Raw genomic sequence first — 72,089 nt, 5'->3', positions numbered from 1 at the left:
ATACACATGCCCTACAGGCAAGAACACAAGAATGGGAGTGAACATAGCTTCTGCTTGTGAAGGTGCTGCACTTTTGGCCCGCAACTCCAGGGCGAAACCATATGGCCACACATTGTTTCTTCATTTGGCAAACAGCAAAAACACGCTGTAAAGAGAAAAGATTAAAGCAGCCAACTTAGCGAGACAGTACTTCTATACTGCTCAGAGCCAAAAGTCTGAAGTGTCTTACCGTCTGTAACTACCGACACTTCATTACAATCTTTTAACAGCAGAGTTTCCAGCTTCACTGAAATCATACGCATATTAAAGGACGAGAGTTTGTATCCACTGAAGTGAAAACGTTAGGTGACTGAAAAAAATTATGGCAATGTCTACAGTACTTAAATTCTAAACACCAATACAAAAGGAGTGTTGAAAGAACTAGTACTTTGTAAAACAAGATTTTCTTGAAGACACACTTGAAGAACTCTTAGTACAGAATAGTAGCATTCCTCAGCTATTCTTTCTTGACAGTTATTTCATACCTGCAGCTTGTTTGAAGAGCTACCTGTAAAAAAAGAAAGGTTTTAAAAAGTGGCCGTATTTGTTCATTCACAGTCAACTTCACTTATTATTAGCCAAACAGAACACCAACTCACAATGAACAGGCTAGCAAGTGATTCTTATACAAGATTACAGTAAATGAGAGAATAACCATAAAAATCTATCAGACTAAAGAATCAATTAACTACTGAAACTTCACCCACTACAATCTACCCTAAGTGAAACTTATGGAATTACAAAACATAGTAAACAGAGGAGCAACACTCATAAAAGGTGTCCTACCCTGAGTGATCACTCCTATGCTAGTTGAATTACACTGGCAGTTGAACCTAGAAAATTTTTTTAGATACTATATGTGCAACAACCCATCAAGTTATCAGAACCAGAAAACCAAAAATCCAAAGGAATTTCTAAACATTGTGCAGCCAATGAATCATGTGGACACAAAAAATAGTTACAAATGGTTTTAAATTATTGGATCCAAGATGTATATTTACTATAGGTTTTAGAGATTTCAAACATAAAGCCCTAAAACTATACAACAAGCTCTGCACTAGACATTCGAAAGACAAGATACTAACACTTTTACCCCCAATGGACGTACTGGTACGTCTCACAAAACTCATCCCTTTACCTCCCCATGGACGTACCGGTACGTCCTTGCAAAAAAACTGCTATTTACATTTTTTGCATATTTTTTTTAAGTTAATGAGAAACTTCAGGCATTTTCCAAAAGAATGAGACCAACCTGACCTCTCTATGACAAAAATTAAGGCTGTTAGAACAATTTAAAAAAAATATATTGCAAAATGTGCTTGAAAAAAAGAATGCCTGGGGGTTAAGGGTTGGAAAGTTCCAAATAGCTTGGGGGTAAAAGGGTTAAGGCTTTCAAAAGAAACGGAAGACTTTCGTGCTTTCTAGGTGCTCTGATAACGTGGATTTGACAATTAAAATACAATACGCTGTGTGATACTCTAAATCCATAAGAATATATTCGACAAACAGATCTTGTAAGCCTTGTAGTGCGTAAAGTTCCCACGTATAAGCACCAGGAAAATAGAAATTAAATTAAAACAGAAGAAAAGTAAATGAATGAATGATCAGCAATTCAAAATTAAGACGTTCGAGATCACAATCCCATCAAACTCAAAAAGATCAAGACAACCAAAAATGAAAATGAGAATTTTGTTGTTGGACAATGCATGACTACAACACCTCAATAGGATTAAAATTGGATTGAAGAAACTTGGCCCATATGGAGTACAAAGAGGTAAGAGAGCAAGATGGGAGAAAGAAACGAGGAATATTTGTCCCTCAGAAGGGTAAGAATTAAGTGGGGCTAGAGACTAAACGCAACAGATCCCCCAAAATGGAATTAGTTAACAAGTGCCATCAAAAGCAAGTGAATTAACAGATTGGACGGCAGAAGATGATATTTACTCAGAGAACTAATTTCCCTCAGTCCAGTGTCTATAACGATGTACTAGCTTCTGAAATATGTACCATACCCAAAACAAACAAGTATCTAAAATACTTTTAATAAACAACCAAATTGAATGGCTTGTTGATTGAGTTTAAGGTGCGATGCGATACATCTTAGCAATCCATGTTTACCAACGGTTATATAAGCGGCTGAGAAAACTTTGGGTGCGGAGGAAATGACCCCCTAATCTTGATGAAGTCACTGGCAGCAGGGTGACAGATATGGTTTAAGGCGAGAAAACTGTCTCTTCGGCTACTGCTCCTGATGCCTGGTGGATGATCTTACTGGAATTAGTATTGGACCGGCAGGGGTCACTTGTCTTAGGAAGATAGGCACTGCGCATCACGAGGAACCGGCTATCCTTTGATGAATCTAGCCAATGAATCCTCCGAGGCCCTTTGCGTCAATAGGCGTAGGAGGAGATGACGAGTTAAGTTATTATTTAGCCATGTATTGAGGATACAAGCAGATAATGCATGCTTGAAATACAGTAATTTAAAATAAAAGCATTATCAAAACTTGCAGTACTACAGTACTGACTGTTACTTGTGCATTGCAGTAAATACAGTACTATACAAAGTCTGTGTGTGCTTTAGCCAAACTTACATGTCCAAACCTAATGAAAAACTCTTATTTTCAGAAATTTCCATTACGTGTAGTTAACGGGCAGCATGGAAATGCAAAATGACAGAATGAGTAAGGAGCAAATGGTATTGTGAAGGCGGAAATTTGAGAGAAAATTATGTAATAATGTAAAAAGTCATTATGACTGAATTAAAACATTTACACCTCCAAGAGCTGATCAGTTCAACTTCCCTTTCCTGCGAATGTCTTACTCAATTGGAGTAACTGTGTCACTACCTGTACCCACTGGGATATGCAAGGTACCATAACTCTGCCGACTGGCTCCCTGAAAACCAATGGTCTGAGATGAACAATGCCCTCGTTTCAGGCTACATATATTCGTGTACGATTATATCAGTAGGTTTCCCGTAAATCCTACATTCACTGTACACTAGGTTTATTCAATCGTGGTCATATTGTAGTGAAAATTTTATATACTATATTACTATAATCTTTCCATCCCTTTTTCCAAAGAATTATTTTCTGCAATGGCTTGCTTATGTAACCAATGGCAAACATGGATTGCCAAGATATACCACCTAGTAGATGATAAATGGAAAAGTATCAAACTAAAAGCTCAAGATAGAGACGACTGGCAAAACCTAACCTAGGCCCTTTGCGTCAATAGGCGTAGGAGGAGATGATGATGATGGTCAATGGCTTGCTACAAATTCATGGACTCCCCTGGTTACACATTGCTACTCACTACAGCAATTACGATGATTGACGCAACCATCATTTACAAATCAGACAATTCTATAAGTTTTCTCTAGTGCCTTTATAGCACTAGCACACAATCACAACGTGCATCGCAATTTGCAATGCACCTATCAAGTACAAGTACAGTATCTGATAATGTAAGTCCTTGTACCAAAATACAATACCTTATCAATCATATTCCAACCCAGAGACGTATAGGAGCACCGAAAGGGGAGAGGATATGCAACGGCTCCTCACTTATTCTTCCCCTTAGTGGATTAGACTGGGTAAAGTCTATTTGGGGGTGCAGATATCTATGGTTATCTTAGGATACGTCCCTGATTATACACTATATCTACGGATAGTCGTTCCGGGGGTTGGAACCCCATGATACCCAATTGTAATTCTCTTGTAATATCACTCACAAAAATATTATACAGTAGGAAGCAGCCGAAGGGAACTTCCATCAGGACGACATGGCTCGAGCCCAAAAATTATATTCCAAGTTTCCTATTTTACCACAAAAAGATATTACAGTTTTCAAAGGGCATATGGTTGCATTAACTAAAGTGAGGAATTACATTACATAACAGCATGTGAAAACTATGTACTGTACAGTTAACTGTATGAATTTTGGTACACCTCACGAGAGGTTAAAGACACATCCAGTCAACTGGAAATGTTAAAACGTTATCTATGGAGGGAGGCTCTGATTCCTGAACTATAGGCCCAATGACATTTCTTATTCAACTATATCATACATCATCTTGGAATAAATATTCCAATACTATTACGTAAAAGATATTTCTGTCACGAATATTACTACCTATATGGTAGAGGTACGGCTTACATCTCTAAGCTTGCCAGCATGTTTACCATAATTAAATTTAATAAAAATTAATGAAAATAGATTTTTAATTCAATAAAAATATCAATCACAATGCTATATACTGTAGTAAGTATAATTTTGGTAGTTATTTTCAGTTTCTATCTATTCCATACTGCCTTGCTATCAGAACTATAAGGGCTGTAGCAATCTGTTTTCCAAGAAGGGTTGCACCTTGAAATATCTTCAGCATTACTAAAAAAAGACTATTATAGTCCTTGGTTTCCTGGTGTAGATTTGACAATATAAAGCCTCACTTTTCTTCCCTTGATTGCTACAGTGTTTTTTTTCCAAGAAACCTTTCAAAGACAACATATTTAGCTGATAAATCTAGAGTGATTGAATATTTCCACAGTCCTGCATTTGGAGTATTCTTATTAAAGGCATGGATGCGAGAATTGTTCCACATGCACCCAACGGTCATAGAAAGTACCGCTAACAGTGCCTTGAGTGAGCAACCTCCAAGATTGTTCTCTGTCCTCAGCATACCACACCATAATGGGCCCAAAGTGAAACCAATATCTTTCTCTAAATTATTCCTATTCCTACCACTTGCTTTCTACTCTGGACTTTGTAACCATTACTTGAATATGTTTTCCCCTACTACTATATGTACTAGAGACCAGCCATCCCAAAATTCTGCCTCTACCTTAAACAGATAATGCATGCAAAAATATGAGGCATTTTACTGAGTTACCTCTGACGCTTTATCAAAAGAAAAGTTCTTGAAATTTAATGTGGTCCCTCCACTTTAGGAAATGCAAGCTCTTGAGTGTTTATACCCTCGTGATGATAGAAGACCCGAGTAAGACTGCCAAGGCTCCTTTTTTTATATAAGGGTTGTAAAGAAAGTCCAACACCACAGAACGTACTTCCATACGATCCCAAAAACTTCAATGCAATGTTTAGTTTCAAAAAGACCTCAGTTCTCCAGGATCATATTGCATAATAACCTGTTATGAAGGTATTTCTAGGTCCAGCACAGCCTATGAAATGAATTTGTTCGTGGCCATGAACTCGCAAAGCAAGGAGTAAACACTTTGAGTAGCAGAAACTATAAATCATTCTATAAACAGTAATGTCAAAACAGATATGTCATATAAACTATAAAAAAGACTTATATCAGCCTGTTCAACAAATAAACATTTGCTGCAACTTTGAACATTTGAAGTTCTACTGATTCAACCACCAGATTAGGAAGATCATTCCACAACTTGGTCACATCTGGAATAAAACTTCTAGAATACAGTGTAGTATTGAGCCTCATGATGGAGAAGGCCTGGCTATTAGAATTAACTGACTGCCTAGTATTACGAACAGGATGGAATTGTCCAGGGAGATCTGAAGGTAAAGGATGGTTAGAGAAGAGGTAATTTGCTCTCTCCTTCCAGCATGCAATTCTCAAAGATTTAAGTCAGTTTCCAGCAATTCAGAAACTCTTGACAAGGTGTGAATCCCATTCTTACCATAATGGCGAGCTGCTCATTCCTCTGAAAGATTAGCTATCACAGTCGAGCGGTTAGGGCTGTCGACGGTATGACCCGCATTAGATAGCCTAGGCGCGGAAGCAATATTCCCGATGGGTGGTGAACATACGCTTGGTCCAAGATTGGGTGGCAAGACTATTATGGGACACCAAGCCCATCACTAACGTCAAATCCGAAGGGTCTTGCCCCTGAATCCCTTTGTCAGCCTTATGCCTGCTTTTCTCCCCAGCCCTCATAACTTTCATTCCAACTTTGCAATGAATTTCCACAAAGTCCTGTAACACCAAAGCTAACTCCCTTCATACCTCAGAACTCAAAGTACGATTGTAAGTACGTCAAGGGCAGTTGCTACTCTACATCTGGATCTCAACATAGATAATGTTTCTTTAACACTGTATGACTTGTCTCCTTCAACTGCTAAAAAAAATTTGGCTTATTGAGAAAGTCTTTCATGATTTTCGGTAATCAGTTTATTCTGAAGAAGTGTTTTAATTTTTTTAATTCTACCTTGTTTCGAGTATTGTTCTCCTGTTTGGTTTTCAGCTGCCGATTCTCATCTTAATTTGTTGGACAGGACCTTACGGTCTATCAATTATCTTATTCCTGATCTAGATATTAATCTCTGGCACCGTCGTTCAATTAGTTCGTTCTGCATGTTGCATAAGATTTTTCATAATTCTGACCATCCTTTATATTCAGATCTTCTTGGACAGTACCACCCTGTTCGTTATACTAGGTATGTAGTCAATTCTAATAGTTAGGCCTTCTCCATCATGAGGCTCAATACTACACAATATTTTGGAAGTTTTATTCCACCTATAACCAAGCTGTGGAATTATCTCCCTAATCGGGTAGTTGAATTGGTAGAATTTCAGAAGTTCAAACTTGCAGCGAATGTTTTAGGGTTGAACAGATTAACATAAGTCTCTTTTTATAGTTTATGTATGACAGATCTGTTTTGATGTTACTGTTCTTAAAATATTTCATTTTAATATTTCATATCTTTTCATAGTTTATTCATTTCCTTATTTCCTTTCCTCACTGGGCTATTTTTCCCTGTTGGAGCCCTTGGGCTTAAAGCACCCTGCTTTCCAACTAGGGTTATAGCTTAGCTAATAATAATAATAATAATAATAATAGCATGGCAGGGGGAAAATAAACAAGCCAGCAAACTGTTTGGATAAGGAGAGCTTACATTTTTTTTTTTTTTTAATCAGGGCTGTCTTTTCCAGAGGATGATTGGCAACGAACTTAGGGAAGATTCACTGAAATACCAAATGCATATGAATCTAGAAACTCTGGTTCCATAGAAAAACACCATATGAATTTGCTTGATAATTCATCTGAGACTCGAGTACCAGCCCAAAACCGAGGTCCAGTAACTCGGTAACTTTGAGGCAGATATAGTTCAGTAGATCAGCCTGAGGTAAAATACTAAAAGCACACATAAGGCCTCTTCTATTTTGCTAAGTAGAGACATACAATACTGCCGCTATCATACAAATACCACAAACCGACCTAACCTAACCTAGTAGTTCCCAGGTCATAAACCCTAGCCGGGGGCAAGCCCCGGACCCCCTTCGTAGGTCTCTCTCCTACACAAAAAAGGCGATGGGCAGCATTCTAAATATCTTAACCACATTGTAATAATAAAAAAGTTACTCAGGATTACCTTAATATTCGTAGTCACTGAAGTCTAAATCCTCGGGTTCTTGCGCCTTCAACCTCTTCCGGGGTGGAGGGTTAGGTGCAGGACTTGAATCTGCACGACTATAAAACAGTCCACCCGAACTAACCTTTCGTTTCCGTGCGCTTATACCATCACAAACGTATCTGTGGATACCTGTGGGTAGAAAGATAAAATATACATTATGTAGAAAAATATTCATAAAATAAACAAGGTACAATACAGATTTCTAATTCCATTTACTGTCCCAGAGTAAAAACAGAAGAATGTTCTACACAGAATAATCTTGTATAATACAGTACAGTGAATGTTCTGGGTACAGTACTGTATTAAGAAAATAACAGCAAAAATATCTTTATACATATATGCATACAATAGATATATATTTCTATCTTATCTCCTCCTACACCTGATGATGCAAAGGGCCTCATTAGATTTTGCCAGTCGTCATCATCTTGAGTTTTAAAACCAATACTTCACCATTCCCGATCTCCTGCTTCTCGTGCCTGGTGGAGCCCAGTTAAACATTTGGTGAACTAATTCCCCAAACCATCTCCATCTACCCCTCATGTTTCCATCTAGTGTTTGAATACGAGATTTATAAATTCGGGACATTTGACATTGAACTGGCGTCCGCAAGTTAATTCAGAATAGGTTCCACTGGGCAAATCTCCCGCTGGTTAGACTGAAGTAAGACTAGGAGAGGTTGGATGGCAAGATTCAAAAGAACTAGATGGAACAAAAGTTATGTAGAAGACAAAAGTTCCTCTATCAATGCCTGCACTCCCACCTACGGGAGTACATGCCTGGTGATTGCCAGACTAGGGTTCGAGTCCCGCACAAAATCGTTATTTCCTTTGGTCGCTGCAACCCCATCGTCCTTGAGAGCTTAGGATGGGTGGTTTGAGGGAGCCTATAGGTCTACCTGCTGAGTCATCAGCAGCCATTGCCTGGCCATCCTTGGTCCTAGCTTGGTGGAGAGGGGGCTTGGGCATTGATCATATGTAGTACGTATGCTCAGTCTCTAGGGCATTGTCCTGCTTGATAGGGCAATGTCACTGTCCCTTGCCTCTGCCATTCATGAGCAGTCTTTAAATCTTTACATGTAGATCACGCAATAATAAATAAAGGACAGTGATGGCCGTTCTATAGCCTAGTAGCTGCTCTGATCATAGCCGTCAAGTTTTGAACCTAAGAAAATGTAGAAATTCATTGCCTACATCAGATATATGGAGTAACATCAGGCATGATTAAAAGGACTGCCCCAATAGTAAAAGCTTTTTACTCAACAGTCAGACATATAAAGTAATGTAGAATAAAGTGGCCAAAAAAAAACACTAATCTTTTTTTATACATGTCATTATCATCACCATTATTATTATTATTATTACTTGCTAAGCTTCAACACCAGTTGGAAAAGCAGGATGCTATAAGCCCAAGGGCTTCAACAGGGAAAATAGCTCAGTGAAGAAAGGAAATAAAGAAATAAACTAAGAGAAATATTGAACAAAATATATTAATAACAGTAACATTAAAATAGATCTTCCATTTAAAGACTATATAAACTTGAATAAAACAGAGGAAAGGAAATAAGAAAAGTGTGCCCCACTGTACCCACAAGCAAGAGAACAAGAGGTTTGGACATTTATAAGAGATATTTATCAACATTTAACATACTGCAGAGAGACATTTTACCTGATGTGAGTATTAAGAAATACACATTAGGAGAATGTGTACCTTTATAAAGGGTCACAAGTATGTTTATACTTTGATAATTCAAACTAGACGCCAACTGAGTTTAGCAATTACAATTCGATTTAACAATTGGCTGTAGTTTGCTACAGTCACCATCTGCATAAAAAAAATTATGGTACATTAATATTTAATATCTGTGTATTCTTATCCACTAAGGTCTGTCTTTTGAGAAAAATTGTAGTTAGGTGTTTGTAGGTGATAACCAATTAGTCTTGTAATATATATTTAACCAGAAGGCTTAAATGAAATAGATTATCTCTGGTCCCCCAGCTTTATGTGTGACACGGACTCATTTTGGAAAGAATTCACCGAGTATCATGTTTAGGGTTCCTCAAGTAGGACGAGTTAACCTATTGAAAACTTCTTCTATCGATTGCCCGGAGCTTTCCTCTGGACGGGGGCCTTTTGAGGAAATGTCATAACAGCCCCCAATGAAAACTTGTGGGATCTCCACAGATGTTTTGTCACGGGCATACTTGTTAAGCAGCAGATGCAAAACAGTTGCAACCCACTTATCTTACGGATGTCTAATCATTGGAATGATTGATTATTGGATGCATATGTATTCAGTTCAGCTTATTCTTTATTTATTTGGTATATTTTTAATTTTGTTCCCTTGAATTCTTCATATATAATTTCTTTTGGCCTGGTTGGTGATTATTTTTCTTGCTTTCTAGTAAAAAGTACTTCAAGATTTGTATTACATCAACAGCCAAATTAAACATTCATTGAATGAAAGTTACTGAAAAATACTTGAGAAAAAATGTATGTTCGCAATGATTCACAGAGAGTTACTAATTTATGGGATCCTAAAATGATTCAGGCATCTCATTATCAAGTTAAATGTGTTATATAGATAAACTTGAAGAATTTATTACATAAAAATCAATAAGAGGGGAGGTTTACTCAGTTCACCTCAGCATGGATGCTGTGGTGTGTGAGAAGAGCATACTTACCTGGCACAGGGGACACCATGATCACGAAGGTGGTTCCCCCAAGGCGAGGCTCACCATTGCACTCCGGTGGTGCTGACCCTTGCGATTGACCCAAATGTGGTCAACTCGGGTGCGAAATTTTTGGTAGCGGGGGACTGCGTTCGCGCTATCCCCCAATAAAAAAATTCATCACTGTACTAGTTACCTTCAGGCACACTAAACATTTAACTTTAGTTTGTGAGTGATCGAGAAAGTATATAGGAAATGTGTTCCTCTAATATTTCCATAAATATGTTGAACAGTAAATTGTGGGTGACACCTGCACTCAATTATTTTAACCGAGATGCATTTGCACTCACTCACAGGGATGCCCTTTTTACTTGGAGAGGTTTCCTACAAGCTGATTTGTTGCAAGTATTTTATTCGAATAGCATCATTGTTTTCCAAATTATTACCAAGTAATGTGATTTGAAACTTATTTGCTAATCTAAATTTCTCCCTATATGTTTTGTGAATAAATAATGTTAACGAATAGATATATTTTAAAGTATGGTAATGTTAAGTTTAAATTTATTAACAACAGACGCTTGTTTTCAGATGCACACTGCATGAGTTTGTACTTTATCATATCTTTTAACACATTGGGATAAATTATACTAAACATAAGAAAAATATGTTATTATAAACTTTCTTTGAATACCAGAATCTACTAAAGACATTTAGTGTGAAATACTACAAAATTATATAGTGTGCATCCGAAAACAAGCTCTTGTTGTAGACTTTTGTAGGTGGTGTTATTAAATTTAGACTTACCATAATATTTTATAATCTCTTTATTACATCACGTTATTTATTCACAAAACATATGTGAGAGAGAATTTTATATAGCAAATAAGTTTCGAATAATTTTACTTGGTAATTATTTGAAAACAATTATGCTATGTAGGCAAAATACTTGCAACAGATTAGCTAGTAGGAAACTTTAACGAGCTAAAAGGGCACCCGTGCGAGTGATAGCAAGTGCGCCTCAGCTTAGAAAACCAAGTATATTCATTCCTCTTTTGACTTTGTAAAACTGGAAGGCTTTGTCGGATATAAAGAAGGTTTTTCAAATATTTTTTATATGAGTAGACACACTCAGAGGTGTTGAGTCATATAGTTAGTTCTTTGACTTTACTGAACTCAGTCAAGATTTAACGGATTTTGAGCGAAGCGAAAAATCTATTTTTGGGTGAGATGGCCATAACGTCCTGATGGAAAGTTCCTTTTGGTAGCTTCCTTGGGTATATTAACTACAAGGATATTCCCAGAGAATTAAACCACAGGTTATCACAGAATTCTTACTTCTGGTGCGAGTATCCTAAAGGTTTCCCTTTAAGACATCGTATATCAACAGGGGACGCATGTATTAACACGCCACATAGCTATCTGCACCCCATATAGAGTTAACACTTCGATATGAAAAGGTGGAGAATAACTGGGGAGCCGTTCCACAGTTACACTCGTCCGTGGCTACTTTTGGTACTCGAAACGTAAACAAACGGGCGCCATTGCTAAATGACGTCACGTCCGTCCTCATCCTGATGCCAGCTACTTGCTAATCTCCATGATAGAGCAGGACAGGGCGGGGCCTGAAAGGCTGGACTAGAATAGCAGGGAGGGTCCATCAGGACGTCATGGCCATCTCACCCATAAATAGATTTTTCGCTTCGCTCAAAATCCGTTTTTTGGGCTCAAGCCATGACGTCCTGATGGAAGAGTACCAGAGAATCAATGTATCGTGGAAATTTTCCCCCTATTAGAGTAAGTGCCAAGGGCTTTGAATAGAGGTATGTAATGTGACCTCGGTAGAGGTTCCGTGGGGATCCAGCTCCCTGGAAGAAATTCAGAGAAGATGCGACTTTTCTAGGATCGTGACCTGCGGGTGTACTGTCAGGATCCGCTCTGCGAATGAAGTAGGTGATTTTCGCTCTTAGTTGTTTCAGTGACAGGTCGCTACCCGATGTTTCTCCTTTGAAGAGTTGGCCTCCACCAAAGTCTGAAGTTCTTCAAAGATAGACCTTGAGACTCTCTACTGGACATAGAGAGACATCTTCCTTCAGGGGGCAGATTCTCCAGGGGCCCCATCTCTTGGTGGGTAATTCGTTTTTCGCGAGAAACGTCGGATCAGGGAAGAGGGTAAGTTCTCCTGAGTCTGTAAACAGGATATGACCATCGTCTCTTGATAATGCCACTATTTCGCTGACTCGGGCTCCCGAGGCGAGAGCAAAAAGGAATATAACCTTTTGAGTCAGATCCTTGAGAGGGCATGAATCGTCCAAGTTAGAGGCAAAATGGAGCACCTTGTCCAGGGACCAGGAGATAGGTTTTGGCGGAGGTGCTGGACGTAGTCAAGCGCATGCCTTTGGTAGTTTATTGAAGATATCGCTGGACAGATCAATCTGGAAGGCGTACAGTAGTGGTCTAGTCAAAGCCGATTTGCAGGTAGAAATCGTGTTGGCTGCTAAGCCTTGTCCATGAAGGTGAATGAAGAAGGACATGCAGAAATCAATGGTGATTTCCGTAGGGTTTTTTGCTTCGACGAACGAGACCCACTTTCTCCAGGATGATTCGTATTGCCGTCGTGTGGATTCGGTCTTGTATTCCTCGAGGAAGTCTAGACTTTTCTTCGAGATCCCAAACCTTTTCTTTGCGGCTAGGGAGAGAAAATCATGAGATGAAGGTCCCTGACTTTCAGTGATGAAGTGAAGACAGTCGACTTCTGTACTTGCTGAGAGAGAACTGGGCCCGGGAGGGGGATCAGCTTGGGTTGCAGCTCCAGGACCAGGGGGTACCAATTGCTCCGGGGCCACTTGGGAGCCACTAGGGCCGCTGTCCCTTTGAAGGTTCTCAGTTTGGAGAGGACTTTCAGCAGAAGGTTGGTGGGAGGGAACAGGTATATCCTGGACCATCTGTTCCAATCCAGTGACATGGCGTCCACTGCTTCTGCCTTGGGGTCCTCGTACGGGGCCACATAACGAGGAAGTTGATTGTTGTCGCTCGTTGCGAAGAGATCGATCTGAAGTTCCGGGACTTGGCGAGAGATGAAGGAGAACGATCTTGCGTCTAGAGACCATTCCGACTCTATCGGGCTTGTCCGTGATAGAGCGTCCGCCGTCACGTTGCGGAATCCTTGTAGGTGAACTGCAGACGGGTGCCATTTCTTCTTTTCTGCCAGGCGGAAGATTGGAAGAAGCACCTGATTTATCTGGGGCGATCTCGAGCCCTGACGATTGAGACATCTGACTACCACCGAGTTGTCCAGAGTCAGACGGATGTGGATCGAGGGAGGCGGAGAGAGTTTCTTCAGAGTGAGAAGGACCGCCATGGCCTCCAAGATGTTGATGTGAAACGTCTTGAATAGGGGAGACCATGTCCCTTGAGCCTGTTGTTGGTGGGAGTGACCTCCCCAACCCTCCAGCGAAGCGTCCGTGTGGATGTTGAGTGATGGAGGTGGGTGTTGAAGAGGAATGGACCTTTTCAGGGCCTTTGCTTCCGACCACGGCTTTAAGAGTAACCGAAGTCTGTTTGGGAGCCGTCTCTTGAGGTCTCTTCGAGCGATGGATGCAGAACGTCTCCAGACTCCCGCGGCATCCTTTAGCTGTGCACGAAGCACTGGGTTTGTCACAGAGGCGAACTGTAGAGAGCCTAGAACTTGTTCCTGCTGTCGTCTTGAGATCCTTTTAGATTTCAGCAGTTTTTTGACAGACCCTGCTATTTCCTTCCTTTTCTTCTGTGGGATGGAAAGGCGGTGTGACTGAAGATCCCAATGGATTCCTAACCATTGGAACTTCTGAGCTAGAGAGAGGCGAGATTTCTTGGTGTTTATCTTGAATCCCAGGTGTTCTAGGAACTGGGTGACTTTGTTGCAGGATCGTACACAATCTTCGGGCGATGTCGCCCAGACCAGCCAGTCGTCTAGGTAGGCCATCACCTGGACGCCGCGGAGGCGGAACTGTTGAACGATGGCGTCTGCCAGCTTGGTGAAGATCCGTGGGGCCACGTCGAGCCCGAAAGGCATGGCCCTGAAAGCGTAGCTTTTCCTTTGGAGTCGAAATCCTAGGTAGGAGGAAGCGTGATGGTTCATTGGAACGTGCCAGTAGGCATCCGCCAGGTCTATCGAGACCGTGTAGGACCCTTGAGGCAGAAGGGTCCGTATTTGTTGAAGAGTCAGCATCTTGAACTTGTTGTTCGCGATGAACTTGTTGAGGGGGGATAAGTCTAGAATGACTCTTGAGTTTGTCGGAGTCCTTCTTGGGGACGCAAAACAGTCTCCCTTGGAACCTGGTTGACTTTACCCTCCTTATCACCTTCTTGTTCAAGAGTTCTAGGACATATTCTTCCAGGAGGGGGGTTGACTGTTGGAAGAATTGCTGGAAGGTTGGGGGTGGTTGAGTCCAGCTCCAGCCTAGTCCCTTCTTGACGATGCTGTGTGCCCAGGGATTGAAGGTCCAACGATCCTGGAATTGGCGGAGTCTTCCTCCCACCGGAAGCACTTCATTGCTTCTGGCTTCCCGAGGGTTTGCTACCTCGGCCGCTAGCTCCCCTTCCTCCTCTGCCTCTGGAGGGACGGCGAGACGCATCTCTGCCTGAGCCTCTGCTTGAGCCTCTACCTTTGGGACGAAAGGTAGTGGATTGCTGCTTAAATGCAGGGGTGAAGACCGGTGACTGTGACAGGACCGGTTGGGTGACCAGCTGAAAGGTCTGTTGTGGCTGAGCTGCCACTTGGGGAGTAGCGGAACCCGGAAACTGCCGTCTGTTGACGTTGCTGGGGTTTAGGCTTCGTGGGTTTCCTCTTAGGTTGAGGGCCGTCGTCCTGAGAGGATTTCCTTTTCTTCGACATGCCCCACTTATGGAGAAGGTTCCTGTTCTCCGTGGCGGCTTTGTCGGTGATCTCTTTCACTAGGGAGGAGGGAAAGAGGTGTTTACCCCAGATGTTGGAGGAAATCAGCCTCCGGGGTTCGTGTCTCACTGTAGCACTTGCGAACACGAATTCACGACAGGCTCTACGAGCCCTAGTGAACCTGTACAGATCCTTCACGACCGTTGCCAGATGTGTTTTGGCAAGGACCATGTAGAAGTCTGGGACCCTAGTGTCACCGGCCATGACTTCAAGCTGTACCTGGAGGGACATAGATGCGGCAAGCCTTTCCTTCGTATCATGTTCCCTACGAAGGAGGTGATCGTTGAGTTTTGGGAGGTCCTCGTTAAACTGACGACCAGCAACGTCTGGCTCTAGCTTCCCCACTATGAAGGTCGACTGGACGTCTTTCCAGTGTCTATCATCAGGGGGAGTAGTCAGGGAGAAGGGCCTGCACTCCTCCAGTGCAGGGCAAGGTTTCCCTTCTTCCACTGCTTTCTGTACCGCAGTGAAGGCCTTTTCAAGAAAGGGGAAGGTCTCATTGTCTGGTGCGACGAAGGTCGGGTGCTTTTTACTAAGCGCCGGCATTTGTGAATTGGTGAAGCCCCTACTTTTCACTGCGTTGGCTAGCATAGCCTGGGCCTTCGAGAGATCGAACATAATAACCTTTGGTTCGGTCTCTTCTTTAGAGGCGGGTTCGGACCTGAGTCGGACGTAACAGTCCGGGTAAGCCTCAAAGTTCTGGAAGAACGCCACTTCTTCCAAAGCGATCGAGCCGACCTTCTCACTGATGAAGATCTTGCCCGTGGTGATCGGCATGTGCTCGGCATACCTCCATGGGTTAGTATCCGAGCAGGCAGGGAGGTCCTTAACCAAAATCCTTTTCGGTTGCTTAGAACTTCCGAGGTTGGACTTGAAAAGCTCATGAGTCTCGCGAAGTTTCTTATCCATGAGAGCTTCAAGCATCTTGAAGATCTCCTGAGTGCCAGATGGGATGGGGTCCGGGGTAGCGGATGTTGAAGGAAGTGATTCCTCAGTCGGTGTAGGAGTTGGTGCAGGGGTAGAAGTGGGAGCGACCTCATGCTCCAAATCAGGGTATTCCACCTGATCTTCCTCATAGTCGAGCTCCTCGCCCATGAGGTTCCTCTCCGTAGTCTCCGACACTTCCGACATACGTTCCACGTTGTCGGAATCTAAACGGCACGCATGCATGGACTGGGCCATGACCACATCAGGTTCCACCACTATCTGGACGGTGGGAATCTGATCACTAGGGACCACTGAGTCTTTTGATGCCTTCGGGAATAGCAAGGCCCTCAAATCTTCGGTAGCGAGATACGGTCCGGTGGCGTTCCTCTGGAAGCCACGCACCCACTTGCGTAGCTTCTCTCGAGCGTTGTCCCTTACCTCCGCTGAAGGAGGATCGTCGAACGCTTCGACCAGACGACTCTTGCAGACTGTACAGTGCTGCGGGTCCCAATATTTCAGGTCGCCTTTTTTGGCGGCGCAGGGGGCGTGGGTCCGACACGCCTTGTGCCCGTAGAAGTCCGGGCGCTTCACTCCACAGAAGTTGTGGTCACACTTCATATACTCCTCCTGTAAAAGAAAGAGATCATGAGTATATGGAAGGCATAAGAATGACTTACATTACTCTAAAGTTAAATTTTAAGTAGTTAACTTTCACTTAACATCAAATAATTCATGAATATTGTAAGGTTTGAGAAGAGGAGCGGGAAAAGGAAGTAGATAGATACATACTTGTGAATCCCGCTCAGCTGGTTACCGTAACCTTATCAATAGGCAATTTCATTTGTGACCGAGGGACACAAAACGGAAATCCTCCTGGATCACTGTGGTGTGTAGAAGCTAAGTTCTAGCAGAGATTGCCTGCGAGGTGTATCAGGGACTGAGACCACTCAGACCCTTGGGTTAAAGGGATAGTAGGAGACCCTGTATAGATCTAGGTTCCGGCAACCAACCGTGCTAAGACACACAGAGTGTGCTGGAAATTTGTAATATGCTAGAAGACAGCACAGCCACTAGTAGAATGGTAAGACAATACCTATCTATCGGAGTGGCCAAGCCATCTGGCTACAGTGTAGGGCTGTCGGCATGTAGTCGACAGATAGTAGAAGGGGTGCAAGTCCCTTGGTGCTTCCGGAGGGTGCCGGCAGACCGGCGGAACGCCGGAGGCCGCTCCAACAGGGTGTAAGGCATTAAGGCAGACACATTGAAGATCTAAGCATAATACCAACTTGGCGGTTGCCGGCACAGCGGCGGCACGCCGGCGGGAGGCGGCAGCTCCAGCAGCCGAAGGCTGACGGCTTGGTGATCAGTTCATAAGGTAAAGCAGAATTTGCTAGAATACCCAGACCGCCGGCAATCAATGCCGGCACGCCGGAGGCCGGCCCGAAGGTCGGACAACCGAAACCAGGTAATAGAGGGGTGGGCCATCGTCTGTATGCCGACGGAAGGCGGCAGCCCTCTGGCACACGGAAGGCTGGCGACTAGGGGAGGGAGGGTATCTCATGAGTGTGTCACCAAAGGAAGGGCGGTATCGCCGGCAGTAGAGGCGGCAAGGGACCGGCACCAGGATAGATAGAGAGACAGATAAGGAGGGATTGGAGGGGTAAGATCACATACCCCTCTGGCATCCCTCCTGAGGGAGTGTACCCATGATAGGAGTGGGTCCTAGCATCCAATGGCAGGGGGCCGGCAATCGGCCGGGTGCCAGGGTAACCCAAGGGAGGGTTAGGGAACACTCAAGAGGGGGGAAACCCTTGTTGGACAAATCGCTGCCAGTGGCTAACCCCATAGGATGCTATGAAGGGTATATGCACCAGAGCGGCCTGCTCAACAGGAGATCAAGATAGCCCTATCACTCCACCCGAAGGAGGAGTTGTAGGACTAGGGACAGATGTGTATAGGCTAGCCTATGTATAGGCTAGTCTACACTAAGGGATAGGTGGGGAGGGAGAAGAAGAGGGGTCTTCCATAGGGGAGGCTCTGTACAAGGACGGCCACCAAGGAAGGGAGGACGCTCCCTAGCCTAGGGTAGGTAACCAGAATGAGAACGGTGCAAAAGTACCGTCTCAAACTATAACAGTACAGAACTAGCCCCCCCCCCAGGCCTAACCTAGATAAGGAGTGTTAAATCCCAAGCTACGTAGGCTGAAAGACACATCGCAAGTTGCATGGAAGGGTAAGTAACCTAACCATAAGCAACAGAGGAAGGACAGGGCCGTTCCTCTTTCTCGGTCGCAACCCTAAGGGGGGATCATTCCCTTAAGGTAGACAGAGAAGCGATAATTACTCTGATTGTGGACACGATTCCCCTATGTAGAAGGGGGAGCATGGCCACATAGAGGGAATGCCCGTAGGCAGGGGATGAAGGGAGAATATACGGGTTCCTACATTTAGGTTAGGTTAGAAAGGTACGCAATCAAACCGGTCCCCTATATGGTCCCTGAAGGCGAAAAACACTTGCATCACAGTTAACAGTATGATAAATAATACCACTATCTTCATAACTTAACTTAGGATCACTGGAATATATCATGCATGAACACAAGAGCTAGGCAATCTAGCCTAGGGGCTAAGCTAGCAATTTAGTATGGGGTCAGGCGATGACCGGATAATAGAGCGTTAAAACACGATATATGAAGTTCCTAGCTATGAAGACTAAATAACTAACAATATCAATTAGTTAAGAGGCCGGAAAGGGCTGTTCTGACTAGCTAAATAAGGCATGCTAGAGAACAGCGACGCCATAAAATGGCGTGTCCGGTAGCAGCACAGCTCTGCCACAAAACACAAAATATTACGAAAAGTATAAGTTACTTTACGGCCAGAGCTTATTTAAACAATACTGGGACCTGGTACTCAACTTTCCAGAAGAAGGCGAGGCAGAAGGTAGCGACATAATGAAGATGCAAGTCGATAAAAATCGCACAAGGGGAAAATCCGTTTATGCAAGGTAGCTACAAGCAGAAGGATGAGGACGGACGTGACGTCATTTAGCAATGGCGCCCGTTTGTTTACGTTTCGAATACCAAAAGTAGCCACGGACGAGTGTAACAGTGGAACGGCTCCCCAGTTATTCTCCACCTTTTCATATCGAAGTGTTAACTCTATATGGGGTGCAGATAGCTATGTGGCGTGTTAATACATGCGTCCCCTGTTGATATACGATGTCTTAAAGGGAAACCTTTAGGATACTCGCACCAGAAGTAAGAATTCTGTGATAACCTGTGGTTTAATTCTCTGGGAATATCCTTGTAGTTAATATACCCAAGGAAGCTACCAAAAGGAACCTTCCATCAGGACGTCATGGCTTGAGCCCAAAAAAGTATATACTAACATCCTGCTAGTATTAGTAGCAGAAATATTCCGCTAATATTCATAGCAGAAACGTCCTGGTAGTATTCAAAGTTGAAACATCCTGCTAATATTCATAATAGAATAATATTGCTAGTATTTATAACAGAAATGTCCTGCTAGTATTCATAGCAGAATCGCCATGCTAGTATTCATACCAGAAACTCCCAGCTAGGATTCAGATTATAAACAAGAAAGTCTTCAACTTCTTTTGGAAAATGTTTATATCATAATTTCTTTTAATGTCAAGTTGGAGCTTGTAATGCAAACTTGGGTCCACATATTTGAAGGCTCAAGAACCTGCAGACAAGCTGAATCTTGGCGCTAATAACTTGAGTCTATTTGCAACTAGTCTCGTGTCAACATGATTTGTTGGCTGAATGATATACAACAGTTCTTTTAAATATTTTAAACTAACATTTTTGATAACTTTATGAATCACTGGACATATCTTTAGGTTTATTCTAGCTTTAATAGACAGCCAATATATATTATATTTTGTAACTTTTTAAGTTGTAAATTGGGTAAATTTCGATGGAGTTTGAGTAACTCCTTTACTATTTCTTAGATTATGTACAATCTGGTGACATGTAGAGCCAAATAAATTGTCAATATTTCTATGGATGTGAGCAAGTTTTTATTTTCCTTCTTATCACCATAGACTCAGTTTTATTTTAATTTAGTGTAATTGCTTAAATAGCATCTTTTCCCTAACAGTAAAAGCATGGTTTGAATTCTCAGCTGTATCATCTGTGTACTGCATAGAAAAGTAAAGCTGTGTGTTATCTGCAACAGCCTAACTATAATACTTTCGATAGACCAGTATTATCGATACAAGATAGGATTGGTTCCAGGTCACTTGGGGCACCCATCTTAATATTTATATGATGAATAAGACTGATATCCCACAAAGGCTTCTCAACAGTGGATTGACTAGAACTAATCTGGCCAGCTGCTCACAGGCTAGAGAAGTGGCGGGAAAGTAAGCGATGGCCATCCAATGAGGCACTGCCCAACCAAAATGAAAGTTTTCCCAGCAGAACAACCCTCAACAAGAAGGACTAGGTATCCATAAATAGAGCAAGGGTAAAAGAGGGCAAAACTGGGAAAAACTGTAGATAACCACCACAAATGGGGATTAGCCACCAACACTGAATACCCATGTGGGGCAACACTACAAACAATGGAAAACATCCTACGATGGGCCCACTGGGACCTCAATGCTGAGATTAAAGCCGGCCATACACGCAGAAGAAGACTGACCATACATTTTGTCCTTAAGGACTGGAGCGACGCTCCAATCCTGTGAGAAATGCCCACACACGCTACGTACTAGCCTGCTGAGTTCAAGAGGATTGGGCACCCAGGATAGGCCCCCATGCTTACATGGTACGTTATCGGGTATCAAGTACAATTGGTAGCCTACATTTAATTTTGAGTAAGCTGAATTTTGGTACTTTTTTCTTTCTTTATTTTTTATATAATATAAATCTATGAAATTTGACTTGCAATAATCATATGAAGGAACGTGATAGGCATTCTCTGTCTGCTTCTATGTGGTGGTGATTTGGCTGCTACAGTTTTAATGTACTCATTTCTCTTGAAGTCATTACAGGATTACCTTTTCCGTTTATCCCCATTAATCTGGGAGTCCAAGTGTGTTTGGGAGGAATATTTTAAATGAATTTTTAGAACTTTCCAGAGATTATCTCATGCTGAAGCACTAGTGCACTTTTAATTAGGCGTACTTGTTTTCGTTTTAATTTGTAGAAATTTTAAAACGATTGCGTTGATATAGGCAGAGAGAAAATGTGAGAATGTATACATATGTTGATAGAATCATCAGTAGCTACTTAATTTATCCTCTAACCATATTTTACACCTTCGTTGTTTCCTATGAAGAGAATTCATAAAACTTAATCCGAATATTAATTTTTTCTTCTTTTGTTTCAGTATTTGTTAATTATCAGAATACAAGATACTATTACACAAATAAGGCAGATTACTGTGTGGTTTTAAAGATAAAATATACTATGAAAAAGGAAAGGAAATTTAAGGAAATCATAACTTGGTGAATGAAAATGTGAGGGGATAACCTAAAATAAAGAGCAATGAAATGCATATACAAACTTGTGAAATGCAATCAGTTTATCTTTATAATATTAAAAGTGCTCCGATCAAGGGACGAAGTATGGAATACTGTATGCATGGTTGAGACCGTGACTGTACGCGTCAAAATAGGTGAGGCAACCCCGTCAGCATGCTAGACCGTGCCCACACATGCACAAAACTTGTGGGCCATACTGCCAATCGCGACGGGATTGACCTGTCCGGTCTAACATGCTGACAGGATGAGATGACATGCTAGTCGCGCTGGGTTTGTCCTGTTTACCCCCCCCCCCCCTCCATACACGTTAAGGATAGGCGCAAACGCGCCAATCCTCTGCATATATGACCTGCTTAAGACCTCAGAGAGGCAAACGACAACACCCTCGTTTTGGTTCGAGATTGGCGTGATAAGGTATAATGATGATGATGAATAAAAATTTTGTACACAACAGGTTCTGTCAATCAAAAGATATTTTGCATTCACAAAAGCTTCATCATCAACACCAATAAATTCTCAAAAGCTTCATCAATAACACCAATGGCTTGCAAATAATTTTATAGCTTATGCACAACTGTGTCAAAAGCACTACTAGGATTTTAATATCTTGATGCCACATTTGTCCTCATTTATCACTTCTAGATCATACATTGGTTACTGTAGAAGGGAGAAACCCACAGCCAATGTCCAATGATGGTTGTGGCAAATAACTTCTAAAAGAAAAATAAAATATAGCCTGTGTGTACTGTTAGGCTGTGTTAAATATTCTAAGGGAAGAAATCACTATCATTGTTTAGTTTTGGCCGAACAAATATTCTTTCTTTGCTCACTTTACTTTAGGGTTTTTTTTCTGGACCATTGCAGCAGGGGAATCTTACTCTCTACAGGGCCTTTATAGTAATTTCATTGTATGCATTCCAAGGTGTTCAACATTTCACATCGCATAACTAGACGATAGAATATCACAGGATCATGTCATAGCCTACACTGCCAATCTAATCTTACTGAAGATGCTGAGCTGTTGTGTGCCCTTACTATAGTGCAGTGCAGCAGGATCCAGTCTTGCTCATTTGCAGGAGGTTGCCGTACCATTCTATAGGTTCCAAGAGCAAGAGTTTTGCTAGAATTAGATCTGCTTATAATGTGAAACAGGAAGGGCAACATGGCATCAGTAAAACAAGATGAGTTTCAGGCAGTTGGTCTGTTTAATTACTACGGGCCAACCAAGGGAAAGGCCCGTGCCAACAACAAGTGTTGGCTTTAATACCCCAACAAAAATCTGTTTAATTTGCCTATTTTTCAATTTTATAGCCATGGTAGGTTCAGTTATTTCACATAATTCCAAGTGATCTTGTGGTTGCCTTGTGTACTTCCGTAATATGAGTATTAAGAAATACACATTAGGAGAATGTGTACCTTTATAAAGGGTCACAAGTATGATTATACTTTGATAATTCAAACTAGACGCCAACTGAGTTTAGCAATTACAATTCGATTAAACAATTGGCTGTAGTTTGCTACAGTCACCATCTGCATAAAAAAAAATTATGGTACATTAATATTTAATATCTGTGTATTCTTATCCACTAAGGTCTGTCTTTTGAGAAAAATTATTGTTAGGTGTTTGTAGGTGATAACCAATTAGCCTTGTAATATATATTTAACCAGAAGGCTTAAATGAAATAGAATGTCTCTGGTCGCCCCACCTTTATGTGTGACACGGACTCATTTTGGAAAGAATTCACCGAATATCATGTTTAGGGTTCCTCAAGTAGGACGAGTTAACCTATTGAAAATTCTTCTATCGATTGCCCGGAGCTTTCCTCTGGACTGGGGCTTTTTGAGAAAATGTCATAACAGCCCCCAATGAAAACTTGTGGGATCTTCACAGATGTTTTGTCACGGGCATACTTGTTAAGCAGCAGATGCAAAACAGTTGCAACCCACTTATCTTACGGATGTCTAATCATTGGAATTATTGATTATTGGATGCATATGTATTCAGTTCAGCTTATTCTTTATTTATTTGGTATATTTTTAATTTTGTTCCCTTGAATTCTTCATATATAATTTCTCTTGGCCTGGTCGGTGATTATTTTTCTTGCTTTCTAGTAAAAAGTACTTCAAGATTTGTATTATATCGACAGCCAAATAACACAGGCTGTAACTTTCATTGAATAAACGTTACTGAAAAATACTTGAGAAAAAATATATGTTCGCAATGATTCACAAAGAGTTGTTAATTTATGGTATTCTAAAATGATTCAAGCATCTCATCATCAAGTTAAATGTGTTATATAGATAAACTTGAAGAATTTATTACATAAAAATCAATAAGAGGGGAGGTTTACTCAGTTCACCTCACCGATTTTCGCCGTTTTTTCGACGATTTCTGTTGCAGTTTTTGCTGTACTGACAAGGGCCTTGCCCCTGAATTGGCTGTAATCAGCCCCCTCATATAAAGAAAATTAAAATTGACAATATAGGCTAAGCTTTGCCTCCAACTACATAATTTTACCTTACTAATAGATCCTCCTGTGGAAAATCTGGTAGCCGTTGTGGTCTTAAAACTCCAGTTGAAGCAGGGCCCAAGGGTCAAAAACTCCCACTCTCGCTGTCTGTGGCAAGTGGCATAGGGCTGTTAGGCTTGGCGCCTATAAGCCAAGTTGTTTGATAAGTAATAGGTTGTTATTCTTGGTAACTGGCGAAATAAGCCAGTATTCAAATAGGGTCAGGAATCAGCTCAAATAAAAACTTTTAGGTCTCCACTGAGTTTTACTTATTACCCCCAACCTCCCTACCTGCAGGAATAGACTGCTGGGCCGTCTTAGTGCGTGAACGCAGTAAGAAGGCTCCCCAACAGCTATTTGTGTAGGCTAGTACTTAGCTAAAAAGAGTTAGTTTCAGCACTGCTCTAGCAATAGGTTAGTTAGCATAACTCCCATATAACTAACGAATTTGTGTTTCATTTTCAGATTCTGTAATTCATTCTTATAACTTCTACTATAACTTTGCTTGGGGCCCTAGGGCTTAAAGGGTTGGACAACCCCACCAGGCACACTGTCTGTCCCTCTATATGGTCTCTGATCATATACTTACTTATCTTGAAAAAAAGGACTTATCCTGGAACGAACTTCATGAGATCGTACTAGAAGCTCTAGCAACTGGTGAAATGGAGATGGACCCCGACCTGCAACCCCTTCTAACTGAACTTGACAAGGAAGCCGAAAAGGAACTCATGGACAATGAACAGAAACGAATGGAACAGGACCAAGACCAAACTAACCGGAAGAGGACCAACGACAACGACTCTGATGGAGAAGGAAACCTACCTTGGCAGGAAGTAAGGAGGAAAAAGAAACTTCCTAGAAGGAGCCAACCAGGGAATGTTGTACCCACACAGCAAGAAAACCTCACCGCAGGAAGCAGCAACCAGCCTGCTAGAGAAAACAAGACCTATTTTTTTAGGGTCTTGGCTGGTAACTCATCAGAGGCCTTCAAGGCTATTGCTGCCTTTGAAAGCAAGCACAAAAACATTCAGATGATTGCCAAACCGAACAGGCAAGGACAGTGGACCATATCCACCAAGGACGCAAGGGCACTGATAACCTTGCGAAGCACCTCAGACATTAAGCTATTGGAGCTGAAAGAAGAGGAAAAATTAAAAAAAGCAGTTGTGGTTGGCTACCCAACTGATATGATGGAAAGCCACCTAACTAAATTACCAAATATCACTGCAGCGGAAAGGATGAAGAATAAGGCAGGCTTCCTTACAAAAGCCATACTGGTGACATTCAAGGGTCCACACCCACGAAGAGTTGACCTGGGCATCTTTGGCAGCTTCAGGGTCAACAAATATTACCCTGATCCCCTCAGATGTTACAACTGCCAGAAGTATGGGCATCATAAGGACCAATGCCAAGCAAAGGTCCCAACCTGTGCTGTCTGCAGCCTCAAGCACCCCACACAGGAGTGCATTGACAAGAAGGCTGCTGGAATACCCACAGTCAAAAAGTGTTCCAACTGCAAGAAAGGGCATACTGCAATGGCCTGGGGATGCCCTGAAAGGGTAGCAAGAGTAATTGCTGCCCTCCCCAAAGACAAAAGGGACCCATCAAGAGTAAGAGCGGCCCCCAAACCTCTACCCAGAAGGAGATTTTATACCCAGGAAGAGCTAAACAGGCACTCCAACTCCAGAACAAGAACCAGGTCAGTATCTAAACCCAGAGCCAGATCTACCTCCAAGGCTCCAACCGAAGGTCCGAAACCACTGCCTAGGACCATCTTCATAAAGACCACGGTCCTAAAAGACAAACTCACCGAACTAGTCACTCAGGCCGTGACTGGAAAAATCAATGCTGCAACAATTGCTACCAGCATTGAACAAGTCCTAAAAGACTTGCTCTCCAGGAATAAGTCCTCCCAATCCCCCTCTCTTGCTATCCAGAAGATCACTTCTCACTCCTCACCAACCACACCTACCATTCCATCACCTCAATCACCCGTACCTTCCACATCCTCCACTTCAGTCCCAGCACCTATCATACCACTCACCCCATCCATCATCCCATCATCCACTCTCACCCCATCCACCTCATCCACTTCATCCTCCGAGGTCAAGGCAATTGCCTTTGCCCCTAGGGACCCTAGACAATACTCTTCAACCTACACCATGGAGTAAGAGTTCTGAACTGGAACTCAGCCGGTGTTAGACCAAAGATCTCCTCCCTAATTGCAATATGCAAAACTGAGAATGTAGATGTCATCCTGCTACAAGAAACCAATCTTCCAGCAGGAAAGAAACTAAAAATCCCAGGCTACAATGCCTACATCGCACCACAGATAGGCACAGACAGAGGACTAGCTACATTAGTTAAAACTAGCATACCAACAACAAGGTTACACAACCCTATTCCCTGTGGCACCAACATAGAGACACTAGCAGTAACAATAACATTACTGAATCAAAAAATAGACATATACAACATATACAGAAAATTACATAGGGAGGATACAGGAGAGTTACAACTAACTCAACTCTTTGCTCACACAGAAAGAACACCAACAATTATCTGCGGGGATTTTAATGCACATCACCCCATACTATCATCCCCATCAAGGACAAACCCCTCAGGGGAACACATAGCTTTCGCCCTGGATGAATTTTGAGGGAGTCTCCCTCCTAAACACAGGGCAACCTACACACATAAGAGGTGGAAGACTAGATCTGACTTTTGCCACAACAGCCATTAGACACCTAACCAAGTGGCAAGTACACTCAACCCTGATAAGTGATCACTTTGCCACAGTGACAGAATTGGACTTACAACAACTACCTCCAATCCCACCACCCCCACCAAGATGGAACCAGGACCTAGCAGACTGGGTCTGCTTTCAAACAACCATAGAGGAATGGGCAATCAGCTACGCTCCTCCAGAAGACATAGACCAGCTAGAAAAAGACCTAGTTGAGGCCTTTCACAATGCAGCCAACAGAGCTATGCCACTAAAAACAACACAAGGTAGTTACACTTACAAAGACTCCTGGTACTACTGCCCAGAAGTCAGAAGACTAAAAACCAGACTAAACAGAGTCACAAAAATATACAGAAGAAGATCCACAGTAGAAAACAGAGAGCTACTACAAACAGTCAAAACTGAAACAAATGAAAGAATCCATGAAATCAGAATTGAAAAATGGATGGAATGGTGTTCAAGCCTGTCAGGATACACCAATCTAACTCAGCTTTGGAAATGGCTAGGCAGAGTAGCCGGAAAAAAGAGAAAGACACCAATTGCCACACACCCACACCCACATGAGGAGGCTGAAAGAATTGCAACATCCTTTGCAAACAGAACACTGTCAATCAATCTCTCCCCCGAAACCAGAATGCAACAAGAGCAACTGGCACCATCAAGATGGGAAGAGATCAACACAGCCTGCCTTCAGCAGGATGACACAGACACCCCATACACAGTTGAGGAGCTAAGAGCAGTACAAAAGACAGGGAAAGACACTGCACCTGGAGCTGACAAAATCACCTACACAATGATCAAACACATGGGTCCAGCAGGAGAAACTGCATTCCTAAGATTACTAAACAAAACACACCTAGAGCACATAAGGCCTCAAACCTGGAGACAACAAGATACACAGCCAATTCCCAAGCCAAAGGATCCAACAAATCCCAGGCCAATAGCCTTGGTATCCTGTATAGAAAAAACAGGAGAAAAAATGGTCTTAAACAGAATAAAGTACAAAATTGGCCCCCTAAACAAGCAGCTATATGCATATCAGGAGGGAATTGAAACCTCTGAATGCATCACAGATGTATTAAGCTGCATAAATCAGAACAAGGCAACAATAGTCTTCATAGACTTTGAAAAAGCCTTCGAGCTTGCAAGCCCAGTTGCAGTGCTGCAATCAGTAGCCAAAAAAGGAGTCAAAGGACACCTACTAGCATGGACTAAAAACTACATGCTAGGAAGGCAAGCCAGAGTCAAATTTCAAGGAGTGATATCCACATATCATGATTTGGAAAATGGTACGCCACAAGGAGGAATTCTAAGCCCCCTCCTTTTCAACATCCTCATGGAGAATATAGCCTCACTTCAGCTACCTGAAGGAGTTAATATATTTATCTATGCAGATGATGTATGTGTAATAGCTCGAGGGCCAGTCAGGACAATAAAAATGCAAAGAGCACTCAATGCCATCAGCCACAAATCCAATGAGCTTGGACTAAAAATTAACATTGCCAAAACAAAAGCAATGACAATCAAAGCCCCAAACCCCGTACAACCACTCACAATAGGAATGGAACCCCTAGAATGGGTGGACCAATACACATACCTCGGGGTAATAATAGACAAACAGCTCACTTTCAAGCAAGAGATAAAAAATCTCAAGGAAAGAACAAATGCCAGAAATGCAGCTATGAGATATATGTGCAGGCTCAAGGATGGAGCAAATGAACACATCCAAAAGAAATACTATCTAGCCTGTTCCAGATCACTAGTAGACTATGCCGCCCCAACACTCCTGGGACTAACAGATCTACAAACAAGCACAATTGAAGTGATTCAAAACAATGCCATGAGGCTCATGTTGGGTGCCCCAATGTGGACAAGACTTTGCAACCTAAGGTTGGAAACCGGACTACCAACCCTCGAAGACAGAATTGCACTAAGAAATGCAAGCATAGTTGCAAAGATGTTCCTGTCAGACAGAGACTCAATCACCAAAAGACGAGTAAGAGAGGAACTATCCAAACATCCTGAAGTACAAACCCCAGATTCTTATGGCAAGGACCATAGCAATAACATCAAAAGACTTGGCCTTACAGAAACAATCCTACAATTAAAACCTGACACAGCACAAAGTACTATACACATTCCACCATGGAAAAAACAAGTTGCTAAATTCAACTACACCAAACTCCCAAGGGCAAAAGAAAACTGCACAATAGAAGAACTCAGAAACGCAGCAGAAGCAGCAATAACCTCAGTAGAAACAACAGGGGCACAGATCTACTATACTGATGGCACAGTAGATCCTGGAACCCAAACAGCAGGAGCGGCAGTTCACTCCTGCAAGTTCACAGCTTGCTGGAGAACATCCAACAATGTCTCCACCCTGCAGACAGAGCTTGTTGCAATACAGCAAGCATTAAAATACTCTATTGAAAATGAGGAAGGACCAGTAGTCATCCATACTGATTCACGATCCTCAGTGCAGGTCCTACAGCAGGACAAAAACAAAGAAAACAAATCCCTGATAGCGGACATTAAAATCCTCTTACATCAACATAATGAAAGAAACAGACTAGTAACTATAAACTGGATCCCCAGTCACATCGGGATACCAGGGAATGAAAAGGCTGATGAGCTAGCCAAAAGCACCAAACACATTCACAATGTACAGGTGCACATACAGCCTGCACTGCAACAAATCAAAAGCAAAATAAAGACACAGCTCAAGAACAACCTAATCAAGGAACTACATATGAGGATAGAGAATGGCTCTCCCTCTGCAACATGGTACAAATGGGCATCGGAACTAGAACCCCCTCCCATAGACAGATACACCCCAAGAAAACTGGCAGTATGCATACACAGACTCCGGCTGGGTTACAAAGCAAACTGGGAACTCCTAGATGACATCCAGACAAGGTGTGAACACTGTGATGTCATACCACAACAACCTCTCCTGCACTACCTACTAGAATGCAGAGAAACAGCACAGCTACGAGGTGATCTACTTGTAGACATCAACACACCACACGCCATGAAAGAGGCAGCCACACTGGCAAAAGCAATTGTCGAAAGCATAGACACACATGCAGAGTTGCTTTCAACACTACCTCCACCAAGGTAAGACCTCCTCATTCCATGCACCATCTCATCCCCTCATTGTAAGGCTCTATTCACATCACCCCCTTTCACTTCTCAACTAATCTACCACTTAAAAATCTCTCTGCAGGGACCCTAGGGAGTAAAGGGTTGGACAACCCCACCTGCACAATTTTTCTCTAATCTTCAAAAGCCTTACACCCCCACTTTTCAAACTACCACTATCCGAGAAATGATGGCCCTCTACCACTACCACCATCATCCTTACCCTATCCACATCTTTCTCTACTACTAAAAACCTTTCAAATTTCCATTAATGCAACTACCTTATAAATTTTTACAGATCACCTACGGGCCAACCAAGGGAAAGGCCCGTGCCAACAACAAGTGTTGGCTTTAATACCCCAACAACAACAACGACACCATGATCACGAAGGTGGTTCCCCCAAGGCGAGGCTCACCATTGCACTCCGGTGGTGCTGACCCTTGCGATTGACCCAAATGTGGTCAACTCGGGTGCGAAATTTTTGGTAGCGGGGGACTGCGTTCGCGCTATCCCCCAATAAAATCTCTAATTATCTTGTAAAAACTAAAATAGTTTAATATGTTCGAGGACATTCCGGATCATAAAGTTTTCATACATGACCTCTTTAATATTTTCAGAGTAGGTCCAGTAGGATGATTCAACGTGTGAAGTATCACCCTATTGGTTATACTGAGGCTTGTCTTGGCTGGGTATGGCTCTTGGCCATGCTGATTCTCTTGCACATGTGTCAAGCTGATTTGTTGCGAGTATTTTATTCGAATAGCATCATTGTTTTCCGAATGATTACCAAGTAATGTGATTTGAAACTTATTTGCTAATCTAAATTTCTCCCTATATGTTTTGTGAATAAATAATGTTAATGAATAGATATATTTTAAAGAATGGAAATGTTAAGTTTAAATTAAATAACAACAGACGCATGTTTTCAGATGCACACTGCATGAGTTTGTACTTTATCACATCTTTTAACACATTGGGATAAATTATACGAAACATAGAAAAAATATGTTATTATAAACGTTCTTTGAATACCAGAATCTACTAAAGACATTGAATGTGAAATGTTACAAAATTATATAGTGTGCATCCGAAAATAAGCTCTTGTTGTAGACTTTTGTAGGTGGTGTTATTAAATTTAGACTTACCATAACAATATTTTATAATCTCTTTGTTACCTCACGTTATTTATTCACAAAACATATACCTGAGAGAGAATTTTATATAGAAAATAAGTTTCGAATAATTTTACTTGATAATTATTTGAAAACAATTATGCTATGTAGGCAAAATACTTGCAACAGATTAGCTAGTAGGAAACTTTAACGAGCTAAAAGGGCACCCGTGCGAGTGATAGCAAGTGCGCCTCAGCTTAGAAAACCAAGTATATTCATTCCTCTTTTGACTTTGTAAAACTGGAAGGCTTTGTCGGATATAAAGAAGGTTTTTCAAATATTTTTGATATGGGTAGACACACTCAGAGGTGTTGAGTCATAAAGGTACAGTACTGTAGTTCTCTGACTTTACTGAACTCAGTCAAGATTTAAGTATATACTAACATCCTGCTAGTATTAGTAGCAGAAATATTCCGCTAATATTCATAGCAGAAACATCCTGGTAGTATTCAAAGTTGAAACATCCTGCTAATATTCATAATAGAATAATATTTCTAGTATTTATAGAAGAAATGTCCTGCTAGTACTCATAGCAGAATCGCTGTGCTAGTATTCATACCAGAAACTCCCAGCTAGGATTCAGATTATAAACAAGAAAGTGTTCAACATCTTTTTGAAAACGTATATATCATAATTTCTTTTAATGTCAAGTTGGAGCTTGTAATGCAAACTTGGGTCCACATATTCGAAGGCTCAAGAACCTACAGACAAGCTGAATATTGGCGCTAATAACTTGAGTCTATTTGCAACTAGTCTCGCGTCGACATGATTTGTTGGCTGAATGATATACAACAGTCCTTTTAAATATTTTGGACTAACATTATTGATAGCTTTATGAATCACTGGACATATCTTTGTTTATTGTAGCTTTAATAGACAGCCAATATATATTATATTTTGTAATTTTTTAAGTTGTAAATTGGGTAAATTTCGATGGAGTTTGAGTAACTTAATATTTCCGAGATTATGTACAATCTGGTGACACGTAGGGCTAAATAAATTGTTAATATTTCTATGGATGTGAGCAAGTTTTTATTTTCTTTCCTATCACCATAGACTCAGTTTTATTTTAATTTAGTGTAATTGCATAAATGGCATCTTTTCCCTAACAGTAAAAGCATGGTTTGAATTCTCAGCTGTATTATTTGTGTACTGCATGGAGAAGTAAAGTAGTGTGTTATCTGCAACAGCCTAACTATAATACTTTTGATAGACCAGTATTAACGATACAAGATAGGATTGGTTCCAGGTCACTTCCTTGGGGCACTCATCTTAATATTCATATGATGAATAAATGGATTTTGAGCGAAGCGAAAAATCTATTTTTAGGTGAGGTAGCCATGTCGTCCTGATGGAAGTTCCTTTGTTAGTAGCTTCCTAGGTTATATTTGACTACAGTGATATATCCCAGAGAATTTACCAAAGGTATCCAAAATTCTAACTCCTGGAGCGAATATCCCTTGAAAATTTTTAATAAGGGATATCGCATAAAATCAGAGAACGTATTCTTGACATGTCTCATAACTATCTACACCCCTAATAGCGTTTTCGCTTCGAGGAGAAAAAGTGGCAAGAATATAGGAGAGCCGTTATTAAGGCAACGCTCCTACTGTACTGTAAATAGGCGCGACCCCGCCGCCTCGTGGCGCTATCTAGCCATTCTTTGTAGCTTTGTAGGTGTAACAGATACAGTATATTAGGGAGGGAATCGTTATCCTTTGTCAAAAGGAGGGCGGGTCCATCAGGACGACATGGCTACCTCACCCAAAAATCCGTTTTTTGGGCTCAGGCCATGTCGTCCTGATGGAAGTTTACCAGAGCATTAATGTATCTGTGGATTTTTAATAGTGCCGTTCATCTCGAGATAAGTTTTCCTTTTTGACCCTCAGGACCTAGAGACACTTGATGTTACCGTTAAAACGTCATTCAACTGATCATATCAGATGTCAGTGCTTCCTGCCCCCTACAGGGAAGAGTCTGGGTAGACTTTAGGAAAAACCAGAGGATTGTGAGTTCAAGGAACAGACTAGCAAACAGTTTGTATATTAGTGTCGTCATATACGTAAAGCATAGATTGTACTTAGATGGAATTGATCTTTGTAGGTTATTGAAGAACCTCCCGAGTCTGGATGTTGATAGAGAGAGACAGGTTTATGCGCATGTAGGAAACCTTAGTTCAGTAAGATAGACAGTATAGGGTGCTACTATAGCGTGAGGTCTACCGCCATATGTCGCCTACCCAGGCGGAGGGTGAGGTCTACCACGCGACAAGCTTGGACCTTCCGCAACCTAAATGCCATGGGGTACCAGCATTCTACAGTGAACCACCAGCAATATTATGGGGATGCAGCGACAGGAGCACACACACAGGCAATTGAGCGATCGTGGTTGGACGCTAAAACGATGATTCTGAAGAGATTAATGCGAGGTGTTGGTCGTCAGCTGTTCCAGTCTCATCTTTATTTTTGCTGGAAGGTGATGAGAAAAAATTCCAATGATCTGTTTGTCTTTCTTAGAAGATATACGAAGTGTGTACCGCTAGGATAAATGTATGGAAATATATGATAACATGCTTATTTTTACCTTTATTCCTTTTTTAATGTAATTAGAAATCCAATTATCTATTTAAGTCATTTCTAAGATATGTTTAAATGAAGTGTTTATTGCTTAAACAAATGTATGAAATATGTTTTATCTATGAGGGACGAATAATTTAGCAGTAGACTGATAACATGTTTATTTTTACCTTTATTCGTTTTTTAATGTAATTAGAAATCCAATTATCTATTTAAGTCCTTTCTAAGATATGTTTAAATTAAGTGTTTATTGTTTTGTATCGCTAGAATAAATATGGAAATATATAACATGTTTATTTCTACCTTTATTATTTTTTTTTCATTGTAATTAAAATTCCAATTATCATTTTAAGACATTTCTAAAATATGTTTAAATTGAGTGTTTATTGCTTAAACAAATGTATGAAATGTGTCTTATCTATGAGGGACGAATAATTCAGCGGTAGACCTCACGCTATAGTGCTAACGGGAGGTAGACCTCACGCTATAGTGTGGTAGACCTCACGCTATAGTAGCACCCAGTATAGTACAATAAGTCCTTACCTGGTTGCTCGGATTAGTAATAATCTCAGTTCCTGGTGTTTTCCTAGATAATAATAGGATCAAAAGATGCTCTGACATATATATAAAGTTTAGAATATTTGGGGCGAAATGAGACGCAAAGATTCCTACTATTGTTTATTACAAAAGTAAAAATAGAAATCAAGGTTGTAACAATCAATTACAATTTCAGTTTATGCTGAATGAATCTGCATAGGAGCATTATTGGTAATAACAGAAATAAATAAAGTTTCACCTGAAAAAGGGAACACAAGCCACTCTATGGGAAATATGCAAAGATTTCACTATGTATTCTGTTGTTACAAGGAACACTATGCATATAAATATGCATGGCACATGTGTTGGTCTATTATGCTGAATGTCACCTGTGTAGTTAGAACAGTCTTATAGTGTCGACACTAGACACATTACTCACATGATGTACCTTAAGAGTCTATCATGTACACCCTTCACTAAAAAGTCCCAAATAATGCACTGTTCTTTGCAGAGGTCAGGCGGCAGGTTTCAGAACACTACCTGCTGCCACCACGAAATGTTTAATTTCCTGTAGTTGCTTTGCGTAGTGTTTGAAGAACACTCTGGATGACTTCCATCCAGTATAAGCGCGAAGGCTTTCAAACGACATAGTCTGAAAGAAATTAAGGGACGAGGTGACATTCCTCGGATCATGACCTGCGGATGTACTGTCTGGATCAGCTCTGCGAATAAAATAGGTGATTTTCGCCCTTATCTGTTTCAAGGATAACGTTGAACCTGATGTTTCTCCCCTGAAAAGCTGACCTCCCTTAAAGTCTGAAGTTCGACGAAGATAGACCTTTAGGCATTCTACTGGGCAGAAGGATGCTTCTTCCTTCAGAGGGCAGATTCTCCAGGGACCCCATCTCTTAGTGGGCTGCTCGTTCTTGGCGAGAAACGTTGGGTCCGGAAAGAGGTTCAGTTCTCCGCAGTCTGTTAACTGAATTTGGCCATCATCCCTCGAGAGGGCCACTATTTCGCTGACTCTGGCTCCCGAGGGTAGTGCAAATAAGAATATCACCTTTTGAGTCAAGTCCTTTAGCGAACAATCTTCATTGTTCAGAGTTGATGCTAAGTGAAGAACCTTGTCTAAGGACCATGAAATGGGCTTAGGAGGGGCTGTGGGCCGAAGTTTAGTGCAGGCTTTGGGAAACTTGTTGAAGATTTCGTTAGAGAAGTCTACCTGGAAGGCATAAAGCACTGGTCTGGATAGGGCGGATTTGCACGTAGTGATCGTATTGGCTGCTAGACCTTGTTCATAGAGATGGATGAAGAAAGACAGGCAAAAATCTGTAGAAATCTCCTTAGGTTTCTTTGCCTTGACGAAGGCGACCCATTTCTTCCAAGGAGACTCATATTGTCTTCTTGTAGACTTTGACTTGTACTCTTCTAAGAAGTCGATATTGTCTTTTGAAATCCCGAACCTTTTCGTGACTGTCAAGGTGAGAAAATCATGAGATGAAGGTTCTGGGACTTCAGTGATGAAGCGGAGACAGTCAATTTCTGCACTTGCTGAGTCCGAACTGGGTCCGGCAACGGGATCAGCTTCAGGCGTAGTTCCGTTACCAGGGGGAACCAGACACTGTTGGGCCATTTGTGGGCCACAATTGCTGCTGTCCCGCGAAAGGATCTCAGCTTGTCGAGGACTTTCAGCAGAAGGTTGGTTGGAGGGAACAGGTATATCTTGGACCATCTGTTCCAGTCTATAGACATCGCGTCCGTTGCTTCCGCTAGGGGATCCTCGTACGGAGCTACGTACCGGGGTAGCTTCTTGTTGTTGCTCGTTGCGAAGAGGTTTATCTGCAGTCCTGGGACTTTGCGTAAGATGAAGGAGAATGATCTTGCGTCTAGGGACCATTCCGACTCTACTGGGTTGAACCTGGAAAGAGCGTCCGCCGTCACATTGCGGAATCCTTGAAGGTGGACTGCTGACAAGTGCCATCTCTTCTCCGCTAAACGGAGGATGGCCAGTATTACCTGATTCAGATGAGGCGATCTCGAGCCCTGTCGATTGAGGCATCTCATTACGACCTCGCTGTCTAGGACCAGGCGAATGTGGATTGAGCAGCAAAGTTTGAGTTTCTTCAGCGAGAGAAAAACTGCCATGGCTTCCAAAAAGTTGCTGTGGAAGGTTCGGAAGAGAGGAGAACAGGTCCCTTGGACTTTCCGATGATGAAAGTGGCCTCCCCACCCTTCTCTTGAGGCATCCGTGTGAACGGTGGCTGACGGTGGAGGTGGTTGCAAGGGTACCTTCTTCTTTAGGTTCTTGACCTCCGACTATGGCTTGAGTAGGGATCGCAGACGATTTGGTACTGGCTTCTTTAGATCTCTTCGAGCGTTTGATGCGTATTTTCTCCAAACTCCTGATGCATCTTTTAATTGTGCTCTCAACTGGATCTGACACTGAGGCAAACTGGAGGGACCCCAACACACACTCCTGTTGCCTTCTTGATATCCGGGCGGATTGAAGGAGTCTCTTGACAGATCCCGCTATCTCTTTCCTCTTCTTTGATGGAATGGAAAGGCAGTGTGACTGTAAGTCCCAGTGGACACCCAGCCACTGGAACTTCTGTGCTGGAGAAAATCGAGACTTTTCCAAGTTGATCTTGAATCCCAGGTGTTCCAGTAACTGGATCACTTCCTTGGAGGCATGCGTGCACTCCTCCTTGGATGCTGCCCACACCAGCCAGTCGTCCAGGTAGGCTGCTACCTGGATTCCCTTTAGGCGTAGTTGATGAATGACTGCATTCGCAAGCTTGGTGAATACCCTTGGGGCTATGTTTAAGCCGAAGGGCATGGCTCTGAAGACGTATTGTTTTTTCTGTAACTTGAACCCTAGGTAGGGGGAAACCTGACGGTTGATTGGTACGTGCCAGTACGCATCCGTCATGTCTATGGAGACTGTGAATGCCTGTTTGGGCAAAAGGGTCCTTATGTGTTGAAGCGTCAGCATTCTGAACTTGTAGTTCACTATGAACTTGTTGAGTGGTGATAGGTCCAGAATGACTCTGAGCTTTTCCGAGTCCTTTTTCGGAACACAAAATAGCCTTCCTTGGAATTTGATGGACTTCGCCCTTCTTATAACCCTCTTGTTTAAGAGTTCCTGAACATATTCTTCCAATACGGGGGTTGAGTGTTGGAAGAATTGAGGGAAGTTGGGTGGAGTTGTGTTCCAACTCCACCCCAGTCCATTCTTGACTAGGCTGTGGGCCCAGGGATCGAAGGTCCAACGATCCCGGAAGAGAAGGAGTCTCCCTCCTACTGGTAGCATCTCATTTGGAGTGCTGGTTGGAGAATTTACCTCCTTGGCCACGTCCACGTCGACCTCTGTTACCCCTGCCTTTGGAGGGGTGCTTAGAGGATCTTCGAAAGGAACCTCGAGACTTCGGCCTGAAAGTCGTCGACTGCCTTTCAAAAGCTGGGGTAAAGGCGGGCGACTGTGTCGCCACCGTCTGGGGAACCAGCTGGAAGGTGGTGGTTGGCTCTGCAACAGTCTGTTGCACCGTGGCCACGGGAAGCTGTTGTTGTCTAAGACAAGAGGGCACTCTTGGTCGTTTCGTCTTCCTTTTCGGCTGGGGACCCTCGTCAGCGGAAGACTTCCTTTTGGAGGACAAGCCCCACTTGGAGAGGAGATTCCTATTCTCCAAGGCGGCTTTGTCCATGACCTCTTTGACCACTTCGGTTGGGAAGAGGTCTTTTCCCCAGATGTTGGAAGCTATCAGCTTCCTCGGTTCGTGCCTCACAGCAGCCGAAGCGAACACGAACTCTCTGCAAGCCTTACGGGCTTTGATAAAGTTGAACAGGTCTTTGGTGACCATCGCCAAATGAGCCTTATCGAAGACCATGTATATATCTGGGGTTTCCGATATGCTTGCCATCGTTTCTAGTCCCGTTTGCAGAGACATATAGGCGGCAAGACGTTCTTTTGTCTCCTGCTTCCTGTGCAGGAGAAAGTCCGACAGCTTGGGGAGGTCTTCGCCGAATTGACGTCCGGCAATGTCTGCCTCCAGCTTCCCGACTGTGAAAGTGTTATGCACATCTTTCCAGTCCTTGTCATCTGATGGAAAAGCGAGGGAGAAGGGTCTACACTGTTCGAGTGTAGGACAGGATTTTCCCTGCCTCCACTGCCTTTAAGGCAGCCTTATTCCCTTTGTCCATAAAGGGAAAGGCACGAGAGGGATCAGCAACAAAGGAAGGGTGCTTTTTGCTGAGAGCCAGCACCTTGGAATTAGTAAAGGCCCTCTCTTTCAAGGTGTTTGAGAACAAGGCCTGGGCCTTGGGAGGTCAAAAACTATGACCTCTTTTGGCTCTGTCTCCTCTTTGAACGAAAGCTCCGTCCTCAGACGGACATAGCAATCCGGGTAGGTCCCTTTGCTGGGCCAGAACTCTACATCGTCCACTGGGACAGTTCCCAGTTTCTCGGAGAGGAAGATCTTCCCCCTTGACATCAGCATATGCTCAGCATACCTCCAAGGATTGACGTCAGAGAAAGCAGGAAGGTCCTTGATGTTTAGCTTCTTCGGGGCTAAACGCGTCGCCACGAGCTGGTGCATCTCTGTCCGAAGAGAAGCCTCCTTCTCCGACGATTTCTTTTGCAAGTCCTAGAACATGGAAAGAAGAGAGTGCAGCGCGCTCGTGATCGAATCCAATTGGGGGGCAGAAGAAGAGGTCGAAGGCACCGGTTCGGCCACCGTCGCAGAAGAAACCGAAATCGTTTCGGCTTTCTTGGTCTCGCCTTCAGGGGTACGTCATCCTCCTGTTCCAATTTTTCAACGAGGAGATTATGCTCGGTCTCCTGTGAGACAACCGACATGTTGTCCTCAAGCTGGATGCCCTGCAAGGCATCCGAAACGACAGATTCTATCGGAATCTAGACGAGGGGAATCTCGGGTTGAGCCTGGGGAATAATTGCATCCGAAGATGCCCTAGGGAACAGACAAGCCCTCATCTTCTCATAAGGAAGATATGGGCCAGAGTTGTTCTTCTTAAAACCCCTGATCCATTTGCGCAGCATCTCTCTTGCTGCATCCCTAGACTCTGTAGACTTTTGATCATCAAAAGCCTCTTTAACAAGTTTGTTACAAACAATACATACCTGTGGGTCCCAGTATTTAAGAGATCCCTTCATGACTGCGTAGCGAGTGTGGGCCCTGCACATGTCATGGCCGCAGAAGTTTCTACTGCGGACCCTGCAAAAGTTGTTCCCGCACTCGGGATGCTCCTCCTGTAAAGAAAGAAAAGCATATAAGTATTCGATGAAATTCTCAGATTTCATCATACATATTTATTCAAAAATATTTAGCTTAGGATAGGGTAAGCTAGATGAAGAAAAAGACACCTCCTGTGTCTCCTTTCCAGCCCACTGCTGTGACCTCCCTCAATATTGAATACTAAATTCTTAATGAATTTGGGAAGAATATCCTTGGATATAAGGTGTCTTCTTAACACTTCTTTATTCAATATTGGGGAATTGGTAATGGTTGTTAACCATTAGAAAGGCAGAAAGAATTGCTCTCTTAATTGTGATGGTCTCACAATGGGCTGCCCATAAGCACCGTGTAGGTTGGAAAAAATTTTGTATGGGCTATGGCAATGACTTCCGGCGGCATGCCGCCAGTACCGCCGTGCCGGCCGGCACATGCCGACGTGTTCTGGGCTATAGAAGGCAAGCACTGCCTTCAGGGTGATGGGCGGCATGCCGCCAGGACTGCCGTGTCTGCCGGCAGGTCGCCGGCAGTTGCTCTGTCACCGGCAGCCAGAGGGACCTTCTATCAAGTAGGACCCGGCGGCATCCGGCGATAAACTGTCTAGACTTTGGGTTGCCGGCTGCCAGCAGACAACACAGTTACGGCGGCCGTTCAGAGCATGCCTATTGCCTTTGATCGTCGATCAACGTTTGATCGTCGATCAACGTTTGATCGTCGATCAACGTTTGATCGTCGATCAACGTTTGATCGTCGATCAACGTTTGATCGTCGATCAACGTTTGATCGTCGATCAACGGCGCCCAAGGCAAGTGGCGGCAGAGCTAACTGCCGGCAAGTGTCCAACATAACTGCCGGCAGCTTACAGCTGCCGGCAGTTGGCCCAGAATGGGGAAAGGCAAAGGAAAAGAAGGATGGAGGAAGGCAAAGGCTCAGCCTTGCCGGCCTACATCCGAAATGAGGGTTTAAAAGGAAGGGGGAATTAGATTCGGGCATCCATCCGACCATTTTCCATCCATATTGGTAGCATGGATATGGAAGGCAGTCCAAGGAAGGGCTGAAGAACACTCAAAGACAGATGGAGGCTCCTGCCGGAGCCGGCTCATGCCGCCGGGCAGAAGACCCCAGGCAAATTCTACAGACTACCCATAGGGTCGAATGTAGAACAACGGCCAGGGTATGTGAAGGCTAGCCAACACAAAAAGGACAGCAGGGGAGGGGCAAGGGTCCTATAGGTGAGGTAATACCCGAAGGTACTACCTACCTGGGCGATTCGGATCCCATAGAAGACAATCTCATTGTAGGGGAATTCAATTCCCCAGGTTGGGTTAGTCTAGGTGAGAAGGCGACACCCAGGACGCAATCTTAAAGGGAACGGAATCTCGTACCAGAGATCTTCGGCAGGAGAAGAATTCAATTCTTCGGCTGAAGAGCTACCAGCACAGGACTGTCTGCTAGGCCAAGAAGGGGAATTGTCATACAAAAACCTCCCGGGTAAGGCTTAGGGAGGTCTAGCCTCCTGTAAGGGCAACCTAACCCGACCTGGGAAATCATTTCGCCAGATGGACGGATGCCGAACACAGACAAACTACTCTGATGTCCCGTTTTAGGCTCGAAACCGACTCGGTGATTAAGAGAAAGAAACGTGACGTCTCAGTAAAGATTTGCCAGAACTCAGTTCAGGGCAAATCTAACTGAGGGTAGCCTAGGCTAGTCAGAGGGAGAGGAATTGCTCTTAAATCCCACTTGGAGATTGGTATTGGCTTGAAAGGTATAGGAGGTGTCAGTCTCCCCTTAAAAGGCAATACAAGAGCAATTGGGGACATGTATGAAAGTATACTAAAGCCCCAAGGCTAGTAGTCTAGGAGCAGTGAGAATCGTTCACCGAAACTCTCTCGTATACTATCTTGGAAGAGGAAAATTGAATGCAGTAATATCTTAAATGTATAAAATATTGCTTGAGCTTCAGTAAAACTTTACCAGGAAGATTATATCATGCATGAAGTGTGAAAGTGCCTAGGCTAGGAAGCCTAGCACTCGTGAGGCCCCAAATATTTAGCCAAATTCACGACAACAAGGACATAATATAAAAATCCCTAGCTAAATTGCTAAATAGCTAAAGTTAAGAAGCAAGCAATGCCGGGAAAGTCGTTCTGGACTAACTAAATGTACAAAAAGAGCGACCGTGTCCATGACACCATCCGGCTGGCAACAGCTTTTGTTACGTTAATTACGATCTCAATCGAAGAGTAAAACTGGCAAGAGCTTATATTTACACAATTCAAAGATATTACTTAACTTTCCAGAGGCAGATGAAGCTGGTGAAGACATCATAGCAGCGAAATAAGTCCAAAATAGCGAGAGATGAACACCGGTCAGCAAAGCTACAAGGGAAAGAATGGCTAGATGGCGCCACGAGGCGGCGGGGTGGCGCCTATTTACAGTACAGTAGGAGCGTTGCCTTAATAACGGCTCTCCTATATTCTTGCCACTTTTTCCCCTCGAAGCGAAAACACTATTAGGGGTGTAGATAGCTATGAGACATGTCAAGAATACGTCCTCTGATTTTATGCGATATCTCTTATTAAAAATCTTCAAGGGATATTCGCTCCAGGAGTCAGAATTTTGGATACCTTTGGTAAATTCTCTGGGATATATCACTGTAGTCAAATATAACTTAGGAAGCTACTAAGGAAGGAACTTCCATCAGCACGACATGGCCTGAGCCCAAAAAGACTGATATCCCACAAAGACTTCTCAGCAGTGAATAGACTAGGACTAATCTGGACAGCTGCTCACAGGCTAGAGAAGTGGTGGGAAAGTAAGCGATGGCCATCCAATGAGGCACTGCCCAACCAAAATGAAGGCTTGCCCAGCAGAAGAACCCTCAACAGGAAGGACTAGGTATCCATAAATAGAGCAAGGGTAAAAGAGGGCAAAACTGGGCAAAACCGTAGATAACCGCCACAAATGAGGATTAGCCGCCAACACTGAATACCCATGTGGGGCAACACTACAAACAATGGAAAACATCCTACGATAGTCCCACTGGGATCTCATTGCTCAGATTAAAGCCGCCCATACACGCAGAAGACTGACCATACAGTTTGTCCTTAAGGACCGGAGCGACGCTCCAATCCTATGAGAAATGCCCACACACGCTACAGACTAGCCTGCCGAGTTCAAGAGGATTGGGCACCCAGGATAGGCCCACATGCTTACGTTTTTGGGACTTATTAACTCAGTTTGTTACGTTATCGGGTATGAAGTACAATTGTTGGCCTACATTTAATTTTGAGTAAGCTGAATTTTGGTACTTTTTTCTTTCTTTATTTTTTATATACATTAATATAAATCCATGAAATCTGATTTGCAATAATCATATGAAGGAACGTGATAGGCATTCCCTGTCGGCTTCTATGTGGTGGTGATTTGGCTGCTACAGTTTTAATGCACTTATTTCTCTTGAAGTCATTACTTGATTACCTTTTCCGTTTAGCCCCATTAATCCGAGAGTCCAAGTGTGTCTGGGAGGAATATACTAAAGGGATTTTTAGAACTTTCTGGAGATTATCTCATGCTGAAGCACTAGTGCACTTTTAATTAGGCATACTTGTTTTCGCTTTAATTTGTAGAAATTTTAAAATGATTGCATTGATATAGGCAGAGAGAAAATGTGAGAGAGATATACATAAGTTGATAGAATTATCAGTAGCTACTTAATTTATCCTCTATCCAGATTTTACACCTTCGTTTCTTCCTATGAAGAGAATTCATAAAACTTATTCAGATTATTAATTTTTTTCCTTTTGTTACAGTATCTGTTTATTATCAGAATACAAGATACTATTACACGAATAAGGCAGATTACTGTGTGGTTTTAAACATAAAATATATTATGAAAAAGGAGAGGAAATTTAAGGAAATCATAACTTGGTGAATGAAAATGTGAGGGAAAAACCTAAAATAAAGAGCAATGAAATGCATATACAAACTTGTGAAATGCAATCAGTTTATCTTTATAATATTAAAAGTGCTCCGATCAAGGGATGAAGTATGGAATACTATACGCTTGGTCGAGACAGTGATTGTAGGCGTCAAAATAGGCGAGGCAACCCCGTCAGATTATGCTCGGTCTCCTGTGAGACAACCGACATGTTGTCCTCAAGCTGGATGCCCTGCAAGGCATCCGAAACGACAGATTCTATCGGAATCTAGACGAGGGGAATCTCGGGTTGAGCCTGGGGAATAATTGCATCCGAAGATGCCCTAGGGAACAGACAAGCCCTCATCTTCTCATAAGGAAGATATGGGCCAGAGTTGTTCTTCTTAAAACCCCTGATCCATTTGCGCAGCATCTCTCTTGCTGCATCCCTAGACTCTGTAGACTTTTGATCATCAAAAGCCTCTTTAACAAGTTTGTTACAAACAATACATACCTGTGGGTCCCAGTATTTAAGAGATCCCTTCATGACTGCGTAGCGAGTGTGGGCCCTGCACATGTCATGGCCGCAGAAGTTTCTACTGCGGACCCTGCAAAAGTTGTTCCCGCACTCGGGATGCTCCTCCTGTAAAGAAAGAAAAGCATATAAGTATTCGATGAAATTCTCAGATTTCATCATACATATTTATTCAAAAATATTTAGCTTAGGATAGGGTAAGCTAGATGAAGAAAAAGACACCTCCTGTGTCTCCTTTCCAGCCCACTGCTGTGACCTCCCTCAATATTGAATACTAAATTCTTAATGAATTTGGGAAGAATATCCTTGGATATAAGGTGTCTTCTTAACACTTCTTTATTCAATATTGGGGAATTGGTAATGGTTGTTAACCATTAGAAAGGCAGAAAGAATTGCTCTCTTAATTGTGATGGTCTCACAATGGGCTGCCCATAAGCACCGTGTAGGTTGGAAAAAATTTTGTATGGGCTATGGCAATGACTTCCGGCGGCATGCCGCCAGTACCGCCGTGCCGGCCGGCACATGCCGACGTGTTCTGGGCTATAGAAGGCAAGCACTGCCTTCAGGGTGATGGGCGGCATGCCGCCAGGACTGCCGTGTCTGCCGGCAGGTCGCCGGCAGTTGCTCTGTCACCGGCAGCCAGAGGGACCTTCTATCAAGTAGGACCCGGCGGCATCCGGCGATAAACTGTCTAGACTTTGGGTTGCCGGCTGCCAGCAGACAACACAGTTACGGCGGCCGTTCAGAGCATGCCTATTGCCTTTGATCGTCGATCAACGTTTGATCGTCGATCAACGTTTGATCGTCGATCAACGTTTGATCGTCGATCAACGTTTGATCGTCGATCAACGGCGCCCAAGGCAAGTGGCGGCAGAGCTAACTGCCGGCAAGTGTCCAACATAACTGCCGGCAGCTTACAGCTGCCGGCAGTTGGCCCAGAATGGGGAAAGGCAAAGGAAAAGAAGGATGGAGGAAGGCAAAGGCTCAGCCTTGCCGGCCTACATCCGAAATGAGGGTTTAAAAGGAAGGGGGAATTAGATTCGGGCATCCATCCGACCATTTTCCATCCATATTGGTAGCATGGATATGGAAGGCAGTCCAAGGAAGGGCTGAAGAACACTCAAAGACAGATGGAGGCTCCTGCCGGAGCCGGCTCATGCCGCCGGGCAGAAGACCCCAGGCAAATTCTACAGACTACCCATAGGGTCGAATGTAGAACAACGGCCAGGGTATGTGAAGGCTAGCCAACACAAAAAGGACAGCAGGGGAGGGGCAAGGGTCCTATAGGTGAGGTAATACCCGAAGGTACTACCTACCTGGGCGATTCGGATCCCATAGAAGACAATCTCATTGTAGGGGAATTCAATTCCCCAGGTTGGGTTAGTCTAGGTGAGAAGGCGACACCCAGGACGCAATCTTAAAGGGAACGGAATCTCGTACCAGAGATCTTCGGCAGGAGAAGAATTCAATTCTTCGGCTGAAGAGCTACCAGCACAGGACTGTCTGCTAGGCCAAGAAGGGGAATTGTCATACAAAAACCTCCCGGGTAAGGCTTAGGGAGGTCTAGCCTCCTGTAAGGGCAACCTAACCCGACCTGGGAAATCATTTCGCCAGATGGACGGATGCCGAACACAGACAAACTACTCTGATGTCCCGTTTTAGGCTCGAAACCGACTCGGTGATTAAGAGAAAGAAACGTGACGTCTCAGTAAAGATTTGCCAGAACTCAGTTCAGGGCAAATCTAACTGAGGGTAGCCTAGGCTAGTCAGAGGGAGAGGAATTGCTCTTAAATCCCACTTGGAGATTGGTATTGGCTTGAAAGGTATAGGAGGTGTCAGTCTCCCCTTAAAAGGCAATACAAGAGCAATTGGGGACATGTATGAAAGTATACTAAAGCCCCAAGGCTAGTAGTCTAGGAGCAGTGAGAATCGTTCACCGAAACTCTCTCGTATACTATCTTGGAAGAGGAAAATTGAATGCAGTAATATCTTAAATGTATAAAATATTGCTTGAGCTTCAGTAAAACTTTACCAGGAAGATTATATCATGCATGAAGTGTGAAAGTGCCTAGGCTAGGAAGCCTAGCACTCGTGAGGCCCCAAATATTTAGCCAAATTCACGACAACAAGGACATAATATAAAAATCCCTAGCTAAATTGCTAAATAGCTAAAGTTAAGAAGCAAGCAATGCCGGGAAAGTCGTTCTGGACTAACTAAATGTACAAAAAGAGCGACCGTGTCCATGACACCATCCGGCTGGCAACAGCTTTTGTTACGTTAATTACGATCTCAATCGAAGAGTAAAACTGGCAAGAGCTTATATTTACACAATTCAAAGATATTACTTAACTTTCCAGAGGCAGATGAAGCTGGTGAAGACATCATAGCAGCGAAATAAGTCCAAAATAGCGAGAGATGAACACCGGTCAGCAAAGCTACAAGGGAAAGAATGGCTAGATGGCGCCACGAGGCGGCGGGGTGGCGCCTATTTACAGTACAGTAGGAGCGTTGCCTTAATAACGGCTCTCCTATATTCTTGCCACTTTTTCCCCTCGAAGCGAAAACACTATTAGGGGTGTAGATAGCTATGAGACATGTCAAGAATACGTCCTCTGATTTTATGCGATATCTCTTATTAAAAATCTTCAAGGGATATTCGCTCCAGGAGTCAGAATTTTGGATACCTTTGGTAAATTCTCTGGGATATATCACTGTAGTCAAATATAACTTAGGAAGCTACTAAGGAAGGAACTTCCATCAGCACGACATGGCCTGAGCCCAAAAAGACTGATATCCCACAAAGACTTCTCAGCAGTGAATAGACTAGGACTAATCTGGACAGCTGCTCACAGGCTAGAGAAGTGGTGGGAAAGTAAGCGATGGCCATCCAATGAGGCACTGCCCAACCAAAATGAAGGCTTGCCCAGCAGAAGAACCCTCAACAGGAAGGACTAGGTATCCATAAATAGAGCAAGGGTAAAAGAGGGCAAAACTGGGCAAAACCGTAGATAACCGCCACAAATGAGGATTAGCCGCCAACACTGAATACCCATGTGGGGCAACACTACAAACAATGGAAAACATCCTACGATAGTCCCACTGGGATCTCATTGCTCAGATTAAAGCCGCCCATACACGCAGAAGACTGACCATACAGTTTGTCCTTAAGGACCGGAGCGACGCTCCAATCCTATGAGAAATGCCCACACACGCTACAGACTAGCCTGCCGAGTTCAAGAGGATTGGGCACCCAGGATAGGCCCACATGCTTACGTTTTTGGGACTTATTAACTCAGTTTGTTACGTTATCGGGTATGAAGTACAATTGTTGGCCTACATTTAATTTTGAGTAAGCTGAATTTTGGTACTTTTTTCTTTCTTTATTTTTTATATACATTAATATAAATCCATGAAATCTGATTTGCAATAATCATATGAAGGAACGTGATAGGCATTCCCTGTCGGCTTCTATGTGGTGGTGATTTGGCTGCTACAGTTTTAATGCACTTATTTCTCTTGAAGTCATTACTTGATTACCTTTTCCGTTTAGCCCCATTAATCCGAGAGTCCAAGTGTGTCTGGGAGGAATATACTAAAGGGATTTTTAGAACTTTCTGGAGATTATCTCATGCTGAAGCACTAGTGCACTTTTAATTAGGCATACTTGTTTTCGCTTTAATTTGTAGAAATTTTAAAATGATTGCATTGATATAGGCAGAGAGAAAATGTGAGAGAGATATACATAAGTTGATAGAATTATCAGTAGCTACTTAATTTATCCTCTATCCAGATTTTACACCTTCGTTTCTTCCTATGAAGAGAATTCATAAAACTTATTCAGATTATTAATTTTTTTCCTTTTGTTACAGTATCTGTTTATTATCAGAATACAAGATACTATTACACGAATAAGGCAGATTACTGTGTGGTTTTAAACATAAAATATATTATGAAAAAGGAGAGGAAATTTAAGGAAATCATAACTTGGTGAATGAAAATGTGAGGGAAAAACCTAAAATAAAGAGCAATGAAATGCATATACAAACTTGTGAAATGCAATCAGTTTATCTTTATAATATTAAAAGTGCTCCGATCAAGGGATGAAGTATGGAATACTATACGCTTGGTCGAGACAGTGATTGTAGGCGTCAAAATAGGCGAGGCAACCCCGTCAGCATGCTAGACCGTGCCCACACATGCACGAGACTTGTGGGCCATACTGCTAATCGCGACAGGATTGACCTGTCCGGTCTAACATGCTGACAGGATGAGAGGACATGCCAGTTGCATTGGGTTTGTCCTGTTTACCTCCCCCCTATACACGTTAAGGAATGGCGCAAATGCGCCAATCCTCTGCATGTATAACCTGCTTAAGATCTCAGGGAGTCAAATAACATCACCTTCGTTTTGGTTCGACATTGGCTTGATAAGGTATAATGATGATGATGAATAAGAATTTTGTACAAACAGTTTCTGTCAATCAAAAGATATTTTGCATTCACAAAAGCTTCATCATCAACACCAATAAATTCTCAAAAGATTCATCAATAAGACCAATGGCTTGTGAATGATTTTATAGCTCATGCACATATGTGTCAAAAGCACTACTAGGATTTTAATATCTAGATGCCACATTTGTCCTCATATATCACTTCTCTATCATACATTGGTTAATGTAGATGGGAGAAACCCACAGCCTATGTCCAATGATGGTTGTAGCAAATAACTTCTAAAAGAAAAAGGAATCACAGCCTGTGTCTACTGTTAGGCTGTGTTAAATATTCTAAGGGAAGAAATCACTACACTTGTTTAGTATTTGGCTGCACAAATTTTCTTACTTTACCTACTTTACCATAGGGTTTTTTTCTGGTCCAGTGCTGCAGGGGAATCCTACTCTCTACAGGGCCTTTATAGTAATTTCATTGTATGCACTCCAAGGTGTTCAACTTTTCAAAACTCATAACTAGACGATAGAATATCACAGGATTATGTATGTCATAACCCACACTGCCAATCTAAACTTACTGAAGATGCTGAGCTGTCCTGTACCCTTACTAAAGTGCAGTGCAGCAGGACCCAATCTTGCTTATTTGTAGAAGAGTGTCGTACCATTCAATAGGTTCCAAGAGCAAGATCTCTTGCTGGCATTAGACCTGCTTATAATGTGAAACAGGAAGAGAAATATGGCATCAGTAAAACAAGACGAGTTTCAGGCAGTTGGTATGTTTAATGTTCAAGGTATCATCCCATCTCAAATTTCTTTGAACTTGCAAATCGTGCAAAAATAGCTTTGCTCTGTTCAGAAGGGGAGCATTAAAATTGTATACATCTAAATGACTAGCAATAGACTTCAAAATAAGTCTCTTAGTGTTTGCTGAAATATCTAAAACGATTGCCTTGGTAGAAATCTTATCAGTGGAACGATGCCACTGAAGACCTAGCAGTTTAATAGGGTCAGAAGTCACTTTATCAAAATAATCATCAATATTCTCTTGTAGAGATGAACAATTTGTTGCAAACTGTTGCAAGTTAAATCTATAAGGTATGAATATATCAGGAAGCACAGAATATGCCCACTTAAGATCAGCTTCCTCATCTGTAATGTATGCCCCATTGTCCATATACATTAGTTGATATACAAGAGACTTCATCCTGTTTATTTTGGAGTCCGGCGCTTCATCCAATATCAAAATTTTAAAGAGGGCCAACATGAGAATTGTGGGACTACACCTCAATCCGAAACTTGACCTAGAACATTTATACCCTACTAATGAATAAACTGCTTTCTCAATATTTCTATACCAAAGAAACAGTAGCCTATTTTTATCCTTTTCTGGCAAAGCAATTTGATTGAATGCCTTTTCAAGATCAAAGCATAATAAAAACTTACCAAATTACAACTGTAGGAGAGCCCCAGGAAATATTGCCATGTTGTGACTAACTGCAGTTGGGGATTTATAACTTTTTTCATACAAATTAGAAAGAAAAACTACACGGCATTTAGTGGTATCCCTCTATGGTTTAAAGACCCCCATGAAAGGCATGAAACTATGTTCAGGATGAGTATCCATAAAATCCTCAATATTATCAATTCTTTCTATGATGCCTAATGTCTCCTGAGTCTTAAAGGTGTCATTTACTAAGGCTAACTTATCAGGTAATTTTTCTAATTTAGATGTAAGGGTTTTCAACACTGATTTGGCTAAATTGTTGTTGCGGCCTAGTAGATGACTAACTTTCGGGTTCCATAACAGTGGCATACACAATCTTCCATCAGCAGTCCTATGGGTTTCTTCTAAAGCATACTCTATAAGCCTGTCATTCAGTTCTACATTATCTTCATGATATTGACCTCTGTCTTCCCCAACATAATATTTACAAGAGAGTTCTAAGCATTCATTTGTAGCCCTATTCAACTCAGATTCTATTATCTGACCATCATCATCAAACAACTCATATGTATTAGAAGTCTCCAGGTCATTTAAAGATGAAGATTCTACTGAAACGTTCTCTTTCGTCCCTGTTGGAAGTACATTTACAGCTTTTAACATATGTTGCACATTTGACTTCATGGAAGAACAAGGCTTCAAGAATCTTAAATTGCTCTTTAATTTATTTATGTCTCCCTTTAATAATATACCCAAGCATGTATCAGAATAAATGGAGTCATTGGATTTCCCAAATACCATATCCTTTTCGGGGATGCAATGCAAGGACTCTGATCCTAATATAAATTTAATATTGTCTATCCTATCTGTAGAATTTAACAATCCCCGATCTGCTAGCTTGTATCCCTTTGAAACAAACCCACTGACTACTTCATTTAACCCAGGTAACTGCAATGAAACATCAATTGAGGGAAGACAAATGCATATACAATGTAACTATTGTTACCAATTGGCAACTCAATTTCAACTTGTTTAGTCTTATAACTCTTAGAGGAATTAATACCATTAATGGTTAAAGAAACTCCATTATTTACAACTTTCAAATTTAAATCTTGAGCCAAATTTTCTTCAATGTAATTTGCTTGACATCCAGTGTCTTTAAGGACCCTGAGATTGGTACCTTTAATTGAAATATTAAAAGTTGGCAAAATTGTATATCTCTCAACCTCACAATTTAAAACTTCAGTTATAGCAGCAACACTACTGCTTGAACTACCAACAACATCTCCATTACCACTCTCAGAGTTTCTAACTCTATCTGTACTGTTACTGGCTTTACATTTTTTCTTTTCGGAATTTGGATTTTCTTTAATACTGGTAGCACCTTTTTCATCGGGACACAAAAATGACATATGCCAGCCCTTGCAGTTTTTACATCTGGAATTAAATCTGAATCTGCATTCTGATAATATATGACTTGGATAGCCAAACTTTGAGCAAGCACCCAGTTCCTCCAATTTTGTTCTTTTATCTTTGCTAGATACAAAGTTAGGACATTTACTCAAAAAATGACTTGGATCTTTGCCTAATTTACTACAAATGCTGCATTTACCTACTTTAGAGTCAAAAGAAACCTTGGCAGCAAAGCTAGTAGTGTCAGACTTTTGTTTCTCTACTTTCTTACATTTTTTACCTTGTAAATATCTCTCACTAGCATCAAAGAAATTATCCCTAATCTCTGCAAGAGATGGCCTAATTTTGTTAGTTATTGCAGTCATATGACACTTGAATTTCTCATTTAAACCATTCCAGAAGAAAAACTGAAGAAACATGTCAACATCAATATTCAAGGTCTTAACGCTTGCTACTAAATTGCTTACTTTCCCAATATATTCAAAAGGGTCATCATCATCTGAAAGTTTTATTGAAGATATTTGCTTTATGGTATTAAAAATTTGAACTTCTCTTGAGCCTAAAGCCTTCTCTAGCAAAGCTTTTGCATCAGCATAACTCTGACTTTGAACATCCAAAGTGTTAATTAATGTAAGAGCTCTTCCCTTTACCTGCTGTTTTAACAACAATATCTTATCATATTCTGGGAACTTAAACTTTGAAAGGGTTTGTTCAAATTCTACAAAAAACTTCCCAAGATCTTCGCCTTCAGTACTATTGAAGGTTGGTAAAGGAGCATGAGGACTCTTTAACAAGGACTGACGTGACTGATTATCTATAGGCAGATGCCGAACCTGAGGTAAATTTTGTAAAGTAGAGATGCTCTCTTGAATTTTAGTTTTGTACTGTTCACATGCATCAAGCTCAACTAACAAAGCAGCTTCATCACATTCAGTAGAAAACTTTGAATTTTGTATTTTAGAATCTAAGTCAGATAATTTCGTGAAATGCTCTTCAAGCCTCAGTTTCAGTGTAGAACGTTCAATATCACTATATGATGAAAACTGATCCTTCTTATTGTAAATTTCAGTAACGGACTTTCTAACATATTTTCGTGATTTAATCAATAACTCAGTCATCTTGATACCAGTTTCAGTAAGAATATAAAGCCTAATAAAGTCAAAACGGCAATGGAAATATACGTAATCTTAAAATTTAACCAAGGAAATATAAATGATAAATTACACCTCGTCTGACTAGCTTGGAAGCGAACCAGCAGCAACTCTTAACAACCAACATCCTCAATCCTGTCACGGTCGCCATGAGCAGAAAAAATGACTTAGGACAAACGACCGTGTTATAACAAAATATTTATTTTTAATACAGAAACTAACATCTGTAGATTTTAAATAATCTTGACAAATTTATTATATATAGTTGGTTGTCAGTTGATGCTAGTTCACTTGGAGTAGCGATTGCTTCTGGTAAAGCAAACCTAGAAGCATTGGCAGATGTACTCCTGTCCCAAGCTTTCCACTCCACCTTGAGCCAGACCTAAAAGATAGGTAAATCTTTAACCACCCAATTCAAATTGAAAACCAGAATTTGTATAGAATTGTTTAAATGAAAATATGAATATAATTTTTGACTACACTAAAATTGTTTACAATATATAAAGATAAATCAAAAAGTTAAATTCACCTCCAAAACTAATATCAATTTAATATTAAATTTTAAAATTGCAAATCAAAAGTCAACAATTTCAATCATATTTTGACCTAATTAACAAATTAAGTATATGTGATGAGGGCATCACTTAGAATATATGTTAAAAGGCCGAATTTCAGTAAACAAGCAATTTAAGGTCGACAATTGATAATTTTAATTAGAGTAGCCTATAAACAAACCTAGTTTCAAGAGCGATTTTCAATTACTGAGTTCAAGGCTTTATTTATTTTTTGACTTGAGGATGATAAAAGTCACCAAGAAATGCCACTACTATTGCGCCAATCAATACAATGACCCACCTTATAATGACTTCATAGGATGAAAAAGAGCATGGGTATGATAATTCCATAGCCTTTGCTGCTGGTCGCCTCCACATTCATCAGACGAGGTGTAGAGTCAATTTAGTTCTTCATGGTGTTACACTCGGTTTTCGTAGCACTAAACACAATGAGTCCCATCGTTGTAGAGTACTTCAGAAATTGTCCAGCACTACGACGACAAATATAAATCGATGAAATATCCCAAGGTAAGGTGAGGTGAAGGAGAGTAATCACTCCTTGACGGTTGGTGTTGGACTGGTTTTCCCTTCCAACAGTGACTTCGAGGTTACTTCGTAGAGTTGTTTGGCTTGGAATATTCAGAAAATTAGGTAGTTAGTAGTTATCTTTAACTCCTATTTACTTTGGTTTGCACAACGAAGGCTGAGGTCAGTTAATTAGCACAATTTTATTTACAGTGATTAGGAAAAATAAAGCCTCAAACATTAATTGAACAAACCAGAATTACATTAGAATAAAAAAATTGAATGAAACAAATTCAAAGAAATTCTAAAGTAAACTACGGAGATAATTACCCATTCCAAGGAATGTTTCTCCAGGTAAGGTAATTACCGATCAAAGAAAATTTCTCAATCACCCAAAATATCCATAAACTTTTAACAAAATATTTTAGGAATATATATTTAGATATATATTTTATACAGTTTGTAGGTGATAACCAATTAGCCTTGTAATATATATTTAACCAGAAGGCTTAAATGAAATAGATTATCTCTGGTGGCCTCCCCCCCCCCCCTTTATGTGTGACACAGACCCATTTTGGAAAGAATTCACCAAATATCATGTTTAGGGTTCCTCAAGTAGGACGAGTTAACCTATTGAAAACTTCTTCTATCGATTGCCCGGAGCTTTCCTCTGGACTGGGGCCTTTTGAGAAAATGTCATAACAGCCCCCAATGAAAACTTGTGTGTGATCTCCACAGATGTTTTGTCACGGGCATACTTGTTAAGCAGCAGATGCAAAACAGTTGCAACCCACTTATCTTACGGATGTCTAATCATTGGAATTATTGATTATTGGATGCATATGTATTCAGTTCAGCTTATTCTTTATTTATTTGGTATATTTTTAATTTTGTTCCCTTGAATTCTTCATATATAATTTTCTTGGCCTGGTTGGTGATTATTTTTCTTACTTTCCAGTAAAAAGTACTTCAAGATTTGTATTATATCAACAGCCAAATAACACAGGCTGTAACTTTCATTGAATGAACGTGACTGAAAAATACTTGAGAAAAAATATATGTTCGCAATGAATCACAAAGAGTTGTTAATTTATGGTATTCTGAAATGATTCAAGCATCTCATCATTAAGTTAAATGTGTTTTATAGATAAACTTGAAGAATTTATTACATAAAAATGAATAAGAGGGGAGGTTTACTCAGTTCACCTCAGCTTGGATGCTGTGGTGTGTGGGAAGAGCATACTTACCTGGCACAGGGGACACCATGATCAGGAAGGTGGTTCCCCCAAGGCGAGGCTCACCATTGCACTCCGGTGGTGCTGACCCTTGCGATTGACCCAAATGTGGTCAACTCGGGTGCGAAATTTTTGGTAGCGGGGGACTGCGTTCGCGCTATCCCCCAATAAAAATATTCATTATTGTACTAGTTACCTTCAGACACACAAAACATTTAACTTTAGTTTGTGAGTGATCAAGAAAGTATATAGGAAATGTGTTCCTCTAATATTTCCATAAATATGTTGAACAGTAAATTGTGGGTGACACCTGCACTCAATTATTTTAACCGAGATGCATTTGCACGCACTCACAGGGATGCCCTTTTTACTTGGAGAGGTTTCCTACAAGCTGATTTATTGCAGGTATTTTGTTGGAATAGCTTCATTGTTTTCGGAATGTAATTTGAAACTTATTTGCTAATCTAAATTTCTCCCTATATGTTTTGTGAATAAATAATGTTAACGAATAGATATATTTTAAAGAATGGTAATGTTAAGTTCAAATTTATTAACAACATACGCTTGTTTTCAGATGCACACTGTATGAGTTTGTACTTTATCATATCTTTTAACACATTGGGATAAATAATACGAAACATAAGAAAAATATGTTAATATAAACTTTGAAAACCGGAATCTACTAAAGACATTTAGTGTGAAGTGCTACAAAATTATATAGTGTGCATCCGAAAATAAGCTCTTGTTGTAGACTTTTGTAAGTGGTGTTATTAAATTTAGACTTACCATAACAATATTTTATAATCTCTTTATTACCTCACGTTATTTATTCACAAAACATATACTCGAGAGAGAATTTTATATAGCAAATAAGTTTCGAATAATTTTACTTGGTAATTATTTGAAAACAATTATGCTATGTAGGCAAAATACTTGCAACAGATTAGCTAGTAGGAAACTTTAACGAACTAAAAGGGCACCCGTGCGATTGATAGCAATTGCGCCTCAGCTTAAAAAACCAAGTATAGTCATTCCTCTTTTGACTCTGTAAAACTGGAAGGCTTTGTCGGATATAAGGAAGGTTTTTCAAATATTTTTGATATGGGTAGACACACTCAGAGGTGTTGAGTCATAAAGGTAGTTCTTTGACTTTACTGAACTCAGTCAAGATTTATGTATATCCTAACATCCTGCTAGTATTAGTAGCAGAAATATTCCGCTAATATTCATAGCAGAAACATCCTGCTAATATTCATAATAGAATAATATTGCTAGGATTTATAGCAGAAACGTCCTGCTAGTACTCATACCAGAAACTCTCAGCTAGGATTCAGATTATAAACAAGAAAGTCTTCACATATTCGAAGGCTCAAGAACCTACAGACAAGCTGAATCTTGGCGCTAATAATTTGAGTCTATTTGCGACTAGTCTCGTGTCGACATGATTTGTTGGCTGAATGATATACAACAGTTCTCTTAAATATTTTGGACTTACATTTTTGATAGCTTTATGAATCACTGGACATATCTTTAGTTTTATTCTAGCTTTAATAGACAGCCAATATATATTATATTTTGTAACTTTTTAAGTTGTCAATTGGGTAAACTTCGATAGAGTTTGAGTAACTCTATTAATATTTCTGAGATTATGTACAATCTGGTGACATGTAGGGCCAATAAATTGTCAATATTTCTATGGATGTGAGCAAGTTTTTATTTTCTTCCCTATCACCATAGACTGTTTTATTTTGATTTAGTGTAATTGCTTAAATGGCATCTTTTTCCTAACAGTAAAAGCATGGTTTGAATTCTCAGCTGTATCATCTGTGTACTGCATGGAGAAATAAAGTTGTGTGTTATCTGCAACAGCTGGAACTTTACTTCATGTCTCTATAATACTTTTGATAGACCATTATTATAAATACAAGATAGGATTGGTTCCAGGTCACTTCCCTGGGGCACCCAGCTTCTTAATGTTCATATGATGAATAAGACTGATATCCCACAAAGGCTTCTAAACAGTGGAGGAACTAGAACTAATCTGGGTAGCTGTTCACAGGCTAGAGAAGTGGCAGAAAAGTAACCGATGGCCATCCAGTGAGGCACTGCCCAACCCAAACGAAGGCTTGCCAGCAGAACAACCCTCAACAGGGACTAGGTACCCTTAAATAGAGCAAGGGTAAATGAGGGAAAAACTGTAGATAACCACCACAAATGGGGATTAGCCACCAACACTGAATACCCATGTGGGGTAACACTACAAACAATGGAACACATCCTATGATAAGCCCACTGGGACCTCATTGCTCAGATTAAAGCTGGCCATACACGCAGAGGACTGACCGTTCCGTTTGTGCTTAAGGACTGTAGCGACACTCCAATCCTGTGAGAAATGCCCACACACGCTACGTACTAGCCTGCTGAGTTCAAAAGGATTGGGCTATAAAGTATGTTGTAAATCGTCTGGTGATATCAGCATATTACTCACCTGAAATGAGTGAAGAATTATTAGTAATTATCCATGAGTTAGTCCCTTCAGATGTCGCCAATTTTTCTCGGTGGGGTTTAATGATACATTGGTATTCTTAAGATACATTTAATCGACTTGTGATTATATTGCTCTGTGATTCTGTTAACAACCAACTCCCTACTGCTGAGCGTCGAGCGTCTCTTAAACAATCTTACAAACCAAAACATCAGAGCGAACAATAAAGCATCACTCCCAAAAGACTTAAATCCTACTCCAGTATAAAAGTAATAAGAATCACATCCTATCTTTGAGGTAATTAATAAATGCTTTAACCCTCATACCAAAATACATCATTTCAGTTATATACATTCTCGAACATGTTTTATCAACGCAATATGATGCAATGTTTTGCTCAATACACGTAACATTTGAGGTAATACAGTACATTATTACAATAATACATAACAGTCTCCTCCCCCTTAACTTGACATTGTAAAAATCTGTATAAATCTAATCTCTCAGGGGGCTTTCCTCTATTAATCGTATTAGGAATCACTCTAATCTCATCTTGTACTGTTACATGAATTGAGTCTGAATCTACATTTGATGTTGGAGCATCTTGGTTAATATTTGACTCATTTGATCTAACTACTTCTGAAAGTTTTCCATCTCTAACATTCACATGCTCTACTATATTTCTGTTTAATGGCTGTAATTGATCAACATGATGTTTTACAATATTTCCACCAACTTGAACATCATAATGTAAATTTCCTATCTCTCTTACAATCTCTCCTGGTACCCACTTCTCTGGAGTGTTGTACGATTTTACCATGATATCAGATAAAGGTAAAAAATGTTTTACTTTAGGAAGACTGTCCACTTGTTTATATCCTTTATCTTCCAAATCACTTTGCAAACTTGGATACAACAAATCTAACTTGCACCTTACCCTCCTTCTCATCAACAGATTTGATGGTGTCACGCCTGTTGTGCTGTGCGGCATTGTTCTGTAAGACAATAAAAACTTTGATACATTAAAAAATATGTTACCTGAATTTGTTTTTCTACACTTCATATTGTGTTTAAATGTTTGAACAAACCTTTCAGCCTCTCCATTGGTGGAGCGATGATACATTGCTGAAAATGTATGTTTTATTCCATTGAAGTTACAAAATTCTTTAAACTCTTGTAAGGTAAATTGTGGACCATTATCTGCAATAATTCTTTCTGGAATACCATGTGTAGAAAAAAATTGCATGAACTCTCTTATTGTGGCATAAGACGTTGTTGTCTTCATAGGAATGACTTCTGGCCACTTATTGTAAGCATCTACTACTATCAAAAACAAATAATTTAAAAAAGGACCTGCAAAATCTATATGCACTCTTGGCCATGGATACCTGGGTAACTCCCATGGGTGCATTCTAGCAAAATGAGGATTGTTCTGTTGCATAACACAATTCATACAATTCCCTATATAAGATTCCACATCTTTATCTACACCTGGCCACCATACAAAAGTTCTTGCAATTGACTTTGATCTTACAATACCTTGGTGATCAGTATGTATATCAGACAAAATCTTATTTCTCAATGAATTAGGAATAACTACCCTTGAACCTCTCATCACTATTCCTTGTGTTACACTCAGTTCATACCATATATCCTTATAGGGTTTACAATTTTCCTCTTTTCCACATAAGTCCCTACCTGTCATTAAACTCTCTTAAATCTTACTAAGTACTGGGTCTCTCTTGGTACTGTGTGCTACATCTTTTGCTGTAATTGGTACATCATATACAGAAATTAACAGAATACTGTCATCATACTCTTCTTGAGCTTTGTCTACTGGTAATCTAGATAAAGCATCTGCATTACCCATCTTTGATGTTGGACAGTATTCTATATCATAGTGGTACGCGGCTAACATAATTGCCCAACGTTGTATTCTTGCAGCTACCAACGAGGTAAACTTGCTCTTGGACCCACTATTGCTAATAAAGGTTTATGATCTGTAACAGGTGTGAACTTATTCCTACCATAAAGATACATATGAAATTTCTTAACTCCATACACTAATGCTAAACCTTCTTTTTCTATTTGAGAGGAATTCCTTTCTGCGTTCTTCAATACTCTAGAAGTGAATGCAGTTGGTTTTTCTGTTCCATCTGGCATTACATGAGATAATACTGCACCTAAACCTATTTTGATGCATCACATACTAATTTAACTGGTAAATCCATTTGATAATGTACTAGGAATGTAGGTAATGTTATTTCCTGTTTGATTCTTTCAAAAGATTCCTGACACTCTTTAGTCCACTTCCATTCTACACCCTTATTCAACAAATTATACAATGGATGTGCAATTGTAGACAAATTCTGAGTGAAATTCCCATAAAATGTTACTAAACCTAAAAATGATTGTAATTCCTTAACATTTTCTGATACTTTAGTTGATTGGACAGCTTTAATGTTTTCTTTAGTTTTGTGAATACCCTTGCCATTAATTACAAAACCTAAATATTCCACTGAATCAACTTCTAAAATACATTTGCTCTTATTTACTCTAATGTTATGTTCCTTTAACTTCTTCAGAACTGTTCGCAATCTTTCTCTATGTTCTCTTGTGTCTTTGCCAGCAATTAAAATATCATTTATAAAAATGAATACTCCTTGCATTCCTGAAAAAATCTTATCCATAGTTTGTTGCCATATAGCTGGACTACTTGCAACTCCATAAGGCAATCTCTTTGGCCTAAACAAACCTAAGGATGTATTTACTGTACATAATGCTTGTCTTAAATCTAAATTAGAAAAACACTGTATCCTGACATAGTTGCAAACATGTCTTTCGGATTTGGTAATGGATGTTGAGCTACTTGTAGTTATGGATTCAACGTTACTTTGTAATTTCCACATAACGTAACCTGACCATTTTCCTTCACAATAGGTACTAATGGAGTAGCCCAATCGGAATATGTAACCTTTTACCATGAACCTTCATTTTCTAATCTCCTGATTTCTGTTTCAACTGCACTTTTCAATGGATACGGGACTGGTCTGGGAGCACAAAATCTAGGAGCAGTGTTAGGTTTCAAAACTAAAATTGCCTTTGCGTTCTTTACTGTACCTACTTTATCTTCAAATACGCCTTGAAACTCTGATTTGATATTATCCACAGACATTTAATTTTTGTTTCATCTTGTCTACCGTAACCTTCAAAATACTAGGCCAATCTAATTTCAAATATTGTAGCCAATCCAAACCTAGCAAAGTTTGTCCTTTACCTTTTACTACTGTTAATGGCATTCTCTCTAATTTCTGTTCTTTGTACTGTAAGTCTACGTTTGAAGCACCCATTACCTGAATATCAAAACCATTATAACCTTTCAAAACTCTGTACGTTTTAATAACAAATTAAGAATGCGTTTAGCTGTTTTCTCAGACATAGTTGATACATCGGCTGCCGTGTCAACTTGCATCAAAATTGGTTAAACCATTTATGATTACTTCTACCATGATAGGTTTCTTTGCATTTTTATTGACAGAATTTATGCAAAACGCAAAATCAGTTTTGGGCTTATCCTGATTATCATGAACATTTTCCGCATTATTCTCTTGACCAATAGTATCAACTGTAGCATTTATTTTCTTTGTGTACTGTTTAGGGAACCTACAAGCAGTTGCAAAATGACCCATCTTTCTACAGTTCTGGCATGTTTGTCTAGTAGCAGGGCATTTCTTTGCTTCGTATGCGAGATGATCAGCTTTACCACACCTATAACACTTGGTTTTTTCCTGTTGTTTCTGTGTATAGGCTATGCCTGATTCTGATATTTATGAACATTAGTGTTAGGCACTTTTCTATGACTAGGCTTTGACATATTCCTTCTCTGATTCTCATTGTTTTTTCACTTGTTGTTGTTGTTGTTGTTGTTGGTGTATTAAAGCCAACACTTCTTGTTGGCACGGGCCTTTTTATTGTTAGGCCCGTAGGTATTCAAACACAAAAAATAGGTACAAAATTAAAAGATTGCCCAGCCTTACTGCTGGACACGGGCTTTTGTGTAGCAGCCCGTAGTATTTATTGCCCTAAGTAGGCAATAGTGTCACAGCAGTACCAGTCTCTCATGTCTGGATTTGCAGCCGCTCAGCTCCTTGAGCGTAGCTGCAGGTGCGACTGCTCAGCCCCTTGAGCATAGTCGCCAGGTTGGCAGAGATTGGTCTTGCAACTGCTCAGCCCCTTGAGCGTGGTTGCCAGTGTGGTCGTTCAGCACCAAGAGCATGACCTTGCGGACCAAAAAGCAGGACCATTTGGAGCCGAAATGAAAGGTTTCAGTAGTAGGTAAAAGTGTTGATAGCAGTAAGTCCCAGTAAGTAGGAGAGACTGGGAGAGGAGGGAAGAATTCGAGTAGTAGGAAAAAGTGGCAGATTTAAGCATAGATGCCTATCTCTGCACCGGGGAGGGTGAAACTAAGGGACTGAGGAGGGAATGAATTACAGAGGAGGGAGTCTTAGCAAGGGAGCAGACTTTGACTAGTAGTTGCAGTACTAGGGGGATCAAGGTATCCACTGGCAGGGCCTCTGCCAGGGATAAGATGGCAGATATTGCTGGGGGTTGGGGAGGAGATTGCACAGCGCTGGAGGTTGGCTCTTCAGCTGGGCTAGCGACAGCGCTGGGTTCTTGGTCCGTGGCTGCAGTAGGGGCTCCTGGAGGGGGAGTCTCGGATTGTCACCGGGGAGGCCTGGTTCGCTGAATCCGCTGGGGTTTCGGTGCCTGCCTTGGTGCAGCCTCAGGTTTGTTAGGTGTCTGCCTTGGTGCAGCCTCAGGTTTGGTCGGTGGGGCTGCCAGTGGGGTTGGTAGTCTCTTCAAGAATTCAGGACAATTCTTGTTCCAGGCATGGTGAGGTCCCGCACAATTGGGACATTTTGCCTGGGTTTTTGTCCCATTCCGATGTGCGTCAATGCAGTCCTGTGTGGGATGGCGGTGGCTGCAGACTCCGCATATTGTAGGGTTCCTGCACTCTTCTTTATGGTGCCCATAGCGCTGGCAGTTGTAACAGCGCAGTGGTTCTCGCTTTGGACTTCTGATGGGAAACTTTCCCCAGAGGCCCAAATCCAGTGCTTTAGGGACTTGCCCAATAAAGGTGACTGTTACTTCCTTGGTGGGAAGTTTGCGGTGGTCAAGCTTCCTCTCGGCTTTTGCAACATTGCTGCAGTCGGTGACGAATGACAGTGGCATGTTGACAGGAAACCGATAGATCACTGCCTGTCTGAGTCTCTTCTCGGGGTCCAGGAGGGTCAGGGAGGTTTCCTGTTGGAGGATGTTGACGCTGGCAAGGTCCTTCGGGGATATAATTAAATCCCCTTTTAGGTTGGCCCTGGCTGTGATCTTGATGCCAGGGTTGGCGGTGGCAATAGCAGCAACTGCTGCATATGATGGTGAGCCTTCTACAGCTGCCATCTTGAATTTGACAAGCTGTTTGGGTTGGCTGACAGGTGGTTGTGGTTCCTCAGTAGCGGCCAAGTTTAGGTCCAAGCTTGGGTCATTCACGGTGATTGCCTGAGCCTCCATTAGGAGCTGTGAGAGGCATGGAGTGCAGTTGCAATCCTCAGGGTGCAGTTCTGCTAGTTGCGGTGGTTGGTTGTCAGTCAGGTCTAGAGCCATGGTTGAAACGTTGGTCTCAGGTTCCGGAGTTGCGGTGAGTGGAGCGTCCTCTGCTTCCATTTTTTCAGGTGTCTTCTGGACAGCTGGTGCCAGAGATGGAGTGGGTGGCTCCGGGATAGGTGGGTCTTCGGAGTCCATAGCTGGTTTGGCATGAGTGGGGGAGCTGTGGCCTACAGTGTTGCTCCAGATAGCATACACACATGACTGGCAGTCACAGTCCCGTTCAAAGGGGAGAGAGTTACTGCAACTGGGTGCAGAGACTGTCTCTTTATACCGTGCTTGCACCCGGTATTTCCTCTGAAAAACGTCTGGATAAGGAGGCTGTGGAGGGTAGGATGGTATATCCATGTATCCTGGCCTGTGCTTCCTTTGTAGGAGGTGGTAGATGCTCTCAAGTACCAGGGTATAGCATTGAAAACAACTGCATGTTTTCCTGTGGGAGAGCACCGTTGGGTCCCTTATTTTGAACCCTATGTAGTCTGCTAGCTGCTGTCTGTAGTTCTGGTACCTCAGGCAGCGATTGCACTTGCACTGCTGAGCCCCATTCTTGCAGGGATTGATCCAGGTGGGGTACAAACTCCTTCTGTAAGTGCGGAGACTGTCATGACCATCATCAGCCATACTGGATGGAATTGAGCCAGTCACTGAGGTCAACAACAGTTATTTAATTAGCAAAAAAGCCAAAGTAAATAACTGGATTCTTTCTTATATGTGGCCTCTTCAACCAAAGTTGAGAGGTCCTAGTGACTGTGTGGATATAAGTCCACCCATCCAGGTGTTGACAAGTCCGGTGCTGCTGAACTTCAGAAGGCTGGAGAGCTCTTGTCGGCGCGAGAGCTGGGCCGAGACTGGTGGCGAACTTTTTTTCACTTGGAACCTATTGTATTAATTTTAGAATTTTCCATTCTATTGCTCATAGAACTACCTATTGTGTTACTTTGCCTATTTGATGTTTCTAAAGCTCTACCTATTATCAATACCTTTTTCTAATGTTAAATCTTTATCTTGCAATAATTTCTTTCTTAGCTCTTGTGATGTGCAATGTGCAATAACTTGATCTATGATAAAATTTTCCAACTCTAGAAATTCACATGAAACAGCTAAATTCTTTAGTCTAGTCACAAATGCATCTAAACTTTCATTTTCTTTCTGATATGCCTGTGCTGTAAATTGATACCTTTCAAAAAATTTATTAACCTGAGGAGTAAAATATGTGGTAAGAGCCTTATTGCAGCTTCACTTGTGTCATCTGGAGGCTGCAATGTCTTAAACACTTCCCGAACTTCTCTACCTGCTGTATGAAGTAATAATGCCTTCTTTTGGGCATCCTTCATATTCCCTAATGCTTCTAAATAAATCTTAAACTCCTCACACCACTGTTGCTATCGTGTTGCAACAGAATTGGGTTCAGCTGTGATGCTAAATCGTTCATCATTCATTCATGTAGATTGCCATGCCTATAGCATGACACGGGCTCTTGTCGTAGGACAGCCCGTACACGATTGGATCTGTAAAGGGAGATACTCCAGAGGAGTAAAAAATTGTATTATTAAAAGGAATATTAGGTAAGGGATAGGAAAAAGGATGAAGGATGAGGGGCGAGGATGATGAATGAGGGATGAGAATGGGAATGGGAATGAATTTACTAGACGTGAAAAGGGGTAGAAAGTATACCGAAAAAGGGGACTCCTTTTTAGGTCCACGAAAGAAAGTTTTTAGTCAGAGAAAAAAGTATTGATAGTAGCAAGTCTCAGTGAGTAGGAGAGACTGGGAGAGGAGAGAAGGATTTTTAGTAGGAGAGAATAGGAGTAGGTTAAGCAAAGAGGCTTATTCTTGCTCTGTGATGGGAAAAGGGAGGGGGGCCATTTCTGTACAACGCTCAGTCAGTAAGTACGAGAAAGGCCCCCCAAGGATAGGGTTGGAAGAGGAATGATAGGGAGAAAGGGATTGTAGGAGAAAGGAAAAACAAGAGCTGTTTCCTTATGAGGAAGACAGCCTTGCAATAACTATTCTCCTTTTAGGAATTAGGATTGAAGGAGGAAGGATTTAGGATTAGGAGGATAAATATGAGAGGTTTAAGCTAAAAGCTTATCCCTGCTCTGGAACTGGATTGATGAATGGTTGCAGGGATTGCAGGAAATTGGGATTCGAGGTTGAGGTTAAGGACAGGACTTTGGCAAGGATTCGGATGGCAATGGGAATAAGGTCAGGCAAGGTGAGTGACTCAATTTGTTGAGCCAAGGATGTAGGTTGAGGAGGTGGGGTTGCAGGATGAGGAGTTGAAACTGCTTGCAATGGAGTTGCAGGTGGAGATACAGGGACGATGGGTGCCTGGTTTTGCTTTGTAGTTGCAGGAGCAGGAACAGTGGTAGGCTGGCGTTGTCTTCTTTGGCGAGGAGTTCGTTGATTCTTAGGTTTTTGCAGTGAAGCTGGCTTGTTGTTTTCAGGAGAACTGGTGCCCTTCATTGCAGCAATTCTCCTTAGGCGTTCAGGGCAGCGCTTGTTCCAGGCATGATGTGGTTTGGAGCAGTTGCGGAACTTAGGGCGAGTTTCTTGTCCATTTTTGTGGGCCTGTATACATATCTCAGTGGTGTGGCGTTGGCTACAAACACCACAGAAAGCAGGGCCTTTGCAGTCCTCCTTTTGATGGCCGTAGCGTTGGCAGTGGTAGCAGCGAAGAGGCTCTGGAGTGTAGTCTTGAATTGGAAACTTCCCCCAGACTCCAAGATCCAGTGATGAAGGCACAGGACCTATGAAGGTGGCTAAAAGCCTCCTGACAGGGACGTTGTCACGGTTTGTGCAGCGGTCAGCTGTTTCTATATTGCTGCAGGAAGTAACAATGGAAATTGGCATAGTGGTAGGATATCTTGAAATGATTGCCTTTCTTCTATTTAAGGCAGGGTATAGCAGGGTAAGGTCCGGTTCTTCTTGAAGGTGTTTGACGGTATCCAAGTCCTTGGGAGTGATAATTAAATCACCTTTTCGGTTTGGTCTAGCTGAGAGTTTAATGCCAGGTTTTGCAGCCATGGCAGTAACTGCTGCATAGGATGTGGAGTTGTTGGAGAGCCTAAACTTCGGGAGAGATCTCTTGGGTTCTTGCTGGGAAGGTGGGGAACTGGCAGCGATGGCAGTGGCCTCTTGTAGAAGGTCTTGAAGACAGGAAATACAGTTGCAGTCCAAGGTGTGTGCCCCCTGAGACTCTACCTCTATGGCAGTGGAGGACACAGGTGCTGGAGAAGGAGTGGGGGCTGCAACAGGTGCTGTCTGTGAAGGTGGAGAGGGGACAAACAAGGGCGAGGCCAGGTTCTCAGTCCTAGGTGTCCTTAGAGGCGATGATGAGGGTTCAATGGGAGCTGGTGAAGATTGAACAGGGCTCTTCTTCCGTTTGGGAGGGGGAGTAGTCTCCTCCAAAGCAGCTGGATCAGGTTGAAAGTACTGGCGGATGTATGAAGATGCGACATTGCAAGAGTTGCAATTACATCTAATGTTGTGACAAAAAACTGAGATGTCCTCAAGCTCCGCTACAAGGACACGAGCCATGCCAAAAAGCTCGATTCTTCGTGTTTTGTAACTGGTGCAGTGGTCACAGTTGCAGTCCTCTTGGTAAAGGCGCTTGCAATGACGTACAAGTCCATAGAGATCCCATGCCCAACTGCCAAGAAAGGCAACGGACATGGCGAAAGTCTACGGGGATTGCAGTGAAATTTTCAGCCCCCGGGAGGCTATCCAAGTGATGAACTTGTGCGATGTGTGATTTGGTCCAGCGATGAGTTGTCGTCGGCACCAAGTCTAAAACGAAACTCAAATCGTTCAGGATGTTCAATGTCTAAAGGCTATTTTACTGCTTACTTTGTTACCTAAAATAGGTTAAGCTACTGTTCTAAAGTCACCTCGTAAATTCCTACCTTTTTTGTATCCCACCCAACCTTAAAATTCACTTTGCTTTCTTGTTTTGTTTGCTTGTTTTTGATGAAATTCGGGTTGGTTGGCTGCATGGGAAATCTTCATTGGGCTTTTTCTTCTGCTTCTCTTGCAATAAATATTTCTTCTGCTTCTGGCCGCTGATCTACAAAGGCTCCAATGTTTCTTCTGCTTCTCTATGATCTCTGCGTGCATTCGTCCTCCTGTCGTCGCCAATATAAAGTATGTTGTAAATCGTCTGGTGATTTCAGCATATTACTCACCTGAAATGTGTGAAGAATTATTAGTATTTATCCATGAGTTAGTCCCTTCCGATGTTGCCAATTTTTCTCGGTGGGGTTTAATGATACGTTGGTATTCTTAAAATACATTTAATCAACTTGTGATTACATCGCTCTGTGACTCTGTTAACAACTAACTCCCAACTGCTGTATGCTGAGCGTCGAGCGTCTCATAAACAATCTTACAAACCAAAACATCAGATCGAACAATAGAGCATCGCTCTCAAAAGACTTAAATCCTACTCCAGTACATAAGTAATAAGATTCACATCCTATCTTTGAGGTAATTAATAAATGCTTTAACCCTAATACCAAAATAGATCATTTCAGTTATATACATTCTCGAACATGTTTTATCAACGCAATATGATGCAATGTTGCGCAATACACGTAACATTTGAGGTAATACAGTACATTATTACAATAATACATAACATGGGCACCCTCGATAGGCCCACATGCTTACGTTTTTGGTACTTGTTAACTCAATTTGGTACGTTATGGGGTATCAAGTACAATTGGTAGCCTACATTTAATTTAAATTAGGCGTACTTGTTTTCACGTTAATTTATAGAAATTTTAAAATGATGGCTTCGATATAGGCAGAGAGAAAATGTGAGAGAGACATACATAAGTTGATAGAATTATCAGTAGCTACTTAATTTATCCTCTAACCATATTTTACACCTTCGTTTTCTCCTATGAAGAGAATTCATAAAACTTAATCAGAATATTAATTTTTTCCTTTTGTTTCAGTATCTGTTTATTATCAGAATACAATATACTATTATACGAATAAGGCAGATTACTGTGTGGTTTTAAAGATAAAATATAGCCTACTATAAAAAAGGAGAGGAAATTTAAGGAAATCATAACTTGGTGAATGAAAATGTGAGGGGAAAACCTAAAATAAAGAGCAATGAAATGCCTATACAAACTTGTGAAATGCAATCAGTTTATCTTTATATTAAAAGTGCTCCGATCAAGGGATGAAGTATGGAATACTATACGCACGGTTGAGACCGTGACTGTAGGCGTCAAAATAGGTGAGGCAACCCCGTCAGCATGATAGACTGTGCCCACACATGCACGAGACTTGTGGGCCATACTGCCAATCGCGACAGGATTGACCTGTCTGGTCTAACATGCTGACAGGATGAGAAGACATGCCAGTTGCGCTGTGTTTGTCCTGTTTACCTCCCCCCCATACACGTTAAGGAGTGGCACAAATGCGCCAATCGCTATTAAATCAGCGAGCCAATCCTCTGCATGTATGACCTGCTTAAGACCTCAGAGAGCCAAATGCCAACACCCTCGTTTTGGTTCGACATTGGCTTGATAAGGTATAATGATGATGATGAATAAGAATTTTGTACACAACAGCTTCTGTCAATCAAAAGATATTTTGCATTCACAAAAGCTTCATCATCAACACCAATAAATTCTCAAAAGCTTCATCAATAACACCAATGGCTTGCAAATAATTTTTTAGCTCATGCACAACTGTGTCAAAAGCACTACTAGGATTTAGCATCTTGATGCCACATTTGTCCTCATTTATCACTTCTAGATCATACATTGGTTACTGTAGAAGGGAGAAACCCACAGCCTATGTCCAATGATGGTTGTGGTAAATAACTTCTAAAAGAAAAATCAAATATAGCCTGTGTGTAATGTTAGGCTGTGTTAAATATTCTAAGGGAAGAAATCACTATCATTGTTTAGTTTTGGCCGCACAAATATTCTTACTTTGCTCACTTTACTTTAGGGTTTTTTTCTGGTCCATTGCAGCAGGGGAATCTTACTCTCTACAGGGCCTTTATAGTAATTTCATTGTATGCATTCCAAGGGTGTTCAACATTTCAAAACTCATAACTAAACGATAGAATGTCACAGGATTATGTCATAGCCCACACTGCCAATCTAATCTTACTGAAGATGCTGAGCTGTCGTGTGTCCTTACTATAGTGCAGTGCAGAAGGATCCAGTCTTGCTCATTTGCAGAAGATTGCTGTATCATTCTATAGGTTCCAAGAGCAAGATTTTTGCTAGCATTAGATCTGCTTATAATGTGAAACAGGAAGGGCAACATGGCATCAGTAAAATAAGATGAGTTTCAGGCAGCTGGTCTGTTTAATTTGCCTATTTTTCAATTTTATAGCCATGGTAGGTTCAGTTATTTCACATAATTCCAAGTGATCTTGTGGTTGCCTTGTGTACTTCTGTAATGTGAGTATTAAGAAATACACATTAGGAGAATGTGTACCTTTATAAAGGGTCACAAGTATGATTATACTTTGATAATTCAAACTAGACGCCAACTGAGTTTAGCAATTACAATTCGAATTAACAAGTGACAGCAGTTTGCTACAGTCACCATCTGCATAGAAAAAAAATTATGGTACATTAATATTTAATATCTGTGTATTCTTATCCACTAAGGTCTGTCTTTTGAAAAAAATTATAGTTAGGTGTTTGTAGGTGATAACCAATTAGCCTTGTAATATATATTTAACCAGAAGGCTTAAATGAAATAGATTATCTCTGGTCGCCCCCCCCCCCCTTTATGTGTGACACGGACCCATTTTGGAAAGAATTCACCGAATATCATGTTTAGGGTTCCTCAAGTAGGACGAGTTAACCAATTGAAAACTTCTTCTATCGATTGCCCGGAGCTTTCCTCTGGACTGGGGCCTTTTGAGAAAATGTCATAACAGCCCCCAATGAAAACTGTTGTGTGATCTCCACAGATGTTTTGTCACGGGCATACTTGTTAAGCAGCAGATGCAAAACAGTTGCAACCCACTTATCTTACGGATGTCTAATCATTGGAATGATTGATTATTGGATGCATATGTATTCAGTTCAGCTTATTCTTTATTTATTTGGTATATTTTTAATTTTGTTCCCTTGAATTCTTCATATATAATTTCTCTTGGCTTGGTTGGTGATTATTTTTCTTACTTTCCAGTAAAAAGTACTTCAAGATTTGTATTATATCAACAGCCAAATTAAACATTCATTGAATGAAAGTTACTGAAAAATACTTGAGAAAAAATATATGTTCGTAATGATTCACAGAGAGTTACTAATTTATGGGATCCTAAAATGATTCAGGCATCTCATCATCAAGTTAAATGTGTTATTTAGATAAACTTGAAGAATTTATTACATAAAAATCAATAAGAGGGGAGGTTTACTCAGTTCACCTCAGCTTGGATGCTGTGGTGTGTGGGAAGAGCATACTTACCTGGCACAGGGGACACCATGATCACGAAGGTGGTTCCCCCAAGGCGAGGCTCACCATTGCACTCCGGTGGTGCTGACCCTTGCGATTGACCCAAATGTGGTCAACTCGGGTGCGAAATTTTTGGTAGCGGGGGACTGCGTTCGCGCTATCCCCCATTAAAAATTTTCATCATTGTACTATTTACCTTCAGGCACACAAAACACTTAACTTTAGTTTGTGAGTGATCGAGAAAGTATATAGGAAATGTGTTCCTCTAATCTTTCCATAAATATGTTGAACAGTAAATTGTGGGTGACACCTGCACTCAATTATTTTAACTGAGATGCATTTGCATTCACTCACAGGGATGCCCTTTTACTTGGAGAGGTTTCCTACAAGCTGATTTGTTGCAAGTATTTTGTTGGAATAGCATCATTGTTTTCCAAATGATTACCAAGTAATGTGATTTGAAACTTATTTGCTAATCTAAATTTCTCCCTATATGTTTTGTGAATAAATAATGTTAATGAATAGATATATTTTAAAGTATGGTAATGGTAAGTTTAAATTTATTAACAACAGACGCTTGTTTTCAGATGCACACTGCATGAGTTTGTACTTTATCATATCTTTTAACACATTGGGATATATACTTGCAACAGATTAGCTGGTAGGAAACTTTAACGAGCTAAAAGGGCACCCGTGCGAGTGATAGCAAATGCGCCTCAGCTTAAAAAACCAAGTATAGTCATTCCTCTTTTGACTCTGTAAAACTGGAAGGCTTTGTCGGATATAAGGAAGGTTTTTCAAATATTTTTGATATGGGTAGACACACTCAGAGGTGTTGAGTCATAAAGGTAGTTCTTTGACTTTACTGAACTCAGTCAAGATTTATGTATATCCTAACATCCTGCTAGTATTAGTAGCAGAAATATTCCGCTAATATTCATAGCAGAAACATCCTGGTAGTATTCAAAATTGAAGCATTCTGCTAATATTCATAATAGAATAATATTGCTAGGATTTATAGCAGAAACGTCCTGCTAGTATTCATAGCAGAATCGCCGTGCTAGTATTCATACCAGAAACTCCCAGCTAGGATTCAGAATATAAACAAGAAAGTCTTCAACTTCTTTTTGAAAATGTTTATATCATAATTTCTTTTAATGTCAAGTTTGAGCTTGTAATGCAAACTTGGGTCCACATATTCGAAGGCTCAAGAACCTACAGACAAGCTGAATCTTGGCGCTAATAACTTGAGTCTATTTGCAACTAGTCTCGTGTCGACATGATTTGTTGGCTGAATGATATACAACAGTTCTCTTAAATATTTTGGACTACATTTTTGATAGCTTTATGAATCACTGGACATATCTTTAGGTTTATTCTAGCTTTAATAGACAGCCAATATATATTATATTTTGTAACTTTTTAAGTTGTCAATTGGGTAAACTTCGATAGAGTTTGAGTAACTCTATTAATATTTCTGAGATTATGTACAATCTGGTGACATGTAGGGCCAATAAATTGTCAATATTTCTATGGATGTGAGCAAGTTTTTATTTTCTTCCCTATCACCATAGACTCTTGTTTTATTTTGATTTAGTGTAATTGCTTAAATAGCATCTTTTCCCCAACAGTAAAAGCATGGTTTGAATTCTCAGCTGTATCATCTGTGTACTGCATGGAGAAGTAAAGTTGTGTGTTATCTGCAATAGCTTAACTATAATACTTTTCATAGACCAGTATTATCGATACAAAATAGGATTGGTTCCAGGTCACTTCCCTGGGGCACCCATCTTAATATTCATATGATGAATAAGACTGATATCCCACAAAGGCTTCTCAACAGTGGATAGACTAGAACTAATCTGGGCAG

General features: G+C 41.3%; 1 long non-coding RNA gene and 4 other non-coding genes across 5 annotated transcripts in view; 4 read left to right on the top strand and 1 right to left on the bottom strand.

The window, feature by feature from the left end:
- LOC137658383 (uncharacterized) overlaps positions 1-7,565 on the bottom strand; it is a 7,858-nt gene extending 293 nt beyond the window's left edge. The window contains exons 1-3 of the long non-coding RNA XR_011047325.1: positions 7,479-7,565; positions 7,395-7,447; positions 1-547 (exon numbers count right to left, since the gene is read on the bottom strand). The exon at positions 1-547 is cut by the window's left edge and continues 293 nt beyond it. This is a non-coding gene — a long non-coding RNA (uncharacterized lncRNA). The remainder of the gene's footprint in view (positions 548-7,394; positions 7,448-7,478) is intronic.
- A 2,547-nt stretch (positions 7,566-10,112) lies between these two features.
- On the top strand, positions 10,113-10,275 carry LOC137659353 (U1 spliceosomal RNA). Its single transcript, XR_011047485.1, has one exon. It is a non-coding gene; the product is annotated as a U1 spliceosomal RNA (small nuclear RNA).
- A 19,959-nt stretch (positions 10,276-30,234) lies between these two features.
- Positions 30,235-30,397, top strand: LOC137659371 (U1 spliceosomal RNA). The gene has a single exon (XR_011047500.1). It is a non-coding gene; the product is annotated as a U1 spliceosomal RNA (small nuclear RNA).
- A 24,243-nt stretch (positions 30,398-54,640) lies between these two features.
- Positions 54,641-54,803, top strand: LOC137659363 (U1 spliceosomal RNA). The gene has a single exon (XR_011047493.1). It is a non-coding gene; the product is annotated as a U1 spliceosomal RNA (small nuclear RNA).
- A 15,420-nt stretch (positions 54,804-70,223) lies between these two features.
- On the top strand, positions 70,224-70,386 carry LOC137659352 (U1 spliceosomal RNA). Its single transcript, XR_011047484.1, has one exon. It is a non-coding gene; the product is annotated as a U1 spliceosomal RNA (small nuclear RNA).
- The last annotated feature ends 1,703 nt before the right edge of the window (positions 70,387-72,089 follow it).

This window comes from Palaemon carinicauda, chromosome 19 (genome assembly GCF_036898095.1).
Source record: "Palaemon carinicauda isolate YSFRI2023 chromosome 19, ASM3689809v2, whole genome shotgun sequence".
NCBI classification, from domain to species: Eukaryota; Metazoa; Arthropoda; class Malacostraca; order Decapoda; family Palaemonidae; genus Palaemon; species Palaemon carinicauda.
The sequence above is the reverse complement of the archived record's forward strand: the minus strand, read 5'-3'. Positions and strand labels throughout refer to the sequence as shown.